General features: G+C 42.3%; 1 protein-coding gene across 9 annotated transcripts; it reads left to right on the forward strand.

The window, feature by feature from the left end:
* Window positions 1-20,044: 20,044 nt before the first annotated feature.
* Window positions 20,045-50,577, forward strand: DAZL (deleted in azoospermia like). 9 transcript variants are annotated; one of them, XM_084858427.1, is made up of 11 exons: window positions 20,045-20,208; window positions 21,904-22,044; window positions 25,348-25,439; window positions 26,114-26,165; window positions 28,644-28,710; window positions 29,798-29,928; window positions 31,661-31,738; window positions 36,587-36,637; window positions 41,179-41,283; window positions 43,972-44,070; window positions 48,948-50,577. In XM_084858427.1, the coding sequence occupies exons 1-11, from the start codon at window positions 20,206-20,208 to the stop codon at window positions 48,999-49,001; spliced, it is 873 nt and encodes a 290-aa protein (XP_084714553.1). In that variant the 5' UTR covers window positions 20,045-20,205; the 3' UTR covers window positions 49,002-50,577. The 9 variants fall into 9 exon arrangements, 8 of the variants coding, with proteins under 8 accessions (XP_084714553.1, XP_084714550.1, XP_084714556.1 ...); XM_084858424.1 differs by having other exon boundaries at window positions 31,619-31,738; window positions 48,948-50,043; XM_084858423.1 differs by lacking the exon at window positions 20,045-20,208 and adding an exon at window positions 20,356-20,862 and having other exon boundaries at window positions 48,948-50,043.
* Window positions 50,578-56,555: the final 5,978 nt, after the last annotated feature.

Genomic DNA, 56,555 nt, shown 5'->3' on the forward strand with positions numbered 1-56,555 from the left:
TCAAATGGCCATCCCCAGGACTTGAATTAACACTGATGAAACACTACGAACCAGACACCCACCCACCCCACCATAACATACCCCTTTTATAGCAAGGGCTCTCATCCAGAGACAATGGATCAGGTCGGGATGCCCTTTAGTTTCTGAAGAGAATGAGCCTCTACAGTAAGTCTAACATTCCTTTTGCTTTCAGTGAAACAGGGCATCTTGCAGCAGAAGGTTAGAATCCCCTTGCTGCTAGTAGATTTAATTCTGAACCCATGTCTCAAAGGATGCTTCAGAAAAGCAAATGTTTAATTTTATACTGCTAGCTCCACCAAATTTCTGGAAAAGTAGATTAGTAGCTGACCATATTTTCTTAATCTTCAAGTCAGAATTTATTTCACAAACAAATAAGTAAGGTTGTATTCAGGGCTGGCCTTAGGGGTGGGCAAGCTGGGCGGTTGCCCCGGGGCATCGAACTGAGGGGCGCCAACCTGAGCTGAAGTGGGTGCCAAGCTGAGCTCAGTGGCTGTGTGTTTTGAATGTACTGTCTGCAGTGAGCTAGGGTGGCAAAAAGTGTCTGCAACCTTTTTCTCAAGGTTCTACAGGATGTTTGGTTACTAACTACAAAAATGATCTTCCTTCAACTAGCTTTAAAGTATGCTTCTTTTTCAATTTCCACTTTGATGTCATTTGCCATACACAAGCCATACAACTTGGTAACACTGCAAAGCTGCAGGTCTGGGGGAGGGGCAGACTGGAGCAATTTGCCCCAGGACCCCACAAAGCAAAGCCCCCCCCCCACCTCAGTTCCTGTGTGTACCATTGGCCCCTGCCCTGATCCTGCCACATTGCTCATCAGAATTCTTGGTATTTTGTTTAAAGTTTTCATAAAAAGAGGAAATATTATATTAAAGTGTAAGATGACACCGCATCTCAACATGCAATTGTCATATAAGGGGACCTCTCCGGGGCCATGATGAAGTAAATATTTTACATAATCGTGCATGAAACAGAATAGATACTAATTTGAGGCTTAAGCTGGCTGTAAAATGTAACCTTGAGAGGCTGGAAGGGAGGGACCTGCTTATTAGCTAGCCCTGTAGCCCAACTGTAACGGAGTCTAAACCCATCACAGTAAGGTAAAAATTTTCTTTATGTCTGGGCAATAGAGATAAGATTGCCTAGGCAGGCCAAGTAACCCCTGCTGTAAAGTCTGTTGCAAGGAGTGAAGGAACAGGAAAGGCTCTCAGGAGGGATTCTGTGGTAGAACAGGTGGCCTGTTCTGGTCACAGGAATAACTCCAGGCCCACCAGGGAAAGAATTCAAGTAGTGAGTGAGTGAGTGGATGCCACCTAAGATTTCCAGTCAAGGTGCCACTAGAGAGTAATTTTCTGTGGCCATTGCCACAGGGAAAGGCATAGGAGTGGTGTGAGGCCAAGCCTGAAGGGAAGAATCCTGAGTGAGCGAGCAGTGGAAGCTAGCAGCGGGTCACAACCAGAAGACCTGTGAGGCTGAGCTCCAGGAAGCAGAAAGAAGCTCTGCCAGAAGGGCTTTGGAGGAGGTACTCAGGGGAAGCACAACTGGATCCCTATTCCCTTATCCCCATGTAAGAAAAAAATGAAGCACATCTATCATTTCGCTTGATCCCAGGGCAAGGAGGAGCTGCAGGTGAGAATTCCTAGGTGTAGTCCGTGCATGCAAGAATTCTCACATGTGGCTTCCCGCTTTGTACGCATATGCATGAATCCTTGTAAGGGGGCAGTAGTAGGGCTCCCAACATCATACCTGACCCTGCAAAGCTCACCACTTTGGGGGGGGGGCACCAAAAGCATTCCTTGCTCAGGGCACTATATATCCTAGGGCTGGCCCTGCACAAGGTGCACACTGTCCATCTGGTTCCAGCAGAGGGAGAGGGGAAGGAGCACATCCCACTCCATCAGGTTGGCAGGCCCAATGTCCACTTGGTTTCTCCTCTCCCAGAAGTGTCTTCCCAGTAACTATTCTCATAAGAACATTAGAAGAGCCCTGCTGAATCAGACCAAAGGTCCACCTAATTGTTACCAAGCACCCAAAATTCTGCTGATCTGGGAAAATGTGGCCTGTATCTGGACAGGGAATAAGGTTTTTTGGTCTTGGAGAAGGGCAGAAAAACATCCTTAACATAGGATGTTAAGGCCTTGCACAACCCAAGAGGAGATGCAGACTCCTTGCATAAACTTTCAGGCCAGCCACTGTGCTCTGATTGCCATAATTCCTCAGTTAACACTTGCAAATTTCAGACCTTGACAACCACAGAAGCCCCCACCATGAAAATATTTTATGCTGATTTCTAACCTTCCTGTTTAAGCCAAATAGAAAGAAAAATAAAGAATTCATTGCCTTTTAAAGCTGTAAGAAACCCAATATTGTGTAAGCAAGCATGCCTACATGACTCTTTTGTCACCTTTGCTCAAGACCATCACCAAAATCCCCCTGGCTATCTTGCTCACCTGGACCTGTAAAAGCCAGAAATATGCACCCATCAACTCCCATCCTCTCCTCACATCAAGAAAGAAAGAGAATCCCATTGTCTTCTTTCTTCCCTTAATGTATGACACCTAAAAATCCATTTTCCAACATCCTTGAGTAATCTTGAAAGAAAGACTTGTTTTGTTTTATTCTGGTTATTACATCCTGAGAGAAAAAGGATAAAAACAGCAACGCAAATTCATGAGGGAAAGAGAAAGAGGCCGCCTTCCATCCGTTCTGCTCAGAAGAGCAACCCCCCCTTTTCCTCCCTTCTTTCTCCCCCTCTTTCCCAGAGAAGGAACTCAATAGAGCTTCCCATCACTTTACAAGCCAGCAGATAAGGAGAGGTAAATCTTTGCATCATCTTTTCTTCCCCTTCTCTCTTTTCTTCCCTTTTCCTAATATTCTACCCAATACCAAACTCCAAAACTCCTAGGCTTTAGCTCTTTCTCCATCCACTTTCTCCCAAACCCCACATTTGCTCTAAAACTCTCAGTCCCCCAAGTCTGTTACTCCCCCATTCAAATCATCCCAAGCTGAAATCCCCCCTTCTCTGTACTACATACACACACTTTTCTATGCATCCCAGTGTACTTCACTATTGACTTTAAATGCTTATCTTTAACCTTCTCTGAGTGTTAATGTATGATTCTAATTCCCCAAATGTATGTATAGTTCTAATTCCCCTGATGTGTGATTGTAATTCATTTTAAATTCCCCTTTAATAAATCAAAGAATTGCTTTCAAAGACTTGGTTGTGGTCTCTGACTCTGTCAACTTTTGGGGGGTATCAGGTTTGTCTAAACGCCCAGAGTTCAATGCCAAAAGATCCCTCACGTATGTGTTTGGTTTACATGTATGTGATATGCACGTATAAGTAAATTAAAGCATACTTCATAACAGATTGGTGGAGAATGATGCGGGCAGGCAAGGCTCAAAGAAGATATTGAGGCATTAAACATGGGTAGCTCTGGAAAATCAATACCTCAAGTTCTTCCGCTGTTCTTTGCATGTTACATGTTTGTTCTATGTTGCTCTTTGTCTCACGTCTGGTGTCTAGGTGTTTTGTGTATTGGAAATTATTCTGGTTGGGAACTGTTGAAATGTTGAGAAACTGTTTTAAAAGTTTGTTGAAAATTGTTGTTCATGCTTGGTTAGCTTTGGTTATGCTGATAGGGCATTTTTGAGGCTGTCTTAACTGAATTTTGAGACTGTTTTTGAGATGGTAGAGAATGCCCAGTAACTTATTTGCTTGAAGAAAAGCTTGTAGGCCATTCCCTTTTGGTGCTTTGCCCATTCCTCCCCCTCTGTTATTCTGAGACCTAAATAAAACTGCACTGGATAGCACTGGAAGTTATTCTGGGGCAGGGTCTGGCATAGCAGTTGGTTTTTGCACCCCAGGACCTTAGCATGGAATAGGTAGTGTGGGGTCTCCTTTAATTCTTCCCTGTCCCCAGTTGTGGCTTCCAAAGTTGTGGCTTCCGTGCCAACCATACCGGGCAGCTCTGAAGGAGTCTGTCCTGGGATGGGAATTTGTGGCTGCATTTAGGTTTTAGTGCCCAGGTTTGGTGCAATGGGCCTCCTGAGTCTTGCACCCCCCTTTCCCCATTGTTTTGGAATCGCTATGCTTGGTTTGTTTCTGCTGAAGGCAAACCAACAGGGCATCTTTGGTTACTGTGTGTTTTGAGTATTCTAGTCTTGGAATTTGTGCTTGGGTAGTTCGTTTAAAGTAAGCTAGCAGGGCACTCTCATTAAATGGTATTTGGGTGCTGCATAGCAGAGCAGCACCAAGAGACTGAAGGAATTTGAAGTTCCCCAGCTTCTTGTTGTTGTTGTTGGTTGTTACGTTTGTTTTCTTGAAGACATTCCAGTGTTCTGAAACCTTGGTTGTGTAAGTGCCTTATACTTTGCTTTATTGTGTTTAAGCTTGATTTGCCTCACTAAAAGATTTTTCTAGTTGTCCCTCACCCCCTTTTCTAGCAAAAGAAACCTCATTTTAAAAAGTCCTTTTCCCCCCTGCATCCCCCCCCCTTCAGCTTAGTAATTAAGTTAGTCCTAGTACTCACCCCCTACTGGCGGCTGGGTAGAAGTATTAAGTTCAAGTGACCGGGTTCCCTCACAAAGAAAAAATAGAATTTGTTTCTGCTTTAAAACCGAAGAATGAACTTTCTAAGCTAGAGAAATTTGCAAGAAAACATGGAGAATGTCTTTGGGTAGCTGGATCATTTAAGACTCGAGATCCAGTAGCCACTGCAAAAGAATGTTATGCAGAATTCTGTAAGAAATTTTGTGTAAAATTCAGGCCTAACAAATCTAGAAAATTAAATAGAGCAGTGTGGACAATTTTATGTGCCATGGTTGATACCAAAGATATGCTATATGAGCGTGAATGTGAGTTGCAAGAATGCAGGGAACAATATGAAAAGAGACAAAGAATGTGAAGAGGAATGTAAGTGAGTTGCAAGTCTGCAAAGAAAGAGTGTGAGCATTAGAAGCAGAGATGGATGCATGGAAGAAAAAGGAGTGAATAGGACAGAGAAAGACTTGATTTTACCTCTGAGAAATGCAGCAAACAGAAAGAAACCTGGCTAAATGGGAGGCCAGCCTAGCACAGAGTGAACAGACTACACTTAAAAAACACTTAGAGGAAGCCCAAATAGGAGCAAGGTTTTTAGCAGATCAAAACCGCCTTGAAAAAGTTTCCACATGCCATGAGAAATGTCAGGCCACCGTTCAAGAGCTATAGAAACAACTCAGCCTTCACAGAGGAATCGTAGCAGCAGTAAGGATAGAGGACTTAACCGAACCTCCAGCGTTTTCCCAATCCCACAGTGGATACCAAATCCCCATAGACGCCATCCCCCAGACTCCATGTAACCCAGAGTGGCAAGAACCACAAACATGGGAAATCAAAGCTGTAGCTCCAGTAGTGGAAAGAACATTTAATAGAAAGCCAGGAGATGAAGCAGGGAAGACATTAGAGAGACCATAACATGGACCCCTGCTCAGGCAAAATGACCTCAAGGATACTGTAATTTCTTGGTTGGCAAGGGTCCACCGATCACATCCTTCTGCGGATGCCATGGATTTAATTCAGCTAGCCCATGCAGCAACTGCACCTTATGACTCTGCACACTTAGAATCAGGAATAAGTATGATGAATTTGCAGACTGTTAATGCAGAAGAATGGATGAAAAACCTAGTGAAACTTTTTCATCCTGGACAAAGTTTGCAAGGGTTGTTCTTTTTAGAACATCAAAATTCTTCAGAAAACCCTGAAGCGTATTTAATTAGGAAAAAGTTTTTGAGAGCATTGTCTGATACTGTTCCTCTGGTGAACAATCACAGAAATTTTAACCCAGAATTTCATGAATGCAATCTATGCAGGGCTTAATGCACAAACTAGATTGGCTATAGGACGCACTAATCTTCAAGGGATGACTTGCCAAGACCTTTTGACTGCTGTATGCCAAACAGCCGACTTATTGAGGGAGACTGGAGCTTTAAAGAAACCCACTCCGAAGCATTCCCTGCTAGAGCCAGTGCAAGCCATAACTTAGACAAACAGTGGCTGCCACTCAAAAGTCTTGCCTAGATGGGATGCCTCTAATAAACAGCAATACCCCCTACCTAACAGAAATTACCAAGGGTCCCAGGGAAACAATAGAAATAGGATAGGAAAGAACAGCCACCCCAACCTAGCACAAAATTCTACACCTGAGTCCTCTAACAGACCCAGTGTGTTTGGCAGGAACTGTGTAATATGGAAGAAAATATGGATAAATACTATTTACAACCCACACATGTGCTCATAAGTGCACTAGCAGAATTACAGAGAGGATAAACCCTTAAGGCAGCCTTGTTAGGGATGCCAGGTTTCCCTTGGATCTTTCCTAAGGATTCTTAACCATGGTATTTTGGGAAGATCCACTTTGAGGGCTAAAGTGGGAGATCCAAAGAACCTAGCCCAATTAACAATAGAAACAAATGCACTGATCAAGAGTTTAAGTTCAAACTGGGTTTTGAAAGAGAAACCGAGCCAACCCAATACAAATGTCCCTAGTACAAAACTCCCATCCATAGATAGAAACAACAACAAAAGGAAAACCTTCCTTAGACAGTTGGTTTATGATCTCAGTGTTGAGCCTAAGAATGAACTTGCCTTTCAAGTTCAGAGTGAAAACCCAGTGAGTAAACAAGAACCTGCATGTGCAAATATAGAAGCAAGTTTTGTGTCTTCTAATCAAATACTGTCATTGCAAGTAGAAGATTCTACTAGAAACAAAGATCAAGAACTCTGTGTAATTCTAAAATCTACACCTCTGAGTCCAAAAAAAGAAAATAGTAACTTTATTTCTCTTGTGCCTACTAACAAACAAGTTCTCCAAGCCACCAATGAACAGTTTATTTTGCTTGCTAACAAACTATTTTTCAATACAAGAAAGATTCCAGATTTAGAGCCTCCAGCTGCAAGAAGTGGCTGCCTGAAACCTGAATTAAGTTTAAAAATTAACAGTGTTTTCTCCCTAAACCAGCAAGTAATCTCAGATTACATTCATGACAGAGTAGACAAAGATCTGGAAGCCCAGAATCCTGTGCAACCTGTCTGTGTGAACCCAAATGTTGCTAACACTGAATGTTTCCTTTTAGATGCCAGCACCAAACAGCAAAGCGCTAAACGGAAGTGTACCCGTGACATAGGCGTGCAAACGCTAATGTTGCCTCCCAACAGCACAAGTGAAAAAGAATCCAGAACAGTCTGTTTGCAAACAGAACGCTCACCTATGGAACTCCCTGCCACTGCAGAGCAGGCAGTAAAAGCGTTACTGAATTACTATGTACTCATGCTGTTAACATTCCTTTGCTTTGAATGCACAGTAAAGAAAATCCAGAGAAAGAAAAAGCAACAGTCAATTGAATTAACCACTTCTTCTCCCCATAATGCTGTACTTGGAGTCCCCAATTCAGATGCATTATAGGAAGAAGATCCAAGAGCTGAAGTGCAAGCAGCAGCTGGGAAAGGTCCTATATGCAAACCCCAGATTCAGAAATCTAAAAAAGTTTGCAAAGCAGTAGCTCCCAATAGCTACAGACACTGGCTAGCCTTTAGTAAGGCACAAGAAGACCACGACCACATGCTGCAGCAGTCAAAGCACCAAGAGAAACAAGAAGAAAAAAACAACAGCCGTCGGCCGACTTGAAAGCAGTCAAAAATGCCTGTTACTGTAAAAGCCTTTCTTGTGCCATGGTGAAGGTCTGAACACTCCTACTAAAAGAATGGAAGGGAAAGCCCCCTGATCTGGATTCCCCTTCAGACACATTGGCCACCACATATTTTGAACCCAGGGCTGCACTGCCCTTAAGTATAAGTGCCCAGTTTACTTCCCATTTGATTCCCTTAAAGCAACAGAAGTAGAATGATTAAAGAAAAAAAATAAGAATTAGACCCTTTAAAAAGGTTAATTCTTTTGTTTAAGCCTTTTTGTTTATAAGTACCCCAGTTGGGATACAACAGGGGGAGGTGGGGAAAACAACATATCTCTGTTTGCTTCCTAGCAAGTGCTCCCTACGAAAAGTCCATATTGTTGCAGATGAATGTTAGAATAAAAGCATGCCACAGACAAGATGCCTGCTGAAAATAATGGCTAAGCCATGATACCTAGACTCACGAGAACTTTAAAACCTGCTTTCCTGAAAAGGAGAACATGAGAACCAGATTACTGTGCCATAGATGACAACATGTCTCCACATCTGCCAAACAAAAGAGTTAATTATAGCTTTGTTTTGCTTATGGACCATATCTTCCTATAAGACTCGCAATAAAAAACTCAAAATATCCAGCTCCCAAACAGTAACATTGGCAATCACCAGTAAGAAGAAACAACACTAGAACCATCAATGTAAAAATGTACAATTTGTAAAAATAATAGTTTTCAAACTTGTGAAAAATTGTTTTTCTCCACAACCGGTAAACAATTCTCACTGTTCTTTTAATGTGATCCCAAAAGAAGATCGTAATAGTTATATATGTTACTATGTTAATAGCTGTTTTTGCAATGTTAGCTTTGTGCAAAGATGTGATTTTTCTTTCCACATGTCTATTTAGACATGAAAGTATTTCCCTCTCTTTTCATCACCTTCACTCCTGTATTTCTTAGTTGTAAGATCTCTCTCCTTAAACCCCTTCTTTCTTACCCTTCCTTACAAGAAGAACTACTTAGAATAAAAGAATTAAGTGCTCAAATTTTAGCCAAGGTAGAAACAGCTGTTAAATGTTCTTGGTGAGAAACACTTCTTGGTTGAAACCACATGGCAAGTAAAAGGTTTTTTCCTCATTGCATTATACCCCATTGTGGTGATATTGGCAGCGCAACTGATTTTAGGGGGATGTGTGATAGCCACAGCCTGCTGGATTAAGCACCAAATACATGAACTCCAAGACACAGAAATACAGATGGCAGCCACCAGAAAGATGTTATAGTGTTGGGAGTGAGTTCTATGTCCTCACCCCAACAACGGGGGGAATTGTTATGAAGTACCCCAAAATTCTGCTGATCTGGGAAAATGTGGCCTGTATCTGGACAGGGAATAAGGTTTTTTGGTCTTGGAGAAGGGCAGAAAAACAGGTCCCATAGGATGTTAAGGCCTTGCCCAACCCAAGAGGAGATGCAGACTCCTTGCATAAACTTTCAGGCCAGCTACTGTGCTCTGATTGCCATAATTCCTCAGTTAACACTTGCAAATTTCAGACCTTGACAACCACAGAAGCCCCCACCATGAAAATATTTTATGCTGATTTCTAACCTTCCTGTTTAAGCCAAATAGAAAGAAAAATAAAGAATTCAATGCCTTTTAAAGCTGTAAGAAACCCAATATTGTGTAAGCAAGCATGCCTACATGACTCTTTTGTCACCTTTGCTCAAGACCATCACCAAAATCCCCCTGGCTATCTTGCTCACCTGGACCTGTAAAAGCCAGAAATATGCACCCATCAACTCCCATCCTCTCCTCACATCAAGAAAGAAAGAGAATCCCATTGTCTTCTTTCTTCCCTTAATGTATGACACCTAAAAATCCATTTTCCAACATCCTTGAGTAATCTTGAAAGAAAGACTTGTTTTGTTTTATTCTGGTTATTACATCCTGAGAGAAAAAGGATAAAAACAGCAACGCAAATTCATGAGGGAAAGAGAAAGAGGCCGCCTTCCATCCGTTCTGCTCAGAAGAGCAACCCCCCCTTTTCCTCCCTTCTTTGTCCCCCTCTTTCCCAGAGAAGGAACTCAATAGAGCTTCCCATCACTAAATCTTTGCATCATCTTTTCTTCCCCTTCTCTCTTTTCTTCCCTTTTCCTAATATTCTACCCAGTACCAAACTCCAAAACTCCTAGGCTTTAGCTCTTTCTCCATCCACTTTCTCCCAAACCCCACATTTGCTCTAAAACTCTCAGTCCCCCAAGTCTGTTACTCCCCCATTCAAATCATCCCAAGCTGAAAGCCCCCCCCACCTTCTCTGTACTACATACACACACTTTTCTATGCATCCCAGTGTACTTCACTATTGACTTTAAATGCTTATCTTTAACCTTCTCTTGAGTGTTAATGTATGATTCTAATTCCCCAAATGTATGTATAGTTCTAATTCCCCTGATGTGTGATTGTAATTCATTTTAAATTCCCCTTTAATAAATCAAAGAATTGCTTTCAAAGACTTGGTTGTGGTCTCTGACTCTGTCAACTTTTGGGGGGTATGTGGAATGGAAGAATGGGGCTGCATCCACGACACCTTGAGGGAAGGCCTGAAGAAGGGTGGCTGCTCTGCACATGTAGGCTTTTATCCCGGTGACTGAGAACCTTGGTTTCCACAACAGAGGTAGGCTGAATGGAGATCCTCTGCATATAAAGCAAGCTCTTCTCTTCAGACATTTTTCTCCTGCTCTACACAATAATAATAGCGTGGAGCAGAATGCCCAATTAGGGTTGCAAGTTTGAGTACCTGGATTTGTTTATTTTCCTTCCTTCTCCATATCATTTCCTTTATATCATGTCTTTTAGATCAGTGGTCTCCAAACCTTTTTGAATTTTTTGAGCACGCACCCCCAATATATGTATATTTAATTTATAAATTATATACATGTACTACTGTACTAATATATTATGTACATTATAAAGCATACACAAAAAATAAAAATTAAACAGGATGAGATGAAGATGAAATAAAAAAACTATTTTAAAAATATTGTTTATTTATTAATGATACAACTCCCCTTTTTGCTCTCACTTTACAAAATATTATTAATAATTTTAATCAGAGCAATGTGATTGGATATGCTTCATTCTTTTTTAAAATCTTGGTTTAACACTTTCTGATACAGCGATTTGAAGGTCTGGTTCTAAGTTCAGTTCTTTTTAAGCCACCTGTCCATTTTGTGAGGGTTAGGAAGCAATCCAGCTGGGATAGGCGGCCGCCTCCGAACTTGGAAGCAACCGCCCATCCAATGCAGGGCAGGAGAAGCGCTTCAGCCGCTGACATTTCGGCTGTCTAGCTACGGGAAGGCGGGGGAAACTGCTGCCAGACGGCATTTCTGCCTTCCCTGCCCCGACACGCCCCCAGGAATGCCCCGCCGTTTTCACCACTCCTCCGCGCTTATGCGGGGCCATTCCAGTGTGGGTGGTGGGGGGAAGGTCCATTCTCAGGGAACCAATCTCTGAGTGCGGGCTCCGAGGTTGGTTCCCGGAAACCAATGTATCTTATGACCCTCTGGCTGCTGACTAGCGGCCATAGGATTGCTCCCTTAGTTTAGTTAAAACTAGATAATCTGTAAATCCACGAGGGCACCACTGTCAACTTGCAAAGGGGGGAAGGTCTCTTTGCAAGGGGGGGAAAGGCGAAGGTCTCCTTGCAAGGGGGGGAAAGGCGTGCCTGCGCTGGAGCTGGGAGTCCTGGTCTGGTCGCCACCTCTGCAAGCATCTTGTACAGAGTCCCCACTCCTTGGCTGACTGGTGGCTTAGCCTGGGCGGTTAACCCTTTCTGTTCTCCTTTGGCAGCATGGAAGCTGACAGGAAAGTGCCTGCTTCCTTCTCTGCTTCAAAAGGAGAGTGGGAAGGTTTAATCTCCTTCCCACTTTTCTTCAGCAGGAAGGCACCACACCCTGAGCAGTTACTCTCAATAGGATATGAGCCGAGAGCTTGAGAGCTTCGCAAAGCTTCTCTGCTCCCTGTCCCATCCTGATTAGGCAGCTTGCGCACCCCCGTGGATCATGTTGCGCACCCCACTTTGGAGACCACTGTTTTAGACTGTAAAGCCTAAGGACAGGACCTCTTTCATTTTTTAACCTTTGTGCAGGACCTAAAACTTTAAAGTACTTTATTTATTAATCATCATCATCATCATCATCACAATCAGCAACATAGTACTGCTATCTGGATTAAGACAGGTATGGCTAAAGCAAGAGAATGCGTTTTATAGAGACTTTTAAAAGAACCGTGTCATTACTTCTTCCAACACAGAGACTAATTCACCCTGTCAGAAAAGGTGTTTATTGTGATACTTGAATGGCAATACACATCTCTTCATTTTTTTAGTGAATCCATGGATTCAAAAGCCAGTACACATGGAGCCTGTGATCCTATTGTCCAAAAACCGCACTATTCAAATATATATAACTTTTTTTTGCTTTTACGTGTGAGGAAAAAGTAAAATGTAAAGGACTCCTGAAGTGCAACTAGCTGCCAGTCAGATCTCCCCAAGGGGAAATGGGTGAATCGTTGCCAAAATTGACACTGTGCTGGTCTGTATTGGGAATGGGTATAGAATGCTTAGCAAGCAACACTAATGGTTGGTAAAGCCTATAAACTCCAATGGCTCTATATGGTGGACCATAGCACAGTGATGCTATGCTGCATTACAAGCACGTGCTGTGTTTTGCTTGCAGAACCTTCCAAAACCTCTAGTTCAAGAAGGGTAAGGAATGTGTGGTCTTCCAGATCAGCCCTAGCCAACATAGCCAGTGGTGAAACATGATGGGAGTTGCAGTCCATCAACATCTGAACGGCCACAACTGTCCCATTCTTGTTCTAGTTAAAAGCATGTAAAGCAGCAGGGCTGGGAAAGCCTCAACATTCATTTGGGAACCATCTTCTTAATAGGTTACCATATATTTGTATGCAGTGCTGCTGTTACGATCCACTTTGGGTCATTGAGAGCTTCCATCTCCAGATATACATATAGGTAGCTAATACTGTTCGTGTGATTGGGAGGATATTAAAATCCGTGGGTGTTGACAGGTCCTGAGTGCCTAAATCTTTGGAACAGTTAAGTGTACTTGTTAATATACACTGTCCAGCCTTGCTACACAGAAATTGGGGGGAGTGCCAGGTAAGTATGTATGGATTCTTTTCTGGATGCCAACATGGTTGTAAGAATATTTAAAAAAAGAGAGAGAGGGTGCATTATAAGACAATTAAGGATGGCACTTTATTGCTCTTAATATACATGCCTTCATATGTCTGTTGGATAACGAACATTTTTTAAAAAAATTCATAGCCTAGCAGCCCTGATATTGCACACCATCTTGTGGTGAAATGAGGGATCTCAATACATTTTCAAAAGTGATCAGTCAACCCCTGTGTGGAATTAGATGCTAGTGCATTTTCTCCACACATAATATCAATACTTATCATTCCTGTATTGCATCTTGATAAGGCCCTCTAGCTTGTTGTGCTTGAGGCCGCACCATCGGCCTTTGACTCATCCTGGTAAATCAAGAGGCCTGTTAGGGAAAACAGCCTGTCAACTGACCAAAGTCAGAGAGCATCTAAGCCCCTCGAAAACTACTGATAGCTTGGTTCAGGCCTGGGGCCTTACACTTCCCCATATGAATAAGGGAAGAAGAGCGTATTCCATGTGATTAACACATTTTAACATATGTGTCAAAATCAATCCTCCATCATTAAGGTTAGAAGATTACTAACAAAACAAATGAAGCTGTATTGATTTTCACCAAATGTCTTCTTAAATTTGAATGAACTATCCAAAACACTTTTTAGTAGGCCAATGAAAACATTTGTTTGCAACTAAATAGAGCCTTTATAACTAGAAATAGGTGAATATTCAAACTTTTGGTCATGCATCCCCTATACATTTTGCTTTCTGCATGAAGACAAAAAGCCCATTTATGTTTGGTTCTGTCTGTACACATGCAAGGGTAATAAAGATCATTTACTGGAAGGCAAAGGCTGTAATCCTATGCCCCCATATTAGGAAGTAAGCCCTATTAAATGAAGTAAGATTTCCTTCCAAATAAACTTGCACAGGATTGACTGTATCCAGAACTTTCCAGAAGCAAAGGCTAGTAGTTACTAGGCAAAATAATGCTCAAGAGATGGAAACTAGATATTATCCATAGTATTTGCTTCATAGCATTATAAAAATACCTAACTTCAGAAGACACAATGTAGGAGTTCAAGATCACTCATAGGGTTAAATGGATGATCCTTGTGAGATACAGGATAACATATCCTAGATCCTAGCACCTGTAATGACATGCTAGTCCCTGGATGCAGTAGGAATCCCAGAATGATAAACACAATACATGACTAAGAGACCAATCCTATGGTCCCTGGGAGAGTGTCCCAGGGACCATAGGATACTCATAAAATCCTTCCAAGGTCGGAGACAGAGCTCCAACTTCGGAAGGGGAAGTTGGAGATACGACCTCCGACCTCTTGCAGCTGGTGCGGAGAGAACTGCGCTGGCTGCCTCTCCAAGGTTGGAAACCCGACCTCAGAGAGAAGGAAAAGGGGGCGTTCTGGTGGGCAGGGAGGAGAGGAGACTGGAGAGGCCAGGATAATAGTTATCCTGAGTCTCTTCCAACCTCCCCTCCCCACAAGTGCTCTTGCTAGATGGGCTTAAAAGCCTGTCTAGTGAAATCTGCAGGGCAAGAGAACAGGGAGGCGAATTGCCTCCGCTGCTCTTCCTGCCCTGCATTGGATGATTGGACACCTCCAAATTCAGGGGCTTCTGATCACTGAGGACACAATAGGATTGCACCCTTATTGTATCACTTAACCTCAGAAGTCAGGTGTTTTTTCCCACAGAAAAGCAACTTTTAACCATGTGTCTAACAGGTGGTCATTATTTTTAAGAGATTATTTGTTTAGGGTGTTTGCATTTTTATATTAAATTCAGATTTTCCTTTATTGCCCATTTAGTTTTTTATTAAATGCCAATGCTGTGGGTTTGTGTCCCACACAGGCGACTGTGGCGGGGAGATGGGACAGGAGAATGTTGGTTCTCCTTTAGGGAAGGGTTGTAGTTCAGTGGTAGAGTACATGCTTTGCATGCAGAATGTCCATGTTCAGCTCTGGGAAGTGCTGAGAAGGATCCCTGTCAGAAAACTGGAGAGCCACTGCCAATCAGTATAGATGATGCTGAGTTAAATGGACCAATGGTCTGACTTTGATATAAGGCGACTTCTTGTGTTTAAACCAAGTTTTTTTTTTTAAGCAGACACTATAAACTGAATTGTTAAAATTTATTTTTAAAAATAATGGACTTATCTACCCTGATTACATAAGCACATACATTACATGTTGTTGTTGTTCAGTCGTTAAGTCGTGTCCGACTCTTCATGACCCCATGGACATAGCACGCCAGGCCTTCCTGTCCTCCGCTCTCTCCCGGTGTGTGCTCAAGTTATACATTACATAGGAAGCATTATATGGTTATTATCATTCATGCAGCATTTCCAAAGATGTATCTAGGATCCAGGTCCTGGATATATCCAGGAAACGAGCTCGCTATAACATCTCCATGTGGAGGAGGCACATTGCTTTAAAAAATCTGCCTGTGTGCTCAGAACATTGCATCAGAACTGGGTCTGAGAAGCTGAATAAAAATGCAGGGTAAAAGGTTACATACTCAAAACATTATTAACTTTTGTATATTTCCATCATAAATTGGATTTAAAGTATAATTTAAAAAATATATATTATCACAAATGGATACAAACCCAAATATTTGGGACTTGGGGAAAAATACTAACATTTTATAATAGGATTATTGAATGTTTCTTAGCATTTTCTACTGCTGTGATTATACTGCCTATAAATTCAAGACAATACTCCCCAGAAATGGCATACTCTGTTGTTAAATTTCCAAATCCTTCCTTTAAACCAATTTTAAAAATGGTTTCACATCATTAAGCTCCTTCCTCTTCCCAACATATTGACCCGGTTCATACAACACAACCTACACTCGACCCATACTCAAGGTTGGGTTGAGTGAGTTGTTGTTTAGCCTGGGTTGTTGTGTTAATCCAGCTGCCCTAACAAACTATGATTTATTAACCACAAACAACCCACAATTCAGCAACAAACCATGACTGGGTTCATACCCACAATGAGCCACAGCACCCAGATAAATATGGAACCCACACTCCAAGATTGTCATATCATGTGAACCCGGCAAGTGAGCGTTGGCTATTGGGAGGTATAAAAATGTAATAAATAAGTGTATGTATCCTCGCATAACCCTAAAACAAACCACGCTTGCTGGATTTGCATGACACAACACCCAGGTGGCTGCATGTGCCCCACGTGCGCCACAGCCTAACCCTTCGTGGGCTGTCATGTCATGCGAACAGCCCCCAAGGGTTCTCTCCGTGGGTTGTTCATGGTTAACAAAACAACAACCCACAGTTCAATGACAACCCACACTCAACCTTGAGTATGGGTTGAGTGTGGATTTTCATGTCGGGTGAACCCAGCCATTGCTATCTATTTTGCACATTATTTTCCTCGTTGCCACTATCTCTGCTGATTGTCCTTACTCTCTTGTCATTCTCTGGCTCTCTGCCAATGGTGATGAGAAGGTAGACTTGCTGACAGATGGGTCCAATTGAGGGTGTCTTACCCAAAGGCCCTCAAAAACGTGGAGCCAGCACTGAGTACAGAGCACCTGCATAGCAAGCAACCCTTGTAGCTCAAGTTTACTTTGGAACACAGCACACTGTACTTTTATGGCATTTTTGTTAAAATCCATTTACAAATTCTTAGGATGAGCCGGAAAGGTATGAGAAAAGCAGCCAATGTAGGCAATACTAGTCCAAAGATTGAATAACTGAAACCTTTCTGACAGAAGAATTTTACAGGGAGACTTCAGTGTAGAATAGCTGAATTAGAACCAATAATGAAGTATAATTCTATTCATTTGGGTATAAATAGAGACAATGGTTTCCTGTCCCACTACATGTGTTAATTTACTTAGGGCACAATCCTATTGAGATAGACGGTCACCTCTGACTTCCACGGAACTCTGAGGCGACCGCCTATCCAATACAGGGTGGCTGAAGCACAGAGAAGTGGATTCCTTCTGTGCTCTGGCTGCCCTGCAGTTTGCCTTAGATGCCCAGTTTTGGCTTCGGGGAGGGGACAGGAATGGGGATGGAGACCGCTTAGGAAAATGTCTAGAACAGCTTCCGCAGTCTCCTCCCCACCCCCAGGAACAGCCGTTTTTGCCATCTGTACTCCATGTTACGAGCATAGATAGGCACGGAGGGGCAGCAGTTGCAGTTCTCTCTGCCCCGGCTATGAGGGGGTGGGGAGCATGGTTTCCTGGCTCCAAAAAATCCTATCTCCCCCAGACACTGTCTAGGGGACATAGGATTGCTCTCTTAGCAATGCTATTGTGTTATCACTCATTACTGCTTTCTGAATGTGCTTTTGTTTTGCCTCTGTCTGTCTGTCTGTCTGTCTGTCTGTCTGTCTATCTATCTATCTATCTATCTATCTATCTAAATTTTGAAGTCAGCCCAGGAGTTCTCTGTGGAGATTACACAATGCTAAACTTTAACTGAACTTTTAAGTTTTAATTAAATTGTAACACTAGTTTTTCCAAAATGGGGGGGGGGGGATCGAAAATCCAGTTAGGCAAACCCTTTATTATGACCAACCAATATTCCACAAAAGACTATATAAGCTTTCAAGTTCTCCAGAACTCTTCACCAGACTAGGTGGTAATAAGAGGTAGGGGATGGGGGAAGAAACAAAGAAGTTCAAAAAGTAGGCCTGATTCGCTAGACATCAACATACAGTAATCTACCAGCATACAGCATTACACCCTTGTACTTCACATTGATTAATTTGCAAAATCATGATCACCACTATCATCTTGATTCCAGATTGATTCCAGATTCACTGTCATAGATGGATGGAGCAATCCTATGGCCGCTAGATAGCGGCTAGATGGCCATAGGATATCTGGTTTTCCGGGAACCAACCTCGGAGCCCACGCTCTGAGGTCAGTTCCTGGAGAACCGATCTCGCCCCACATCCGCGCTGCCTCCGAGGCAGTGCGGAACAGCCCTGTCCTCCACACTTGCAAGAGGAGTGCGGAGCGGCTGAAAAGGGGCATTCCTGGGGGCATTCTGGGGCAGGGAGGGTGGAAATGCCTGTAAAACACATCCAATGTGTCGTACAGCAGCCTCCTCCCCTGCTCAGCTCTTCCTTGGCTAGACAGCCGCAATCAGCTGTCTAGCCGAAAATGCAGGGCAGAAATGCAGAAGGAACAATCCCCTCCATTCTTCTCCTGCCCTGCATTGGATAGGCAGTCACCTCTGAGTTCAGAAGTGGCTGCCTATCTGAATAGGATTGCACCCTAAGACTCTCACTTTACCTAAAAGCATGCATTGTCAAGGTTGGGAAAACCTATCTTGGCTCATAGGCAGAAATGTTGTGGTGAGGAGGTGTAAAGATACACAGGGTGGAGGGGTAAATCAGTGTAGAAGGGCCAGGCCCTAAATGTCAGCAGCCTAATAGATTCACAGTCATTTAATTGTACAATACATAACTAAAAGAAAATTAAAAATAAATCTATAGTGCTTGTCGGTTATCTCAGTGTCTTTGCACACATTGGACAGCACACTGGAAGACAGGGGCACATTTGCTTTTTAGTAAATATCTCTGCAAGTGAAAAGTCTTGAAAAAAGTCACGGATCTTATACTTCACAGTGTCTCCATGGTATGAAAACATGGATCTCAGGCACAGATCCTTTGGATTTTTACATGGAATGCCATCAAAACTACCACCAAATCACAGGTCACATCCATGCACATTGATTGCACCATAAAAATCATGGAGCCAGGGTTTCACAGCACCATAGCATAAAAACATGGATCCAAGCTACAGATTTTCAGGGATCCACTTGGTTTTTAGAGGATGCTACCAAAATCATAATCAAATCACAGACCACATCTTTGCCCACAGACTAAACTATACCAATCGTGGACTCCAGGCTTCATAGTGCCATTGTGGTATAAAAATGTACTTCCATGGCATTATTTTTACTGGAGATTTCCTGCAAAACCAGTGTTTATGGTGTATTCCATCGACTCAAACAAAATCTGTGATGTTGCTTTTGGTGGATCCTCTAAAAAAAAATCCAGATGACCCCTGCCTCAGATTCATGTTTTTGCACCAGGGTGGCACTATGAATTGCCAGATTCATGATTTTTATAGTGCAGTCTGTGGACTGGGAGGTGACCTATGATGTGATGGCAGTTTTGGGGGGATCCTGTGTAAAAAATTCATGAAGAACCTACCTCAGATCCATGTTTTTGCACCATGGCATCAAGTGAAGCACAGAATCTGTTACTTTTATGGAATGGATGGATGCAGTATTTTGAGAATGGTTTCGGGATAGGATCCTTAAAAAAATGTGGTTCCATGCCTCGGATCCATGTTTTTGCACCATGAAAGGAATGAAAACCACTGGATTCATAATATTTACAGTTCAGTCTGTGGAGATATCTGATCTGTGATTTGATGCTGGTTTTGGTGGCATCCCATTGTAAAAATCATACAAATTCAAGACAATCCGTTTTAATTCTACTGGACCTGACTTTTACTGAGACCCTGTGAAGGATACACAAAAATGTAAGGCTTTAATCCAGATTACTATCTGTGTAATGATTACCACAGCACCGCTACTTCTTCTCACATGAGTTAAAATTATCCGAATGTAGGCACTTTTAACATGTCTTAGGCCCACAGAGCCGACCATTCCCTCTCGGAAGCCGTTCTGTTACGGTAAGAAAGGACGTTTAAAGTGTTTATCTAACCTTATCTAAAGCGTTCTTTGAATAAGTGGCCGTTGAAGGGGGGGGGGGAAGAGTGCTGCCCCTGCTTGAAAGAGGGCCACTCACTGACCAAATAAAACATTCGCAAATTTTACCTCAGCGTGAGGGAAGATGGGAAGCAAAACAAAGGCGATATGCCTCAAATAATTTATTTTAGAATAATTCACTGAGGTCGGTCATTTGAAGACTCTCGCCAATGGTTAAAAAAAACCCAGTAAGTTTTTAAAAACAAACGAACAACAAATAACATGTAAATTAGGGGAATAACGCGCCAGCAAGCCAAGCAGTGTCCCCCCCCTTTTTCTCCCCCCCCCCTTTTAAAGGAAGAAGTCCCGGCTTAGTCCTTTCCACGCAAGGAGATCTGGGTGTGGCAAAACCTCGGTTGATAATCTCTGGGCGGGGTGCCTTTAACCTTCTACTAAAGCAGCGGCTTAAGGCGAACGCCGGCCGTGATTTCGGGGGAGGGTGGGAATTTGTGGGGTTGGGTTTTTTTTTTTAAAATAAACGGGTGTGGGGGGAGAAAGACCCGTCCCAATTATTTTTAGGACTGAAGACTTTACCCTAGCGTGTGGCAAAATGGTAAGTCCTGACTTAGGGAAGCCACGTTTTTATTTCGTTGGTAAATGAGTTAACTTCGCTTTTCCATGGGGGGGGTGGCTGCTTTAAAAAAAAAATCAAGGTGCGCAGGCACAAATAGGGCAAATCTAGCTTTGCCTTTTCCGCAGTGGGGTGGTCGTTTTTTTAAAAATTCAAGTTGTGTAGGCATAAATAAGGCAAATTAGCTTTCCTTCTAAGAAAGAAGAAGCGGGTGAGGGGAAAGACCTGAGGCCTGCTGCCATGCGGGCTACTCGGAAGGGGAGGATTTCATAAAGATAAGCTTATCAGGCCGGCTTGCCTTGACCGCAGAAATATTGGCTGGAACGAGGAGGAGGAGGACAAGGCCCTCGGGAGGGTTTGAAGGAGTTGCGTGGCGCTCGGGAGGGAGGTTGTGAGGCGATACGTGCCGAATTCGGACAAAGCGAAGAAGGGGAGAAAAAGGCGGGAAGCGGTTGCTGCCTATGTGGTTCGAGTTGCGGAGGCGTATAACGCATGTGTGGAGGTAGCCGGCCGCGTCGAAAGGCCTCTTGTTACAACCCACGGGAGTACCTTGGCTCAAGCGGCGGACTTGTAAACGCGCCCAAGAGGCGGGGAGGGGCCGCGGCACCATTTTATCACGCGGTAACTTCACGGAAGGTGCAAATAACGGCCCATCCATGTATGCCCTAGAGTTGGATGTATGTCTTGGTTGATCTCTCCCTACCCCCCCCCCCCCCGGTCAGGATAGTAAAAACGTGTGTGTGTTTCTCCTTGTATAGCATGCGTATGGGTAAAGAGGGCATTCTGATTCGCATTAGTTGAATGTATGGGAGGGTTCTTAGCGGATTAAGTAACGCTGTGTGTGCCAGTGCAAGCCTAGACATGTCTACTCAGAACTAGATCCCATTGAGTTCATTATTTGTGAGCTCCATGGGACTTGCTTCCCAGGCCGAGTCAACGAACAGCTCCAAACTTACAGGAATATGCGGGCGCGCGCGAGCGTATAAATAACTACATGTTCCTGTAAGTTAGAAACCGGGAATCGGTACTGCCAACCTTTACTTAGTGTTTTTTTTTTTTAATATGATGGCCATCAATTAATTAAATCTCTAATCTGAGTATGGGTTGGTAGCATGATTTTTTAAGAAGAGCGGGAAAGTCTGTTCACGTGACGATATGGGTTTTCTTGATGGCTATTGTGTAAAATTTGTCACGTTGCAGAAGCTGGATAGCTGAATAGAGAGGCACAAGTTTGATTCTATAAAGATTATGCGGGTCAATTAGAGAATCACGGAAGTGTTGTATTTAAACCTTTAAATTGAGAAATCCTAACATTTAAAGACTTTTCATAGTAATGAGTATGTATAGATAGTGTTGCTTTGAGCTTGGACACTAGGATGTATCCCATACGATCCTTTACTCGAAAATATGTGTCTGTGTGTGGTATTAATGCAATGTACCAGATTACTAAGGGTTGCTAATGTAGGTCTTTTTATTCATGTTATAGACAAACTAAAGCTTTCAAGGAATGTAAAAAAAACATGCATTGGATAGAAAAATAGACACTTTCATTTTGTATTCGGTTCTCATATGTGTCGCATAATTTTATAGACATAGAAATTTGCTTTCTACACTTAAATATGAAAATATATAACATAGAGGAATCTTTATGAAATAGTGTATAAAATTTATTTGCAGTCTGCTACAAATCAAGACACTCAAAACGCAAGCATTCCCCGGGAAGAAAGCACTCAGTTGCCTGCAACAAGCCAAGGATATGTTCTGCCTGAAGGGAAAATCATGCCAAATACCATTTTTGTGGGTGGAATAGATATAAGGGTATGTACTTGTTTCATGTTAAGTTTATTTAGATGTGTGTCCCATTCTGTCCTGAAGACTGTGGATAGATAAATTCTGCACAATAAAAGCCGCAATCCTATACCCACTTACCTGGAAGTAAGTCTTATTGAAGTCAGTGGGGCTTATTTGCTGGGTAGATATAGAATTGTACTGAAAAACTGCTTCTATGTCTTATCTATGTATTTATTTGTTACATTTATATCCCACTTTTTCCCCAAGGAGCCCAAGGCAGCGTACATGATCCTCCTCCATTTTATCCACAGAACAACCCTATGAGGTAGATTAGGCTGAGAGTTGGTGATTGGCCCAAAGTCACCCAGTGAACATGATGGCCAAGTGGGGACTAGAACCTGGGTCTCCCAGGTCCAAGTACAACACACTAACCAGTACACCAAACAAGCTTTTCCCTTTGGTCGTTTTGTAACGGAGAAGGGGGGAGGTATTGTCACTCCGGTACTATTTTTGTTGTGTCTTTTCTAAACAGTTCAAGTGGCACTTAAACATTTTCATCTTGCCACAAGGGAAAAAAAACTTAGAATAGTAGGGTTGGAAGGGGCCTACAAGACCGAGTCCAACCCCCTGCTCATTGCAGGAATCCAGGTCAGAGCACCCCTGACAGATGGCTGTCCAGCACTAGGTCCCTAGGTAACTGGTTCCATTGTCATATTGCTCTAACAGTCAGGAAGTTTTTCCTGATGTTCAGCTGGAATCTGGCTTCCTGTAACTTGAGCCCATTATTCTGTGTCCTGCACTCTGGGATGATCGAGAAGAGATCCTGGCCTTCCTCTCTGTGACAACCTTTCAAGTACCTGAAGAGCACTATCTTATCTCCCCTCAGTCTTCTCTTCTCAAGGCTCAACGTGCCCAGTTCTTTCAGTCTGCCTTCATGGAGCTTTGTTTCCAGTCCCCTGCTCATCTTTGTTGCTCTCCTCTGAACCCTCCAGCTTGTCTGCATCCTTCTTAAAGTGCGGTGCCCAGAACTGGACACAGTACTCCAGAGGAGGCCTAACCAGTGATGAGTAGAGGGGAACTAGTACTTCCCGGGATTTGGAAGCGCTGCTTCTCTTAATGCAGCCCCAAACAGCATTTGCCTTTTTTGCAGCCACATCCCATTGTTGGCTCATCTTCAGCTTGTGATTGACAACAATTCCAAGATCCTTCTCGCTTGTAGTGTTGTTGAGCCACGTATCCCCCATCTTGTAACTGTGTGTTTGCTTTCTTTTTCCTAGGTGCAGAACTTGGCATTTATCCCTATTAAGTGTCACTGTTTTCTGCCCAGCGCTCCAGTCTATCAAGATCACTTTTAATTTTGTTTCTCTCTTCCAGAGTATTGGCTATCCCGCCCAATTTGGTGTCATCTGCAAATTTGATCAGCATTCCCTGCACCACCTCCTCCTGAGTCATTAATAAAAATGTTGAAGAGCACTGGGCCCAAGACTGGGCCCTGTGGTACCCCTCTCATTACCTCTCCCCAGTTTGAGGGAGTTTGCGTTACCTCTCCCCCAGTTTATCCCATTCATAAGCACTCTTTGAGTCCGATTCTGTAGCCAACTGTGGATCCACTGGATCATTGTTTCATTTAGCCCACTTTGAGCTAGTTTGCTCATCAGGATATCATGGGGCACTTTGTCGAAAGCTTTGCTGAAGTTGAGGTATATGATGTCTACAGCATTCCCACGATCCACAAGGGAGGTTACTTGATCAAAAAATGAGATCAGATTCATCTGGCAGGATTTGTTCTTGACAAATCCATGTAGGCTTCGAGTAATCACTGCCTTGTTTTCAAGGTGCTTACAGATGGATTGCTTTATCATCTGCTCCAGAATTCTCCCAGGGATTGATGTCAGACTGACTGGTCTGTAGTTCCCAGGTTCCTCCTTTTTACCCTTTTTGAAGATAGGGACAACATAAGCCCCCCTCCAGTGATGTGGCACTTCACCCATCCTACATGATTTTTCAAAGACAGTAGACTGGCTCTGAGAGTTCTTGTTCCTTTATTGCAGTTCTTAGGTGCAGTTCATCTGGTCCTGGAGATTTGAACTCAGAGTAATTAGGTGTTCCTTGACCATATGCCTATCAATCTCAAGCTGCAATCCTGCCCCTTCAGCCTGTACTTCACCTTTGCCAGGGGGGTCATAGACCCTCTTTTGGGAGAAGACTGAGCCAAAGTAGGAATTGAGCACTTCTGCCTTTGTCCTGTGTTATCATTTTACCATCCTTATTTAATAGCTGAACCACCATTTCTTTCCTCTGTATTTTACTTCGCACGTAGCTGAAGAAAGCTCTTTTGTTGCTTTTCGCATCCCTCACTAACCTCAGTTCATTCTCAGCTTTAGTCTTCCTGACGCCATCCCTGCAATTCTGTGCTACCTGCCTGTACTCTTCCTTTGTTACTTGGCCTTCTCTCCACTTCCTATATGTGTCCTTTTTTGTTTTCAGATCATCTCTCAGCTTTTTGTGAAGCCACATTGGCTTCTTCTGTTGTCTTCCACCTTTTTTTTCTTCTTTTTTTTTTTTTAGTTGGTGGCCTGTGTACTAGACAAATGTGTTTGGAACATCTTGATCACAAGAACTCCAGGGGAAGCTTGTAGTATGATTAGCCAAAACTTCTCTGACTAGGTGTCCAAAACACTGCTCAACCTATTTAAAATAAGTTGGGGTGCAATTCTATGCATGTGAAGACAGGAAAAAAGTCCTACAACTCCCAGCATGCTGCAGCCAACATGGCTGGCTGGGGAATGCTACAGGTTGTAGGACTTGTTTTCTGTCTAAAGATGCATAAGATTGCATCCCTTCAGGGTTTTTTTTCACCCCATTGAGAAAAAAACTTGTGCTTAAGATGTGTCAGGAAAATCTGTAGGGTGTGGCCTTATACTGAGGAATTCCCAATATTACTCACTCTAAACTCCCCTCCCCCCATCAGTTCATATCCTCATATGTCATTAAGGGCACAATCCTATGCATGTTTTGACAGATTAGTCCTGCAACGTCCGGCATTCCCCAAACAGCATGGCTAGATGAGGAATACTGGGAGTTGTAGGACTTCTTTCTGTCTAAACATGCATAGGATTGCATCTTAGGGCTTAATTCCTGTTCCAGGCCCTATTCAAGCCTTTCCCTGATTACCTTCTGCTCTTCATTAGGCAACAAGAATATATTTGTGCTGGAAAATCCATTATTTTTCTTTGAAAGCCTTCTAAACAATTTTGAAGCAGTATTAGTGAGAATCATGATACTTCAATAATGTTTATGGCATGTTTGTATGGCATAATCTATCCATAGATGGATGAGACGGAAATTCGGAGCTTCTTTGCACGATATGGCACTGTTAAAGAAGTGAAAATAATCACGGATAGAACTGGCGTGTCCAAGGGGTGAGTAGTATCTAGGTTGGTTAGGTTGTCTTGCTAAAAATGCAACCATTAAGGCGTCAGTCATAACACCGTAAGATAATAGTGGCTACAGCGATTGAGTATGTAGTAGGTGGTAAGCCCATATGTGTGTGAAACAAGGATCAACTGCTTATTATGGATATTAGTAGCATAGATGGAGTGCGAGCTGTGAATCAAAAGGTCTCAGCCACGAACTTGTTCACTGCTGCTATAAATGGTTCAGTGTTGCTCTAACTTTAAACTCTGTTTCTTGCTTTTTTATTGTGATACTATTGTAATTTTGTTAGTTTCTGATCTCTGCCTTGAGGGCTCTTGGCAGCCAAAAGGTGGGTTATAAATCTTCTAAATAGATAAAAGAAGTGATGTGGCCAGCATGGAACCCAGTTCTTCATTTTTTCCAAGCTAGTAGATCCTGACCTCTTTATATTCAGAATTATCCAAAGTAGCCCTCTAGTCTGAGAGCTGAGTAAGATGTTCCCCCAACCTTCAGAAGTATATCATCATCCATGAGGCCTCTTCATCTCCATGACCTTTTTGGACTGGAATTCTACTTTTCTTGAGACAGCTATTCTTTTAGTATATAAAACTGAACTTAGGTGCTCCTGCTAATTGTGTGGAATATTGATGCTACACCTAATATTGCCTTATCTTTGTAGATACGGATTTGTATCATTTTTGGACAACGTAGATGTACAGAAAATAGTAGAAGTAAGTTAATTTGGGTTCTCTTGTGTGGTAATGAGCTATACTATAATTCAGTTCTTTACTTCAGTAATTTACGCAGTTCAATTCTTGTTTGGTATTGGAAATGTAATAAAAGGGGTTCTAACTTTAGATAGACCATCATATTAGAGTGGATTATGTTTAGCGTTTAACTGTTTCCTGGAGTTTCCTGTCTGCCAAAGAGGGAATTTTTAGTTCTTTCATTTCCAAACAAATGTTCACCCATCAATTCATACTCTTTATCTTCCCGTGTTGTGCTCATTCTGCTTGTAAATTGGTTGCTCTTATCCCAGCCTGTGTAAAAATAACTGTTATAAAACAATGACAAAAGAGGCTTCAAACTGCTATTCAAAAAGAATGATTTATTGATACATGTAGATTGCTCTTGATGGACTTCCTTTGTTGAAACTTGTCAGAATACTCCTTGCAGATATAAGTCCGAGTAAGCTTCTCTAGCGGATTTACTAGATCAAGACACGCCAAAGAATATTTTTTTAAAAATAAATGTGCTGGGCAATCTATGTTTAATGTATCAAAAACATTATGCTTCAGTGCCAGTGTGAGGCTTTGCCCCTCATTTCCCCCCCACTCTGTTGCTGCCCCTGCCTTTTTGCTTGTATTATCAAATATATCAGCCTTCCCCAACCCAGTGCACTCCAGATGTTTTGGACTACAATTCCCAGAATTTCTGACAATTAGCCATGTTGGCTAGGGCTTATGGGAATTTAAGTCCAAAACATTGGAGGGCATAAATTTGGAGAAGGCTGATATTGACCTGCTCCCAATTCCATAATTCTAACTTAATTATTATTCATTAAAACTGTTTATCACTTACAGAAATACAATAAAATTATAACAGAATAAAAGCAGAAACAAAGCATTGTTTAAATGCTTTCTCAGTGATGGCACTAACCCTTTGGAACATGCCCATGTGTGGTTTGAGAGGCAGAAACAGTGGCAAGTTTTAAACGCCTCTTGAAAACACACCAACTCACAAGGCTTTCCCTGGCCTGCAAGGAACTCTGTTACCAGCTTGTTTTATTGACCTGGTTTGCTTGTAATACCAATTCATGGGTTAAACAACCCATGAATTAGTGGGGCTGTGCAGGAGCGAGCACGTTGCCTCCCACCTGTTTGCTGCTTCTGCTTTGCTAAATAACCCTGTTCTTGGGTTGTTAGCTGTGACATCAAAACCCAGCACTTTGGGCTGTTAATGGGTTAAACAACCCAGAGTTTTAACCCAACAAAAACGTAATCTGGAACAACCCAGTGTGCCAGGTTCCGATGTCATGACTAACAACCCATGAGGCACCAGAAGTGGATGGTCAACCCTCAGTGTGGGTAAACCAATGAGGGAGACTCAGTGTGAATGCTAAAATACCCCAACACAGTGGGTTTGGGGGAAATTACCACCACTTCCAAGACCTGTTTAGGCAGGAGACCGCAGGATGGGTGCTACATCAACAGAATGCCAAACCTGTATTGTTGCCCTATCACTAGGTGTGTGCTATCCAGTCTTGGCAATTACCAGACAGGGTAACTCAATAGGGCGATGGACTCCCGATATAGATAACTGCAAATCTACCTCTATACCCATTGGATCTCAGCTGTTGCATTCAAAAACCTGGTGGGCATAGTTGAGTCAAATTATCCCCCCACCCCAATCTTGGCCTTGCCAGGTTTCAGTCATCTATGGCAAGGTCACCTTATTCATCACATAATTCTTTCCAGGCACTGACCTGTTAAGCAGCAGCATTTTTTGTCCTAGTGGGTTTCCACTGCAGAAGTCAGGAATCTGTCAATTGGATGATAGACCAGAAGGAAGAACAGGTATAAGATGTCCCCTTTATCTTCACCACTACCGGTCTGTTTCGCTTCGACAGCCATACCTCTCACTCCCCATTTCAGCTGCCATAGTACCCTTCTCTCCTTCCCATCCAAACACGTACCTAGCCCAAACTAAGACACCCCATATAGGTCTAATAAAGCTATAGAGCTATAAAGCTATAGACCCATATCACTTAATTGGACTCCTACAACGGTTTTAGGTCAGCCTTATAAATAAGCCCACAAAAGTTACTAGCCTGCAGCTTTTTAAACTAGCCTGCTAAGAGTCTAATAGCCTGTGCTGCCATGTTTGGCCATGAAAGAAGGAAAGTCCCCTCTTCTGTGGCCACCATGGGTTGCTCCTCTGCCAGCCCTCTCACTCGCCTGCATAGAATTTTAATTGCCTGTAGCTGTCAGGGAAGTTGTTAAAATCAAGGTTGTTTTAGGTGATAATAAAAAAGTACTAACTAGAATGACATCATGTTAACAGAAGTGGATAGGCAGCATGAAAAGCAATTGCAGATGCTTGTGATAGTGTGCTGTAACTTCGATGTTCTTTATTTAAAGTATTGGCAATATTTTTTTTACAAATTTAGAAAAGGTATGGATGAAATTTTACACATTACTCTTTTCCAGTCACAAATAAACTTTCATGGGAAGAAACTCAAACTAGGACCTGCAATAAGGAAACACCCAAACTTATGTGAGTACTAGTACAATTAATCACCTGTATGAAGAGAAACATCTTGAAGTAACAAACTTAATATTGTTGCTAGAATAGAAATATAAATTACCATGGTAATAATACTGGTACTTAAATCTAAATAATGTCTGCTACTCTGTACCCTATTATATCATTCTTTTTTATGAAACCAAATACTCTTAGGGTGCAATCCTATGGCCGCTAGTCAGCGGCTAGACGGCCATAGGATAGGTCGGTTCCCGGGAACTGATCTCGGAGCCTGCGCTCCAGGGTCGGTTCCCTGAGAACCGACCTCAACCCCCTCCCACGGTGCCTCGTAGGCAGCGCGGAATGGCCCTGTGCTCCGCGCTCGGAAGAGGAGCACAGAGCAGCAAAAATGGGGTGTTCCTGGGGGTGTGTCAGGGCGAGGAAGTTGGAAATGCTAGTATGGTGTTGTCCGACAGCTGCTTCCCGCCCTCCAAGGTCCCATGGCTAGACAGCCGAAATCATTTGTCTAGCCGTAAATGCAGGGCGGCTGAAGCTCAGAGGGGATGATCCCCTCCACGTTTCTCCTACCCTGCATTGGATAGGTGGTTGCCTCTGAATTCAGAGGTGGCTGCCTATCCCGGTAGGATTGCGTCATCCAGAACACAATCCTATGAATGTTTAGACAGAAAAAAAGTCATACAACTCCCAGTATTCCTCAGCCAGCATGGATGGCTATGGCATGGTGAGAGTTGTAGGATTGCACCTTTAGGCAGCCTTCCCCAGCCTAACGCCCTCTAGGTATTTTAGACTTCAACTCCCATCAGTCCCAGCCAGCATGGCCCAGTGATCATGAATTTTGGACATTGTAGTCCAAAACTTCTGGAGGGCACCAGATTGGGGAAGGCTGCAACCCCAAACATACTTACTAAGATGTAAGCTTCATGAAAACTTAGTATTTAGTGCACATGTATAGGATTGCATTGTAAATTTGGTGAATGATGTAGTCCAGGTACATATCCATTAATGCTAGCTGTAGTTTCTATGGAACTAGAAAAATACTCCAGCACTGGCACGATTTTTTAAGGTAAAAGTAGTCTCAATTATTTTCTTGTCTCCCAAGGTGCCTATCATGTGCCACCCAGACCAGTGCTTATTAATTCACCCACACCTCAGTTCCACAGTGTTTGGAGTAACCAAGAAACATATATGCAGCCTCCAGCTATGATGAGTCCTGTCACACAATATGTTCAGGTAAGGTTTTCTGGAGTATTCTAATTAACACTCTGTGTGGCTAATTTTTAATATTTTTATTTCATATGAATTAACATTAGAGATTTCAGTCAAATACACTGCTTAATAGCCTGAGGTATAATCCCAATTTTATGGCACATGTAGATGAAAAGGGAAAGGAACTAGATAAAATTAACTAACTTGTGTTACCTTCCCAATTCTCTCATCTCCTGAAAATCTAATTGACATATTGAAAATGATTGCGTGGGGTGGTGGTAGAGGACCTTTTCGTTCAAATTTTGTGAGCCGAAGTGAAAAAGAAAGTTTGGCTGTGAAAACAGGTCTGAAGAGCAAGAGGATGCAGGTAGGAAAAGTGAGAACTAGACAGCTAACTGAGAAGGCACTCCAGGAAGTAACAAAGCTAAAGAAGTAGGGGGTAGCTATAGGAAGGAGTAGGACTGGCTGAGAAGGATTGTTGGCATAGACCAGAGTCTTCAGGGTGGGGGATAGGTCAAGGACCATCACTTGATTGGTAGCATCTAAATTTTAAGGTTATTTGACTATGATGCTAAATGTTAAATAGCAGGGGGGAAAGGGGAGTAATTTTCAGCAGAGGGGTATTGCTTCATACTTAATTAATACCTAATGTATTGCTTCATACTTTTGTTCTGTAATATTTTCCAAAACTTTCTTCAGAGCATTTAAATCAGCCTTGCAAATTAGGACTTATCCAGGATGAGTGCTTCTTCTGGGCTTTTCTGGGCATCCTGCAGAATAATGTTTAAGTATATGAACACCAGCTCCTGACAAAATCAACCAACTTCTGACATATCTGCAGGGTGGAAATAGAATCCGGTAAAGCATCAAGCCTGCTAGTAGTGTTCTCAGAGATTTATCATAGAGCTTTATACTGTGCCTTAAACCTTAGGTCCATATCAGTTGAGTGGTAAGATGCTTAACAGGGGAGGACATTCACTGCATTTTATAAAACATAAAATGTTTGAAAGTGTTTGAAAGTGAGGAATAAATAATGTGCTTGTTCTCCATATATCTAAGCACAGTCTGAAGTAAGTTAAATATTTGATACTAAACATAGTTAAATCTTAGAATAAGCAGACAGTTTTAACTCTGCTGTAACAATTTTATTACTCTAAAATTATGACTTTGCTCAAAATAAAAGTCTTTAGGCTTTAGAATATCATGGTCTCAGATCTATAGGTACAATTACTTTTTTCCGGGCCCTTTCCATTCCAAAGCTGGCTTGTCTAAATAAGTCTAAAATAAGTTTAGACATAAATATTTTGTTCAGACAGGAAGGAGCCAGTATGAGCTTTTGGCTCATGCTCTCCTTCCCTTTACATGTGAGGGAGGAGATTTGAAGCTTCTTGGATTGACATCCTGGTTTCTTAACAAACAGTGATTTCAACAAGCCATCATTTGCCAAGTTCGAATGCAGCACCAAAATGTAGTTTGATGTTAACTAAGAGTGGAAGCTTTAAAGTATGAGCCTGAGGCTTGTATTGGCTCATTTATGTAATAAGCCATGGTTTGCTTTTGGTTGTGAACCACTCTATATGGTTATAGTCATTTGCTAGTTGAACCATAGGCTTCTTGCCTATGAGATGAATCCTACAGGGAGATATTTGTGAAAACTTTTCATAACTAGTTTTCAAAAACTTTTAATTTCTCACTTGTTACCTTTCTTACTCAGGAGAAAACTTATCCAACAGTAGCTTTGTATTTGAACTTTCAGGCATATCCTTATGGCTCACCAGCTTTATTAATTCAGCAGCAAGTTCCTGTAGGATACCAGCCAACTTACAATTACCAGGTTTGTATGAATATATTTCTGTTCTAGTATCTAAATAGGGAAGCCAATCTTAAATTACACCTGATTTCTAATTTTAACTGAAAACGTTTACATATGACTGGCTGTATATGTGGATACATGGCTATGGGACTAATGAGCAAGAAGAAAATAGTTCCTGTGTTGTGGTGGCGGTTTGTCTCAATAAATATGTGAATTAATTTACTGTAGTGACAGAGGTATTTAAGAATTGTTTTTCTCCCCTCCCGCTTCTTAACTTCTTGGAAATACTTGTGTGAAAGGTGTTACACACTTTTTAAAAAATTAAGTGCTAGGTACAGTGATGCACTTAATTTAGCTGCCCGAGTCCAGATTTTTGTAGTGTTACTTTTGAAGTGTGCACCGACCACAAGATTAAACTCTGACACTGGTACTTTGCAAAACAGACAGATTCTGCTTGGACTGATTTGGAGGCTGTCTGCTTTGATACTGAATCAAGTCAAGATTTGGAAATCCGAGACATCAATCAATTAAAAAAAATGTTTTAACCTCTGCTGACAAAGTTTGCAGTCATAGTAGCCCCTTAGGAGGGGATTACATCTGCCAAATTTCAGAAAACCAGGTGCAGTGGGTTTTTTCTCAGAATTCGTTGAAATTTGCAGGGGTAGTTACCCCTTTCAGAGGGGATTGAGGTTGCCAAGTTTCAGATAAATAAGTGCAGGGATTTTTGTGCAAGAGCAGCTGTTACATTTGAGGTTATCAAAAAAAGAAACACTTATCCTCCTCTATTCCTTGTAAACCATTCTTCTGAAAATGACAGGTAGCATAGACGTGGCCCTAAGTAAGAAAATATACAAAGTTTCAGGATAGGTGCAGCAGTTTATGTGAAAGAAGAGTCCTCAAATTTGTGTGGGGGTAGAGTGTTGAACAATTTGCTTCCCTTTCCCTCCCCTTGTGGTTTTTGGGGCAATTTCTATGAAAAGGGCACACATCGAAGTGTCTCCAGGCAAGAAACTTGCTAAGTTTCAGAAGGATAGGTGCAGGAGCTAGGGAGTTACGATGACTGAAAACCATTTTAAGACTTTTTTCATAGTGAAGCCTGGTGGCATTGGAAGAATGGCCATCTCACAGTCCCATCCATGCCCTTCCCCAACGCACAATTATTGGAGAGTCCCTGGTAAAACCTGCCTTAGGATTAGAAGGTGGACCCCCTTCCCCTCCAGCAGTGTTTAGAGAAACAAAAACAAAATATACCATTTTTGGAGACACACTGTCTGCCTTTCTTAAGCCTGATTTGCCAATGAAGCCTCATGCAGGGTCCAGCTTTGGGTCTGGTTGCTTCAGAGGGAAACTTGCTTCACCTCAGGAAGCACCAGAAATGGCTTCATCGAAATCCAGTGAACATCTCAATTTGTTTTTAGCACTTGCTGCCCTATTTTATTGTGCAGTTATGTTACTGAGATAGTTTACCTCTTTTTTTTTTTTCTCTCCCCATCCCCAAGAGATGACCTAGTCATTCAGATATTCCATTTGTGGTATTCTGCATTGTGTAAGTGGCCTTTATTGCTAATTCATAGAATAGTAGTAGGGTTGGAAGGGGCCTACAAGGCCATCGAGTCCAACCCCCTGCTCAATGCAGGAATCCAAGTTGGAGCATCCCTGACAAATGGCTGTCCAGCCTCATCTTGAACGCCTCCAGTGTGGGAGAGCCCACCACCTCCCCAGGTAATTGGTTCCATTGTCGTATTGCTCTTAGAGTCAGGAAGTTTTTCCTGATGTTCAGCCGGAATCTGGCTTCCTGTAACTGGAGCCCATTATTCTGTGTCCTGCACTCTGGGATGATCGAGAAGAGATCCTGGCCTTCCTCTCTGTGACAACCTTTCAAGGACTTGAAGAGTGCTATCATATCTCCCCTCAGTCTTCTCAAGGCTAAACATGCCCAGTTCTTTCAGTCTCTCTTCATAGGGCTTTGTTTCCTGTCCCCTGATCATCTTTGTTGCCCTCCTCTGAACCCTCTCCAGTTTGTCTGCGTCCTTCTTAAAGTGTGGTGCCCAGAACTGGACACAGTACTCCAGATGAGGCCTAACCAGTGCTGAGTAGAGGGGAACTAGTACTTCCCGGGATTTGGAAGCGATGCTTCTATGAATGCAGCCCAAAATAGCATTTGCCTTTTTTGCAGCCACATCCCATTGTTGGCTCATATTCAGCTTGTGATCGACAACAGTTCCAAGATCCTTCTCGCTTGTAGTGTGGTTGAGCCACGTATCCCCCATCTTGTATCTGTGCATTTGGTTTCTTTTTCCTAGGTGCAGAACTTGGCATTTATCCCTATTAAATGTCATTCTGTTGTTTTCTGCCCAGCACTCCAGTCTATCCAGATCACTTTGAATTTTGTTTCTGTCTTCCAAAGTATTAGCTATCCCTCCCAATTTTGTGTCATCTGCAAATTTGATCAGCATTCCCTTCACCTCCTCCTCCAAGTCATTCATAAAAATGTTGAAGAGCACTGGGCCCAGGACTGAGCCCTGCGGTACCCCACTCGTTACCTCTCCCCAGTTTGAGAAAGTCCCATTGATAAGCGCTCTTTGGGTCCGATTCTGTAGCTAACTGTGGATCCACCGGATCGTTGTTTCATCTAGCCCACTTTGAGCTAGTTTGCTCATCAGGATATCATGGGGCATTTTGTTGAAAGCTTTGCTGAAGTCGAGGTATATGATGTCTACAGCATTCCCACGGTCTACAAGGGAGGTTACTTGATCAAAAAATGAGATCAGATTTGTCTGGCAGGACTTGTTTTTGACAAATCCATGTTGGCTTCGAGTAATCACGGCATTGTTGTCAAGGTGCTTCCAGATGGATTGCTTTATGATCTGCTCCAGGATTTTCCCAGGGATTGATGTCAGACTGACTGGTCTGTAGTTCCCAGGTTCCTCCTTTTTACCCTTTTTGAAGATAGGGACAACGTTAGCCCTCCTCCAGTCATCTGGCACTTCCCCCGTCCTCCATGATTTCTCAAAGAGAATAGACAGTGGTTCTGAGAGTTCTTCTGCCAGTTCCTTTATTACTCTAGGATGCAGTTCATCTGGCCCTGGAGATTTGAACTCACTGAAAGTAATGAGGTGTTCCTTGACCATATGCCTATCCATCTCAAGCTGCAATCCTGCCCCTTCAGCCTGTACTTTGCCTTTGCCAGGGGGGTCATAGACCCTCTTTTGGGAGAAGACTGAGCCAAAGTAGGAATTGAGCACCTCTGCCTTTTCTTTGTCATCTATCGTTTTGCCATCCTTATTTAATAGCTGAACAACCATTTCTTTCCTCTGTCTTTTACTATGCACGTAGCTGAAGAAAGCCTTTTTGTTGTTTTTAACATCCCTTGCTAACCTCAGCTCATTCTCAGCTTTAGCCTTCCTGATGCCATCCCTGCAATTCTGTGCTATCTGCCTGTACTCTTCCTTTGTTACTTGGCCTTCTTTCCACTTCCTGTATGTGTCCTTGTTTGTTTTCAGGTCATCCCTAAGCTTTTTGTGAAGCCACATTGGCTTCTTCTGTTGTCTCCCACCTTTTCTTCTTGTTGGAATTGCTTGTGATTGTGCCTTGAGAATTTCCTTTTTTAAAAGCTCCCACGCATCTTGGACTCCTTTTTTCGTTAGCGTCGCTTGCCATGGGACCTTACTGATCATTGTTCTGAGTTTATTAAAATCAGCTTTCCTAAAATCCAGGGTACTCGTTTGACTACACTCGGCTTTTGCTTCCCGTAGAACCAAGAACTCAAGTGCAACATGGTCGCTTTCCTCCAGAGTTCCTGTAACTGCTACTTTATCCACTAAGTCATCTCTGTTGGTTAGGATCAAATCAAGGATAGCCGATCCTCTAGTTCCTTCCTCTACTTTCTGTAGGAGGAAGTTATCCGCCACACAAGTCAGGAATTTCCTGGAGGGGCCATGTTTTGCAGAATTTGTCTCCCAACAAATATTGGGGAAATTGAAGTCCCCCATTACTACTGCATCATGCTTCCTTAAAACATTGGCTATTTGCTTTTCAAAAGTTTCATCCTTGTCTTCTCCTTGATTGGGTGGCTGGTAGTAGACTCCGACCACCAGGTTCCTTTTATTCTTTGCTCCATTTATTTCAACCCAGATGCTCTCGATGGGGCTACCAAGCTCCTCTTCCTGTATTTCTGTGCAGAGATATGTATTTTTCACATATAGTGCAACCCCACCTCCCTTTCTGTTCCTCCTGTTCTTTTTGAACAAGTTATATCCTTCAATTGCTGTATCCCAGTCATGAGAGTCATCCCACCAAGTCTCAGTTATACCTGTCAGGTCATAATTTCCCTCTTGTATTAAGAGTTCAAGTTCGTTCTGTTTGTTTCCCACACTCTGGGCATTAGTATATAGACATCAAAGACCATGTGCTTCATAGTCTGGCTTTCTTCCTACATGTGTCTGAAGACTATTATTGGGCACTATCAGAGCTGTTCTCTCCATTGCAGTGCATGCGCCTACGTCCATTGTTACCCCCAACATTACATCTCCCTTCCCTGTAGGATTCAGTTTAAAGCCCTCCTGATGAAGTTCTTCATGCTGTGGCCAAACACATTCTTCCCATCCTTTGTGAGGTGCAACCCATCCCTAGCCAACAGCCCATCTTCCAGGAAGTATAGCCCGTGGTCCCAGAATCCAAATCTCTCTCGTCGGCACCAATTTTGGTTCAGCAAGTTTCTTTAAACGAATTGGACAGACATTCAGTCTTCTAAACAGCTGTTTCTATATATACGTTATTGTGAACCTTAGTATTTAACTTGTATGTTAAAATATGTTCTAGTAAAAACGGCTGCATGTTGTTATAATCTTCATTTGTTTTGTTTTTAAGATTCCACCACAATGGCCTCCTGGAGAGCCAAGAAATTACATTATGCCTCCGGTAAGAGGGTCACACTCTTTGTATTTATTTAATCTCAGTTGCTAACAGCTAAATTGACCAAGAAGTATTCATATGCTGAAATACTGAAATACCTGATACTGCCTAACTAAAAATCAGAGGGTTTTTTTAACAACTGAACAACTGAAGTAAGTACCGGAAAACGTTCCTCTTCTGTGTTTTGGAGCTGCTGTTGTAATTAATTTGTGCATTGGCACATGTACAAATTAGTTTGATTTCATTTATTTTTAAAATAAATAACCCGACCTTTTACTAAACAAGAGCCTTCAAGGCTTCTTATGAAATCCATAAAATACGATGGAATCAATTAACGAATTAAGTAGCATTTAAAATCAATTAAAACTATTACTAATTAACCAAAAGTCAAGAAAGGGAAACATATGGCTGAAAATATAAGCCAAATGAGGAACACCAGTGAAATCTACTATCTACCGCTAAATCCCTGGGCAAACAATTGATTTTGATTGACATGTAAAAGAAAATAATTATTGCACCAGGTAAACATCTCAGGAGGGAATTATGTCATAGGGCCTCTTTTGTAATTGTGCCCTTGATCTTGAGTAGCTAGCGTAGCTATTTTCCTACAGTGGAGGAGGGTATCCTAGTCTGGGTTGTTCCTCCCACTCACTCCAGAAGGCAGGGCCAAACTTGCATGAAGTTGAAGCCATTTTCCCTGTGTGGAAAATGGAGCAACTCCAAGTTCCAGTCCTGCCTAGCCCTGGAAAGCAGTGCATTGGTGCTGCTCCACCTGAAAACTGCTTTTATACATAATATGTTAAAAGACATGTTGCAGCCCTTAGCACCACTTGTGGCAGTAAGAAGAATGTTGCCCTGTCCCAGCATCCACATATTAGGAGATTTCTTAGAGGAGGCTCCTTACTGCAACCTCCCACAGGTTTCCTTCTTGGACGATAAAGTTTTTAGGGGCTTAGTGAAACCTCCCTTTGAACCCCTACATACAAGTGCCCCTAAAACGTCTTTTCTGGGAAGTTTTATTTTTAGTTGCCATCACCTCAGCATGTAGGGTGTCAGAGCTCAGTGCACTCTTGGCTAGAAAGGAACTTTGCATTCATAACGGCTATGTAATTCTATGCACAGACCCTGCCTTTGAACCCAAAGTGAACACCTTGTACCATCAATCTTATCTTCATGTCCCAACCCTCAAGCACCCAAAGAAAAGGAATGGCACAAATTGGATGTACGTAAGGCAATCAAGGCCTGTACTAAAGACTTTAGATCGTCTGATTTTTTTGTTTGTTTCTTTCCACCCAGCCACTATGGGAAGAAAGGTTTCAGTGGCAACACTTTCAAGATGGATCAAAGCCTGCATTTCGCTATGCTATGGGGATTTGGCTGCTCCTGTCCTTCTGAGTCTTACAGTTCATTCCACAAGGAACGCAGCCACTCTGGCTGCATTCAGCACTAATGCTCCCTTGATTGGCATTTGTTGAGTGGCAGCTTGGTCTTCCATTTCCATGTTTGTCCACCATTATAAGCTGAATGTCTTTGCTTCTGCTGAAGTATCCTTCGGCAGGTGGGTTCTGCAGCAGGTGGTCTCTACTTAAACTGAATAGCAGAAGAGACCTGTGGTAAGAAAGTCCTGTTCAGGAACATCCTAGACTAGGATACCCTTCTCCACTGTAGGAAAACGGAATGTTGGACTTACTGTGAAGGTTCCTTTTCTGCAGTGGATGGAGGGTATCCAACTCTCCTAGATGAGATTATATCTTGCTGCTGGGAGTGAAGCAATTCTTTCAGTTCATTGACAATTTTTATTCAGGTTATTTAGAGGTTGGACTCATGGGGAGTACCTCTCTTCCTCCTTACTTGTTGTTCTTGCTATTTTTTCCCATTTAACTATTTGATGAGAATATTTTTGCCTGTTGAGCTATTTTACTTCTGAAATGGAGAGGCACTCTCCCACGCAGGGAAGGTGACTTCAACTTTATATAAATTTGGCCTGTAGTGAGTGGGAGGAACAACCCAGACTAGGATACCCACCTCCACTGTAGGAAAATGAACAGTGGACTTAGCACAAAGGTTCCTTTTCTAAAATGGGTGGAGTATGTCCCAGTCTGGGCTGCTTCTATCACTTGCTCCAGATTAGGATACTCTCCATCCACTGTGGAAAAGGAAAGTCCAGTGTTCCAGTCTCATCTAGTGGATGACCTCTGAAGATCTTGGCTTCCTTTTCTTGTGTCTAGATTTTAAGCCTATAGGCAGGGATTTACTGTACAGTGCATTGTTTTCTTAAAGTTTGGGGAGGTCGGGGCACCTCTATGGATTAGAACACCTTCCCTGGGGAAAGATGAAAGTGTTCAGGGTTTTTGGTTTGGTGAAAAGACAGTGCAGAGAAAGATGGGACATGGTAAATGCTTATAAATCTATGCATGGTGTGAAGAAAGTTGATAGAGGTTATGAGAGAAGAAGAACTATATTAGAGCTCTGGATCCAGTGAAATGGATTTACAGTAGAGTCGGGACAGAAAGAAACAGATGTAGTTTATGATGAGTTGAGTATAACATCTAGTTTAGCTCTCAGCCTTTTTAGCTGTGGAGTGCTGCTATCCTCTGAGCTGACAAAGAAGAGGAAATATTTCAGGGACTGTCCCAGAGTGCCATAGCTTTTCTATGCCTTGCTATTGGATAGCTTTGCTGTCCAGAGTAACCATTGTGGGATAACACCAACCAGCTTGTTAGGGTGAAATATGCTCCCTATTGATTTAATAGCTTGTTTTTTTCTCCTCCCAAAATGTAGAACAGGTTGGGCAATATGTGGCCCTTGGGCCACATGCAGCCCCCCGGGCCATTTTTGCAGCCACTGCTCTGTTCTGCAGCTGCTGCTGTTGCCGCCACTGCTAGGATGGCAAAATTGTGCCATTTTAGCAGGGAAACAAAGCGCATGGGGAGCGCATGTCCTGTTTCCAAGCAGAATTGTGCTTCTGGGTGCATGTTTCTGCTTGGAAAAAAGGCAAGCGCTCCACACACGCTTCTTTTCCCTGCTAAATTGATGTGACCCTAGCGGTGGCAAATTCGACAGGAGTGGGGCGCAGCCCCTGGTGGATACCAGTGGGGGGTGATAGGGACTCTCAGATTGCCCACCACTATGTACAAAAAGGTTTCGAATCAAAACTTGTTTTTCTTAAAGCTTGTTCTTCTTTACCTTATGAGGGCCTTAATGCTCCAGGACTCTTGAACATCACTTCTTATCACAGACTTTATCACAGGGCTGCTGCCTTCATTAAATGTGCCCTGTTAATAGATAACTGAATCCACCTGGGCTTCAGTTTCTTCCTCTTGTTAGAATCCTAGAATAGTAAGGTTGGAAGGGGCCTATAAGACCATCGAGTCCAACCCCATTATAGACGTTATAGCATGGAATATCTTTGCTTTCTTCGATTCTGCCTTTGGGAGGAAAGTTCTCCAACAATAGTTTTCCAACCACAGAGGATGAGTCATGCTGCTTCTCAACATTTATCAGCCCAAAGCCTCATCCCTCCTATGATGTCATCCGTCCCTGTCCTGCCCACTTAAAAATGTGCAGAGAGAGGCATGGAGCTCCATACCTCCCACTGCATGGAGAAAGGGAGCCAGCTCCTCCTCATGCCGCACAGGTTCCGATCAGGGCACAAACAGCGCAGGGAGAGACTCTGCCAGGACTTGCAGGAGCCGACATGGGTTGCTCTTTCTGATGCATGTATCCCAGTTGGTGCATGAGCAGTACAGGAAGGGATTCAGCTGGAGCTTGCAGGAGCTGATTCCTGCAAACCCCGGCCGAATCTGGCTCCTTCGTTATTCCCATGCTGCTCATGTTCTGATTGGGACACAAGCAGAGCAGGATGTGGTGCAGGGGAATTCCCAGCTTATTGCTGATCGGAGATAAGAAAGGGATTCCCCTTTGTGCCTTTCACCCTCAGACTTGGGGAGGGGCAGGGCGGATTGAGCCCCAATGCAGGTCAGAGGTTGTCCTCCGCTGGTGTAAAGGGTTCAGTTTGAATTATGGGGCCTGATAGGTGTCACATTCCTGTTTTCATTATGTTCTTATTCTAAACAGCATCGGAACTTAAATTGAGCCATTGTATTATTAAAATATGCATAGTAAAATGGTTGCCTGAAAAATGAACCTCCTTCTGCCCTCAAAGTTACAACAGGCATTGTAGAAATATAGCTGAAGGTTCAGAACTGGCTTGACCTTAGGCTGATTCTGTGAATAACAGTTGTAGGATGGAAAATAGGGTAGGTATTGGAAGAGGCTCTAGGGAAGGTTGCTGTACAAAGTAGGCTTTTACGATCACTGGAAGGCTGATCCAGAAATCCTGAGGTTTTAGCTGGTGTAGGAGTATAGGCAGATGAAAAGGACAATACCAAATGTGTTTTGATATATTTTTATAACTTGTGTTTTTGAATTGTTTTCTATTGCAAGCCTGCACATACTACTTCTTTTTCAAGCTGCTTCCTTCTATTCTGCTTATGGGATGGACAGTATACCTTTGTATCAAGCTTTGAACTTCATACTTTACACAGACTTATACCACAGTGAATTATGGTGGTGAAATGGATACAGGAACTGACCAAGCGGAGTGTTCTATGGCTGAGACTGCACAGTCCTGTGCAAACAGCCCGCAAAAGGTATGCATGATTTCTATTGTGATCCCCTTTTTACATATAGGGAACTACATGAGGTGTCTGCTTAGTGATGAGATGAGGGGAACATTGCAGGGGAGGAAAATTGGCGTATGGAAAGGTGGTTATGTATATTGCTTCTCTCCCATCCTGGGGTCTTTCTGGTCAGTGGCGAATAAAAATACTTGAGCAAAAGGCTGCTGGCTTTATTGCTTCATTCAGCATTTTGTTCCATGTTTGCTAAAATATCTATAGTAGGGTCATTGTTGGCAGAAACAGTAGTATGATAGTGATAGGAAAGCCACATTGTCAAAGTCATTAGCATGGGATTTGTATTTCTGTGATGGAAGGCAGAGGGTTCTATAGCTGAGACATAGAATTGTTCCTCTAAGAACCAAGGTTGATCGGGAAAGTTTGATCCAGGCATGAGAAGTTTAAATTCTTCTTTTCCTGTTTGAGGTGTTGTATTCCTATGTATCAAATGTCTGAGAAATCTTTAAATGGAAAACGAGTCCCATACAGCTAGGGAAAGTTTCCTTCTCATGTCTCTCTCCTAGAGAAGTAGAAAGACTTCCACAGGAAGCCTGATATTTGGAAACTTTATGAGCTTGTATTCACAGGTCAGAGATACCTTACTATTTGTTACCTCTGCACTTGGAAGTATATTACATTGAGAACTTTTCCATATTATTCCAGATCACATTCATTATATTTACTTCTTATCATGGAATAAGCTACTTTCATTGTGTGCAAATGTATGCATCCTAAGCAAAAGATTTTTTGTAAAAAAAAAAAAAAGGCTTGTTCCCTGCTTTTTTCTTCCATGGTTTCCTTTAGACAGAGTTGTGAAGGACTAGAAAAAAACCAGATTCCCCCCACCCCCAGGATTATTATTACTGGATTATTAATTTTAGAATGAGGTGTTCATCATATATTGCTACTCTGCCTTTGTTCCCTGCAAATGATATAGAAAAACTACATAATAGGCAAACTTTTATGTAACACTAGATGTAAAATGTCTGGAAATTTTGAAGCCATGAGGAAAAAGGGGTTTTAATCCTCCCTGTAAGACTCCCAGCATAGTTATTTATTCTGCTTCCTATTAAAATATTAATCTAATGTATCTTTTACTGATAGGCATTTAGGGACACTGAGTTTCCCAACATGTGAGTAGAGTCACCATATGATAGGCAAACAAAATGTGCATTTTTTTACAGTTTTGGTTTGTTCTGTAGAGTCCTGTGTTTCTGAGCTTGTTCTGGTTATGTGCTATAGCATCAGTGAATGCATTTTTAAAACCCACATGTAAGAGAAACCCTGTAGGTTATCTTGCCACTGCCACCACATGTGATGGAATGTATGGGTTATTCCACTAATGTTTCTTTAAAAGAAGTTTGAAGCTTGGGTCTATGGAACTTACCACCACAGTTTTTAATAAAATTCCCAATTAGACTTAAAAGGGGAATAATATGCCACTATTCAAATAATAGCATGAGATTGCTTAAAGTTTTTTAAAGTTAAAATATGCTTGGTTACCATTCTTAATAGGTAAGAGAGTCTTCCCCAGCTAAATGAGCTCTCGGTAGCTTTTCCTTCAGATCAGATTTCCCTAAACACCCCAACCAAATTCCTCATAAAGAAGAACCGATTCTGTATACTGGTCTTCCTTTGCCTCCAGCTCTTCCTTCTTGCTTCTGGCATGATTCCGATGTTTCAGGGGCTATTCCGTCTATTCAGGAAATAGGGACCTAAAATGTATAACCTGCGTTTGTTCATAAAATTATCATGTTTGGTATACTAAATTTAAAAGTATAGTTTATTCAAACAATAATTTACAAATTTACTGTGTTTACTTTTTAAAATTAAATGTAATTTTCTGAGCAACCAAGTTGCACATAATACATTTTAATTTGCCTAAAGTAACAAAATGACTGTAGATCTGTAAAGACTGCTTTAAAAAAGTGTTGTTTTTCAATTTCCCCCCAAATTTATTTTTTCCCCTGGAAATTCTTTCCCCCCATGATATCAAAATTTTCGGAAATGTTACATCTCTAGTTACCATCAAGCAAAAGTCAATGTTTATTGATGTACTGTATTAACAATTAGAAGTCTAAGCATGCAGTCCTTTGCATAAAAAAGTTCTACAACTCCCAGCATTCCTCAGCCAGCATGGCTGGCTAGGTGATGCTGGGAGTTGTAGGACTTCTTTTTGTCTAAACATGCTTAGGATTGTATGTTAAGGCCGCAGTCCTATGGACACTTACCAGGGAGTAAGTTCCATTGAGATCAGTGAGATTTCTGAGTAAACATGCATAAGATTCCACTATTAGTGATTGTCGGTACTTTTTAAGATCCAGGAATTCTTACAAGAATTGCCAGGAATTCTTAAAAGAATTGCAAGGCTGCTACATAGACATCAAGTTATTCTGTCCGTTATTAGGAAATCCACACTCTGGGTGAAGAACCCTTTTATTAGTGAAGGAATTGTAACTTTCCTCTTGAATTACTATTTTAGGGGCTTCTTAAACTACTACTAGAAAAATTGCACAACACTAATGATGTTGCCTTTGATTTTATTCTGGAGCTATCAACCTTTGCAGCAAAGGCCTTGGTGCATACAGTTTAATGCTCAGTCTTTAGGGTACATGCAGCATGCAATATTAACAGTAAACTAATAAAACTTAATTATTTTAGAAATCTGTGGACCGAAGCATACAGACAGTAGTGTCATGTCTGTGTAATCCAGACAACCGATTGAGGAACAATATTGTAACTCAAGAGGACTACCTTAAGGTATGAATAAGACTGCACGCTACTAAGAGCTCAAGTTGGGGCAGCAGCTCTTAAATCACTACATACGATTGAATTTTATTAGTAGGCATCATCAGATTTGCTGAGACAATGATTTGGCACCTAAAGGCATAAGGATAACAAAATATTCTGACTGCAGACTTGACTGTGATGGCTACAAATAAACACTCACCTCCTTTATAGACTTATTGCATTCTAATTTGGTATTCAAATGTTCTCACTGAATGGAACTTTTTTGATGATGGGTATTGGAGAGAAGCTTCACACATCACAAGGAAGCCTCAATAGAGAAGCCACAAGTGGATTCCACATCTACTTTCTACACTTTAGATATTGTGTGAAGAGAGATCTTGCTCATTTCCTCCATGGTTACATGTATGTGTTCAGGGCAATAAGCGATTTTCCCTCTTGGCACAATGCCCATATGTATTTCCAATTCTATTAAACTTACAAAAAAAAACCTTTAAAAAGGAAAAACTCCATAAATACAAATGCCAGTTTCAATGCATTACAAGTATTAGATGACAATATATCTAAATTTAGAAAGACTACACGAATATCCAATATATTAATATATAATGTATGAATATTAATATATAATGTATGAATAAACATTAAGACAGAAAAATAACCGACTTATTTACGTATATGTCAAAGAACTGAAAGTAGATGAAATTGCTTGAAATTAAGGCTACTACATCAGTTAACAGAGCAATCCTATGGTCCCTGAGAGCACGTCCCAGGAAGCATAGGATATGTTGGATTCCCCTCCAGAGGCCATAGATGCTCCTACAACAACAGTGACCTTGGAGGAATTCGGGGAGCGTGAAATGGAGTGGGACACAGGGAGGGGATGGCAGAGGCCAGGATCCATAGGATCCTACAGCCTCTCCATAACCTCCCTCACTGTCCACACCCACCACCACTAAGTCACCAGATGGACTTTTTAAAAATGAGGAACAGAAGGCGTTTTCAGTTCTAGCCTGCTCCTGCTTGCTCTGACTCTTGCTAGCAGAGTATTCAATAGACAGAGGGCTCCATAGGATTGCTCTCTAAAGGTCTGTTGTTATCTGATTGTTGATGGTCCCATATAAACCCAACCTTACCTGGATGAACAAGAGTGGGGAGCATTAGCCGTAGCCTGCATGCTAGTGTAGTTGTCAATATCTTGACATCCACCTTTATCAAAGAAATCGGTCTATAGTTAGAACACAGTGCATGATGCTTTCCTGACCTAGGGAGAACTCTTGTATAGGCCTCATTAAAAGAGGAAGGTAGGTGGATTTTAAAAGGTTCCATTATAGACCTACAAATAAAATAGGAGCTAGAAAATTAACATACTTGTACCAATCATTTAGGACCAGGAGGTTTCCCCAATTCCATAGATTTAATAGTATCCACTATTTTTGCAGAAAAAGAATTGAAGCAAGATGAGCAACCCTGTCATTTTACAACTGGGGGAGCCTTTCATTCCATAGAAAAATATTTATAGCATTGTATGATGGAGAAAGATTTTGACTATAGCTGATCTATAATTGTATACACTACCATAGGTGTAATGAATAGACGATAGAATCTTTTGTTGCTTAATATGGTTTAGTTAACATAGGTTTCTCACCCCTTTCCCCTTTATCTGTGCCTAGTACAATTTAATAAAATATCAGTTTTAAAGCATATAGTTTGTTGAGTTCATGTTTTGCTGTAATGAGAGGCCTGTATAGTTCAGGAGACTGATGCAGTGCGTATGAAGTTAATAGAACTTTAACTCTGCTGTTAAAGAAATATGTTTAGCTGTTTGCTGCTCTTTTTATATGAAATATATGTTATAGTACAACCTTGAACAAATGCTTTAGCAGCATCCTAAACAGTAATGTAATTGAGTCCCTGTTAAAATGAGGAAATTCTGTCATCTCTCATTCCATTGTTCTAATGAATTGTAGATTATTCAGCAAAGATATGAAAAGGGTATGTGAATTATTTTCCAGAGATTGCACCCTCTTGACTCCCCCTTTCAATGTCCGTTTTACGAGTTCTGTTACTTTAGAAAAGTTTCCTCTTTTGAAACTGAATGTAACTATGTTGGACTTCCTTGGCAATTTTCCACTTAAATATAAATTAAATTTGATAGCACTATAATCACTGTTTCTAACTGGTTCAACAACACTCACATCTCACACAAGGTCCTGGGTGGAACCACTTATAATTAGGCCCAGAGTTGCCTCCCCTCCCGTTGGTTCTATGACCAAATGTTATAAAGAAATGTAACCTCTTTGTTGTAACTGGAACATGCTTTTATTCAGTCAGTGTGAGGGTAATTGAAAGTCACCCTTCATACAACATCCCAATCCCTTAACATTTCACGTTACGAAGAAGACTGTCATAAATGATACATGGAATTACTGAAAGCAAGAAAGAGAAAGGTGACAGGAAAAATAAATGCCATATTAGATAACCATGGGCAAGTGTATAAACATTCATAAAACAGAGAGAAAGGGGGAAAAATAAACAAAAAAGGAGGGGAAAGAGAAGGGAACCCACCACCAGTTCTTAAATGCCTGTAGGTGCCAAACATCCCCGTAGAGCTGCCTCGGCACCGCCCACTTAAAACACCCCCCCAATGGGGTGGGGGGAGTTTAAAGGTTACTGCTATATCCCTAAATACTTACAATAGTCTAACAAATTGATAACACAGAAAGGTAAACAACCATTACAAAACCTCCAGAACCATAATAAGCCTACACTCAACACACGTGTGGAATATATTTCAATGACATGTGAACCGCCATAGCAAGCAGTTATCCAAGTGAACAAAGATGAGAATGTGCTGGCAATAGACTGAAACACTTCAAATGCGGATAGTGGAGTATTACAAAGTAATTCACTCTTCCACGGAAAGTTCAGCAGTCAAGCCCAAATCCACTTTTATAATCTTCTGCCACCATAGGATTTTGAAAAATTCTCAACTGATTCCAGTGTCAAGTAGAGAGTTGCAGGAAAGCTAATGAAATATTGCAGATTGTTCTCTTGCCAACTGTCCAGCCCTTGAAAATGCATAGTGTTTTATCAACCTCCTCCATAGTATAATCCGGAAAGATCATTTCACAAGATTTATCTGTGCCCCTTTTACGTTCCCCTTTCATGGACACACTTAAGAAGGTCTTCTTTAATTGTAAATCTAAGGAGCTTTACAATACATGCTCAGGGTCTATCAGCCACAAGGGGAGCGGGGCTTGGATGCAATGAGCTCTTTTAATATCGGGCTGATAATCTTCTGGCAAGGCTATTTCACTTGGAAAACTTTCCATGAAAATTGTTGGATGGTCCTGTTCACCGTATTCCTTGGATTCTCAGGGTCCAAGCATAAATTACAGTGTAAATTACAGTGACCAGAATGGCTTTCCAAATCATTCACATTAGCCTGCAGTCTTATTTTTATTATCAATGTGTATATACTGCTTTATTTGCTAAAAAGCCATCAGGGTCGTTCACAACAATTTAAAACAATAAAACCGTAAACCAATAAAAAACAAGAACATTGCAAACAGTAAACTATTAAAACTACATAATTTAAAAGGCTAAATTAAAAAGATGTGTCTTCACACCCTTTCTAAAAGTCAAGAGAGCTAATGGTAGTTCGTGAGGAGAGCATATTCCACAATTTGCAAAGGACAAAGCCCTTTTATGCACCTGACAAATGGGCCTTGGCTGGTAATGGTGTCCTCAAGCAGTCCTCCTGCAGATCTTAATAACCTGGGCAGGTTAATAACAAGATAGGTGGTTCTTTAAATATCCAGGTCCCAAGCTGTTTAGGGCTTTAAAGGGTAATGCCGATACCTTGAATTGAGCTCAGAAAGTGATTGGCATCCAGTCCAGATCTTTCAAGTTAGGTGTAATAATGGTCCTGATACTGTGCACTACCTGCTACATTTTACACCAATTGAAGCTTCCAGACACTCCTCGGGGGTAGCCCCAAGTAGAGCACATTGCAGTAGTCTAAACATTGCCAAATGTGACCAATGTATAACTGTTGCCAAATGAGACTGACTTGAGAAGGGTTGCAACTGGGGCTCCACGCATTATTGTGCAAATGTGCTCCTTGCTACCATCTGAAGATTCAGGGACAGCATAGGATCAAGGATCCCACTCCTATGCTACAGACCTGATCCTTCAGTGGGAGAGCACATCCCCTTCCAAAATGGCGTGAATCCCAATCTCAGTCAGGCTTTCTACTGACTAACAATACCTTTATCATCATACCATTTCCAAGTCTTTTATTTAATTTATTTTTATATTTAAATCAGATCAACTTGCAGCTCTATTATGTATGCACCTCGATCTTTTAGTAGAGATAATTCTAGACTTAGTACCTTCAACTCCTGTAGAAATGTTATCAGCTGACGTGAGGTGATAGAAACTTTAATCGTTTTTAAATCTCCAACCATAACTTTGAGGAGTTATGCGTAACATCTTCCTCAGTCTCCTCAGTAGATGTTGCAGTGGGAGGGGAGGATAGTGGCTAAGCGTTCCTGAGTAAAATGAAATGAAAGATGAAATTTAAAATGAAGGAGATGAAGCAATTACCAGGCTAAAGAATGAAGCGGGAGATGCAGGAGTATGCTGAAGTGCTCTGGCTATGCTGCAATCTTGGCTAGTAGTCCATACTGCCCATAAGTGTGGAAAGAATATGTACTAGTCACTTGTGTAGTCGCTACATGCAAAGCTGTCTTCAATTGGATTGTTCTCTGAAGCAGGAGCTTAACTGTAAGACTTACACGTAGGAAGCAAGTAAAATTAAGATTCCAATCATATTATTAAGCTTCAATTTCTCTTCTCTCTCCCTACCCCACCCACTTTTCTAGGAGAAAAGAGCACATCATTTTAGAAGAAGCAGAGCTGTTCTTAAAACTGTTTGACTTAATGACAGACTGAAAAGACCTGAGGTGCTCCTATTCGTCATCTAATGTGTTGAGAAAAACCTTTCAGGTTAATGTAACTGGCAAACACTTTACAATTATGTAGCCTTATTGGCAAAGTTACTTGAAGTTGGAGTTTGAAGTTTGTATGTTATCTACTTCTAGAAATGTTTGAATTCTGTATGTTGTTCATTTCTAGAAACATTTATATGTATCTAGTCTAGATGTTTCAGTGTTCTAATTTCTAACCAGAAATTGGCTAGTTGATTGTTGGAGTTCTCAGTCTTGAGAAAGGTTAAGTTGTGTTTATTCCTAAGCTCTAACATATATTTTACTGCATGTTGGCACTTACCTGTTTCTAGTATTTTAACTTTTACCTTCAGTACTTACGCCCAGCTCACACTTAAAAATTGAAGGGTTTTTTTTGCCAGAGGTATTTTTAAAACCATACTTGAATCAGGAGAATAGACATCCAGTTGCATCTCAGTTAGTGCCATAAGTACATACTCAGTATAGTATTGCCTTAAAATCCAATCAGTGGGGACTTCATTCACTAGCTGTGTGTGCTGCTTAGTCTTATCAGTTTGAGAACTGATAATTAAAAGTGTACTCAAGGATGTAACTAACAGTATTAACTATACTTGTGAGTTAAGCACTTTTTTAATACTCGGCCAACTTGACTAATAGTACCCATATTAAAATTGTGGAAAGAATGAGTACTGCAATGTGATCTTGTGCTTTTTAAAACTGGTCACCAACTTTAAATCAGAGAATTTGTAAAACTGTTTAATTATGTAGACCTTAGTTTTGTATCAGTAGAATTCCACAAAATAAACTTTGTGGTGGATTTCTTTTGTGATTGAATGTTAGCGTATATGGAAAGTCAGGGATAACTGCAACATGTAAAGAGGTTGATCTGAATATTGGTAATGCTTTATGCTTTGTGTGCCAAATGTCTTGCACAATTAGTGTATGCCTAACATGTGGGAATGATTAAGACTCTTGGAATCTGGAGCTAATAATACACTTCTATTTCTAACTTAAGCCCTGTACATTCATCCTAACTACCCACAGAACATGATGTTGCCTCACCATTGGCACACTCACTGCCAGTTTTGTGCCTGTGTGGCTTCTGTACATTGGATATTATGGTCAGATAGACCCTATGCACTTAGAGCTATATACTCTTTGCAGAGGCCCTCTAGTGAAATGGAACATCCAGTCTGTAGGTGCTGGGGTGCGCTGCTGCAATCCCAGTCTTACACTATATGTAGATGAAACATCTGCATAGGGCCCCAACCTTCTAATAATTAGGGGAGAACAATACACAAATAACCACTAATGGCCTATACTTTCCTAAGTTCAATTCATTATCTTGCAATACACATTTCACTTGTCAACTGTCTATCATAATCGCAAAATACCTATATCGAGCTGATTTGTCAGAAATTTCTTGTTACTGTGTGTTCTTGATCACGCATGTATGCAAACTCGCATGTGAACACATGTACCTGATGAACCGGAGGCATAGGGATCTTTTGTAGAGTATGCCGTACATGTTGTAAATCTTTAGTTCAAACGCTGACAGTCAAAATGTAGATGTTCTATTTTACCAATATGTTTACTGAAAGAAAATAAGTATAGCAACCCCCCACCTACCTATGATAGAGCAAGAAAAGATGGAGGTGGGGAGTGACATTCTGCTATAAGGAGTAGGGCGGTCACTTGCAACTAGTGGTCCTTTGAGTTTCAGTGGCAGAAGATGGGCAACATGAGGGTCAGAATGGATAGATTTAGAGTGGTTCCACGAGAAAGGAAGAAATAAAGACAGTAAATAGATTACCTTGCTTTAGAGGAAGGGAAACACAAAGGACCGTACTTCCTGGTTGGTCACAATCACTGAGCATAGTCTGGCTTTTACCACCCTTGGGGCACACAATTACCTCATTATGGTACTCTGTCCCACTCAGGTCAGGCTGATGTAGGTGGTGATGTGGAGACTGCAAGGCTGGCTAAGCTCCTTTTACGGCTTTCTGGAGCCTTGCAGAAATCTGTAGTGTAGAATGGCGAGCTCTAGAGCAAGATTTTGCCTTTAATACTGTGTACTGTAAAGCCCTATGCAGGAGTTAGCCTACAATGTGTATGGAACTAAAGTGGGGACTGGATGTATCACCCACCCTCTCTTCGCATGTTGAGCACCAAGATCTGTATATGGACTTACAAACCACTATACCAACTGGAGCTCAATGTATGTGAAGTCGCTGTAGACACTTGGGGTGGGACATGGATGCTTATACATGTCCCTTCCCCATTTTAGAACTACACGTGATTTGGAGAAAGGACAAGTTGCTTATCTGTAACTGGTTCTTCTAGTGGTCATCTGTGCATTCACACATATGGGCTCTGCACCTGCACAGAGCCTCAATTCGGGAAACTTCAATAGCTGAGAATTTTCGCAGGAATCGTCCCCTGCTGTCCTACTGCACATATCTGGGCAGGCTGCTGTCTGTTCCCTTAGTTCTACTGAGACCCCATTGTGGCCTCAGAACCAAGGGAAAAGTAACACCTTGGTATCGGTGCTCATGCGAACATTGATACTGAAGTGGGGACAGTGGGTGGGTTGTATGAATGCACAGATGACCACTTGAAGAACCACAGTTACAAGTAAACAACCTGTCCTCTTTCTTCATGGTCTGTGTGCATCACACATAAGGACTGACTGATGAGCTCACTTACCGGGGGGGGGGTGGGGGGGGGAGGGAGAGGTGTCCTAACGAATCGGTGACCATTCATCCCCTCCAAAGGAACAGTCTGCTTGGGCTTGGAATATCCAATCTGTAGTGTCGAATAAATGTAGTTGCTCAGGGTCTATCTAGCCGCCTCGCTTCCTGTTTCAGAGCTCATAACCGTGGATTAAACCATGGTGCAGTTCGAACCCTGTTCAGGGGGAGAGGGCGTTTCGGAGCCACCCAATCTAATGCCCCAGTGATTGTGGCATTCCACCCACTCACCAGGGTCTCGAGCGAGTGGCCATTTGCGTGCTCCAGAGAATCCCCAAGTGTGTTCAGGAATCCATTTGGATCCATAAGACGCCTGGGGCGGACCATTTTAATGGGTCCTCCACCCCTGTGGAGGGGTTGTGGAACCGAAAAGTCCAACGTCAACGGATAATGATCTGACCATGACAAGGGGGTGGTGGATATACCCCTGACTTCCAGATCACTCTCTGCTTCTCCAAAAACAAACACAAGCTCTAGTGCATGACTAGCTACATGGGTGGGCCCAGTTGGAATAGGGTACAGCTTCCAGGAAGCCATGGTCTCCATGAAGTCCCGAGGTGCCCCTGTGAGGACGGCCTCTGAATATACATTGAAGTCCCCCAGCACCAATAAGTTAGGGGACTGCATACGCACATCAGATACCATCTCAAGCACCTCGGCCAGGGAGTCAGTCATGCAGCGGGGTAGGCGGTACATGAGCATAATCCCCAGACTGCCCTTTGTGCCCAACCTCCAGTACTTGCACTCAGCATGGAGTTTGGCTGGTGTGTGTGAAGAGTTCATCAGTGCCGGGGCTTTCCAGAACTGCTTACAACAGCGTTGGTAGAAACAGGATAGACACTGGCATCGCTGTCTCCACATGCATGACATTGAAGACTGGGTCGTTGAGTTTTTGGGCCAGCTGTATCTTGATACCTAAAGGCTGAGCCATTCTTTGTATCTGATCTTCAAAGTGGTCCCAGTCCTCTGAGGGAGAAAATTGTTTTTTGCGACCCAACTACATCATCTGGAAACAATATGGTGCTACAGATGAGTAGGATGCCGGGTCTGACTGATAGCCATCCGTAGCTGATTTTGGTGAGGCATCCAGTTGCTAGAGGAAGAGGGTCTGCAGGTTTCAATCCTGTGGAAGTTGGTACGTTGGGACTGACACTGGTAACTGTTGAACTGGAGTCAGATCTGAGGCCAGCACTAGAGCCAATGGAGGAAGAAAAACATGCTCAGGCAGAGGACGTGAAAGTGAAGGGTATGTATGAATATGAATCTGAAGGAATGAACTGACAGAAATTAGGCCCTCGAGTTGAGAAAGCTCCGTCTAGTGAGTGGAGTTTGGGGAATGTAGAGTAGGTATGAGGTTAGGACCAAGCATAGATTGATTAATAATAATATATAACTCTTCTTGTGTTAAATAAATTTTTATTTGTTTTTAACACAAAATCCCACGTGTTGGTTTGTCTTATAGCGCTACCATATTTCCTTGTTCCTTCTCCTGTATTGAGTAGAGGGAGACCAATTCGGCATATTGGGTGTCTCTTTAACCCAGAGAGAAAAAGGGGCTGAAGCTTGGTGTGTCAGTGAGGACAACTGACCCAGTGGAGGCAGATGTCCTGAGGGGGTTTTCTTGGTTTCATCAGGTGAAAGCTGGAGAAGGTAGAACCCAGGGCAGGAGTGTCACAATGACATATAAAAAACGCATTGCTTATATGCCATCCGATCCCAAGCCCCCTTGTGTTTTTCTAAACATACGGTGCGGAAAGCTCATGTTCTTTGCCGAATGCTGAAGTTTCATTTACTGTATTGAGATGAGTAAATTGATGGTTTGTGGACATGTTCTAGTGTTTATGAAGTAGAATGGTAATGGTGTATGACTCTACAATTAGCTACACTTTTTAGTGTTATGTGATGCAGAACATTCAGCACTGTTATGCATACTGGTATTTGAAGGCTAAATCTACAGCAGTGGTGGGGACCCCTTTCAGCCTGTGTCATGCCCCTGCTGGAGGGATCTTCCTCCTCTCTGAGGAGCTACAACTCCCTGAGACAGATGAAGCTATGGAGCCACTTCTTGTCAGGAAACATTGGGGGGGGAGGTGGGGGGGCTGGGGACTCAGGGAAGGGGGCTACAGGTTTGCCCCTGCCAGAAGAAGGGAGTTCTGCTTCAGAAGCTGAGTGTCCACCCAGTCCCAGAGGGTGCTGTTGCCTTAAGAGGCAGATCAGTGGGGCTCCTTTTAAGACTAAGTGCCCAACTCCAAGGATTCTGGCATATGGCAGCCGAGCCAAGGTTGGGGCTCAGGAGGCCCTAGGAATATAACTCTGCATTTTCTGTCTGGACTTTGCTGAAAACACTGGTTCTCAGCTCCAGCTTGTATCCTGACCGTAACTCATGTTTGGCCTCCATATTAACCTTGGATTTCTGCCTGATACTCCCTCTCCGTTCTGATTTTATTTGCCTGCTATACCGTGCACTTGACCTTGGCTATGCCTCTGACTTATCTCTGGAAAATCCTTGTTTGCCGGTAAAACTCTGCTTCACTCTTGCCCTGCTTAATTGACTCCTTGATTGCAATTCACTCTGTGTGTGTGTGTACGCGCGCGCACGTGCATAGCAAGGAACTGAACAGGACACCGAGGGCCAAATCCAATCTTGGAGAAGCTCTCGGGGCTGCATTCCAGGGGTGGATGGGCCAAAGGCAAAAAGAACAGATCCAAAGGCAAACTGGGGGGTCAAAAATACTAGCATATTGTAACTTGAGGCATTTACTGGCCGTAATTAAGCTTTAGGGAAGACATTTCAATCTTTCAGAATGGAGGAAAAACTGTACAAAAGCTGGGAAACCACCAAACAATTGGTGGTTGAGTGAAAAGGAGTGAAGTCAAGGGAAGGGGACATGGCTGTTGGGGGAAACCTGGAGGGCTAGACTTGGCCCTGGACCCGAGACTCCCCAGCCCTGATCTACAGTGTTTTCCCAGTCTTATGGTCCATTGTATTTTCCTTTTTGTTTCCATTATTCTGCTTCACCTGTGATAAAAGTTCATGTAAAAGCTTTTAGGCCAAGAAATGTTTAGAAAGACACTCACTGACAGTTTGAACTCTGGCTCATATGGGAAATTTCCCATTTATATGATGCTGGCTTGCACAGGGGAAGAGAAGCAACTTATTTATTTACTGTATTTTTCTCCCATTTTTCAGACCATTGTTTTTCTTGAAGCAGCTCACGCCGAGTTAAAAAAGAGAGAAAGAGGCCCTGTATTGGGCTTACAAATGAAAAAGACAAGGCACACAAGAAAAGGGGAGTGGAGGGAAATGGTAGAGGAGCAAGAGCCGTTCTTCAAAGCCAGCACAAAGTGGTGAGCTATAAGCAGGCATTCATTTCCAGTTCAGGTTAAACTGGTGGTCTTTCCTGGGAGCTCCAGTGTTATATACCAATCATTCCCCATCTGAGCTTGCCAATTCCTTCTGCTGCCCACTATGGCTTTATGGGCGCAATCATATGGCCATTAGACAGTGGCTAGAGGGCCTTAAGATTTTTTGTTTTCTGGGAACTGAGCTCAGAGCCAATTGTCCAAGGTCAGTTTCCAGAAAAACGCCTCCCTGCCCCTCTTTCATAGGCAATGCAGTTCGTCACCAGCTCCATGCTCGGGGAAGAGCAGCATGGAGCAGTGGAAAGGGGGTGTTCCTGGGGGTGGAGGCGGTGGAAATGCAGTTACAACGCTTCCTATGTGCTGTCCAGCCTCCCCCACCCCTCACTGCGATGTCCCAGCTAGACAGCTGAAATCGGTCGTCTAGCTGCAAATGCAGGGCAACTGGAGAATGGAAGAGAAAATCCCGTCCACGCTCCGCCCGCCCTGCATTGGATAGTCGGTTGCCTCCAAGTTTGGAGGCAGCCCACTATCCCTATAGGCTTACACCCTAAGTTAAAGGTTTCTAATTGTGAGTGCATAGTTAGACACATATACAAGAAAACACACAGTAGCAATATGTAACTAAGGTGCTAAGTGTGTACTGGCATCACAGCTTCAGTGGTTCTTGGATGATACTGAAGTTCTAGCTTCTTTTCAATCTGACTTCTGACCTGATTTTGGACGGGGGTTGTCTTGGTTGTCCTAGTGAGTGAGCTTTACTGGACAGTGGACAGGAGCAATGCATCTCTGGGCCTCTCTGCAGCTTTCAATACCATGGTACCCTGGATCAACTTACTGTAATGGGATTAGGGGAACTGGGGATGCGGTGGTTCTAGCAGTGCTGCTCCTCTACCCTGTGAGTTTTAGCATCACATACTTTTGACAAATCCATGAAATTGCTGGAGAGAATGTCTGGAGATTTGGAGTGGTGGCAGCGTGATCAATATGTTGATGAACTGAGCAAACTCTATCTTTCCATCAGATCCTAGGGAGGCAGTGGAAGTTCTGAACCAATGTCTGGAGTCAGGGATGTGCTGGAAAAGAGTGAACAAACTGAAGCTTAATCCCGACAAAATAAAGTGCTATTGATTGGGAATACTTTTGGTTCTATCTATTACATTTATAGACCAACCAATAACAAAAGTTCTCTGGGCAGTGTACAGGTAAATTTAAAACATAAAATACAAAATAATAAACAGCCCATATTAAAGCCGAGATAAAATCAGCAAAGAAGGATAAAACCAGTGTAGCACAAGAACCAAAACACAAAAGGAGTAGCAGGAGAATAAAAGTGCTAAGATCTAAAAGTAGTTCTTAAAATCCCTGGCACCAAAAAGATTATGACATAGGAGCCTGATAAGCTTCTTTGGGG

The sequence above is a fragment of the Heloderma suspectum genome, chromosome 5, assembly GCF_057233095.1.
Source record: "Heloderma suspectum isolate Gila_16-S chromosome 5, 16-S_ref, whole genome shotgun sequence".
In the NCBI taxonomy this organism is placed as follows: domain Eukaryota; kingdom Metazoa; phylum Chordata; class Lepidosauria; order Squamata; family Helodermatidae; genus Heloderma; species Heloderma suspectum.

Excerpts from the sequence above, each read along its gene's own strand:
- DAZL (XM_084858423.1), top strand. The coding sequence starts at position 20,719 with ATGTGTGGAGGTAGCCGGCCGCGTCGAAAGGCCTCTTGTTACAACCCA. Across the intron at positions 26,166-28,643 it reads ATGTACAGAAAATAGTAGAA|TCACAAATAAACTTTCATGG; the intron begins GTAAGTTAATTT and ends ACTCTTTTCCAG. Across the intron at positions 28,711-29,797 it reads AAGGAAACACCCAAACTTAT|GTGCCTATCATGTGCCACCC; the intron begins GTGAGTACTAGT and ends TTGTCTCCCAAG.